This window comes from Euphorbia lathyris, chromosome 4 (genome assembly GCF_963576675.1).
Source record: "Euphorbia lathyris chromosome 4, ddEupLath1.1, whole genome shotgun sequence".
Classification (NCBI taxonomy): Eukaryota; Viridiplantae; Streptophyta; class Magnoliopsida; order Malpighiales; family Euphorbiaceae; genus Euphorbia; species Euphorbia lathyris.
In genome coordinates this window covers 62,742,399-62,814,487 of record NC_088913.1, presented here as the reverse complement: position 1 = coordinate 62,814,487, position 72,089 = coordinate 62,742,399, and the positions used below count along the sequence as shown (strand labels likewise).

General features: G+C 34.0%; 2 protein-coding genes across 17 annotated transcripts; both read left to right on the top strand.

Moving 5' to 3' along the window:
• The first annotated feature begins 33,144 nt into the window (after window positions 1-33,144).
• Window positions 33,145-36,672, top strand: LOC136226910 (cell division control protein 2 homolog C-like). Of its 5 annotated transcripts, none has more exons than XR_010687901.1 (6): window positions 33,145-33,345; window positions 34,920-34,985; window positions 35,195-35,264; window positions 35,796-35,899; window positions 36,000-36,064; window positions 36,406-36,672. XR_010687901.1 is itself a non-coding variant. In XM_066015593.1 (6 exons), exons 3-6 carry the CDS (start codon window positions 35,200-35,202, stop codon window positions 36,509-36,511), a joined length of 333 nt encoding a protein of 110 aa, XP_065871665.1. In that variant the 5' UTR covers window positions 33,145-33,345; window positions 34,920-34,985; window positions 35,195-35,199; the 3' UTR covers window positions 36,512-36,672. The 5 variants fall into 5 exon arrangements, 2 of the variants coding, with proteins under 2 accessions (XP_065871665.1, XP_065871666.1); XR_010687899.1 differs by having other exon boundaries at window positions 35,790-35,899; XR_010687900.1 differs by having other exon boundaries at window positions 35,762-35,899.
• Window positions 36,673-40,141: 3,469 nt separating this feature from the next.
• On the top strand, window positions 40,142-49,765 carry LOC136225848 (uncharacterized). Of its 12 annotated transcripts, none has more exons than XM_066013980.1 (11): window positions 40,142-40,313; window positions 40,406-40,452; window positions 41,037-41,221; window positions 41,333-41,818; window positions 41,891-41,971; window positions 42,050-42,757; window positions 42,836-43,543; window positions 43,623-44,366; window positions 44,478-45,149; window positions 45,261-48,652; window positions 49,396-49,765. In XM_066013980.1, exons 3-10 carry the CDS (start codon window positions 41,050-41,052, stop codon window positions 48,623-48,625), a joined length of 6,936 nt encoding a protein of 2,311 aa, XP_065870052.1. In that variant the 5' UTR covers window positions 40,142-40,313; window positions 40,406-40,452; window positions 41,037-41,049; the 3' UTR covers window positions 48,626-48,652; window positions 49,396-49,765. The 12 variants fall into 12 exon arrangements, with proteins under 12 accessions (XP_065870052.1, XP_065870054.1, XP_065870053.1 ...); XM_066013982.1 differs by having other exon boundaries at window positions 41,891-42,007; window positions 42,119-42,757; XM_066013981.1 differs by having other exon boundaries at window positions 41,333-41,971; window positions 42,050-42,604; window positions 42,677-42,757.
• The last annotated feature ends 22,324 nt before the right edge of the window (window positions 49,766-72,089 follow it).

The window sequence follows — 72,089 nt, the reverse complement described above, 5'->3', positions numbered from 1 at the left end:
TTGGGAAATGTTTCGGTCATATTGGTTCTATAGTGCTCTTCCATCTCATTGAAGTGTATCATTGATAGAGAAAACTCAAAGTGTTTGAAAAACTTCCACAATGATACTTTGTTATCCAAGTCTTTTTTCAACAAAGAATTCATTGACTCGCATCGGCCTGTAGCTTTTGCACCGCCAAAATAATGACCACGAAGAAAAATATCTGCCCACTGCTTTCTAGTTGCATAATGTGCCTCTATCCATACATTGGCTTCCAAATTGTATTCTTTTACCATCCCATTCCATTTAATCTCCCATTCGGCCTCTTCGTAGTATCTAGTGTGTTACAAAAAAATATAAACCGCGTTATCAGTATTGAAACCAGTAGTGAAATTAGTATCAAAGGGATCGTAAACTTAAAACCATAAATATAATTTTTTACCTGAAAATAAACTTTCTAAAATCTGTATTGAAACCTGAGGCTTTAATATGTGCAACTGCATTTTTCAATATGTGCCACGAGCAAATACGACGTGGAATTCCCGGGGCATTATAGCTTCTAGTGCTTTACTCATTGATCTGCAACCGTCCGTTAGTACTGTTTTCGGCATCTTGCCATCCATACACCCTAAAAATGTTTCCAATAGCCAAACATAATTTTCTGCTGTCTCATCTTGGAGGAGTGCAGATCCAAACACACATGTCTTGTCATGATTGTTTGATCCAAGTAGAATAACCAATGGTTTTCCATACTTGTAAGGAGTATTATGAATCAGATACAAAGAAGAGATCCAATAGTAAAAACTTATTAGATTTTATTGTAACTAAGAAGGGGTTTATGAAAACATACCTGTTAGTCTTGTAAGTAGCATCAAAAGACAAACAATCGCCAAACAATTTGTAATCAATTTGGCAACTCCCGTCAGACCAGAATAAATTTCTTAGTCGTCTATCCTCATCTACCTCATACTTGTAGAAAAACTTTCATCTGCTCCTTTTTTCGATTCAAGTAAACACATCGCTCTATTTGTGTCGGTATCATCCAAATTTGAATTATCTTTTGCAATTGCCCTGTACAGGTCTTTTTTCAGGAATCCTAAATCTTTCCAATTACCATTTACTTCTACAAAGTAATTGTAACATTGAAATGTATTAATTCCAGCTCTCTTCATTGAAAATGCTTGCTCCTTAGTAGGATCATCTATTTTTCTGTGAGACCTCAGAAATATTTTTTCGCTCGATACTGCTAGTTTGTGTGTATGGCTGGTATTGAAGCATTTAACTATCCAATTTTTATTTGCGTTATCGATATTAATTCTGAATTCCGCTGCACACATCAATCTTGTTACAGGACGTACTTCCCGAATCCTATTTTCTGTATTACAATATTTTGGTTCTTGTTTACCTTCGCACGAGCAAACCCAACTTCTAACAACTATATCATTGTTTTTGTCTTTCCTTTTTAACTTTTTCCTAACACTAAACCCCACCAGCTTTGCATATAACATATAAAAAGACTCAGCTTGTTCAACACTTACAAGTCTCTTGTTATCGAAGTCCGATAACTGTATATCCATTGGATCTTTGTTGATTTCCAGAAAATCGAGCAGGCTATTCCACTCTTCAATATCTGGTTCGATCCATTTTTCGTCCGCCCCTGTTTCTACAACCAACTCATCTTCGTTGACATCGGTCGTCTCTTCCTCATGTCTTCCATCATTACTATTTTGGACATTGCGGTCTTCACAATCAGCATGATGTTTTGAGCTCTCCATATCCTTTCAACAATTGTATTTGAAATGAAATTTGTTGATAAAATGTTTACAGTAATCCAATTTACCATTTGTGTTTATTTTAAATTCAAATTTTCGCGAGCCCCAACGTTATTAATCGACAGTTGTGTCGACATTAATTACATATTGTAACCCCCCCAAAACACCTCTAATATTAGTATATGTAGAACGATTTTAATAATTTGAATTGGATGGGTTGGTTTGAGTTGTTTCAATTACAAGAGAGAGGTTGGGGTTTCGAACCCCTTGAATCTCATTTTATTTTTTGAGTCATTTATATATATTTGAACGTATATTTTTAAAAAGAATATGAAATATTAAATTGTGCTTTTATATAAAGACGACTTTTTAGAACGGTTTCTCTAATTTGCCTCCTATTTATGCAAATAAACTAAATTAAGACATACAAATTGATGTGGGTAAATTATTAATGTTATTAGTCTCACTAATATTTCATTAACATATTAAAAAGAACGGAGCGAGTCGTTACAATGTTTATGTTAAATATTTTTTATTTTCAAATAAGTGTATTTATTTTAACATAATTGAATTATTTAAGTAGTGGGGAAATAAGACTTGGCAATTTGTGATGCATTAAGAATAAATAGTAAAAAAAAACATATATCAAAACGATTCCAATTATACATACTACCAATTAATTCGCACGTTGTAATTCATGCACAATAGCTTACAAAAAAACACAATAACAATTGTAATTTAAATAAATGATTGTGCTTTTTCTAATAGTTCGTTTTTCCTCTTATTATAGTACGACTTCGCAATCCACCAAGCTATTCGACATCTTTCTTTATTGGAGTTGAACTACAAAACAAACGGAAGAAAAATAGAATTAATAAAGTGTAGTGTATTTAAAAAAAAGAATTCTCAATGACTATTATAAATATTGCCTGAAAAGTACTTGAATCAACCTGACAATGCTTGATCATAAATAAAATCACAAAAACTCCACAGTCAAAATTATTTGGTTGTCTAGGAACACTTCTTCCACTGACAATTGCAAAGCTAGCGAAGTTGTAATTTGCGGGTTTGCTTTTTAGTTGTTCCTTGAAGCCCATGTCTAACGCGCGTAACTACATTTATTAAGGGTAAATTCCAAAAAAAACCCTGTGGTTTGGCCGATTTCCAAAAAAATCCATGTGGTTTGTTTTTACCAAAAAAAGGAGCGTGGTTTACACCGTTACCCGAAAAACGGAAAATGGGTTAACAGTGTTAAAAATGAGGGGTAAAATTAGAAATTCCAATTTTTTTTAATTTTCTCTTTTTTCTTTTTTTCTTTCCTTCTTCTTTTTCTTCTTCTTTCTTTCTTTTCTTCTTCTTCCTTCCTTCCTTCCTTCTTTCCTTCCTTCTTCTTCTTCTTCTTCTTCTTCTTTTTCTTCTTCTTCTTCTTCTTCTTCTTCTTTTTCTTCTTCTTCTTCTTCTTCTTCTTCCTCTCTCTCTTCTCCTTCCTCTTTTTCTTTTTTTTTAATCGGAAATCTCAGATTTCCGATTTTGGAAATCTGAAATTTCCAGATTTCTGGAACTCTAGAAATCTGGAAATTCCAGATTTCCAAAATCAGAAATCAGGGAATTTCCAAATTCGTGGCTTCTACTTGTTTGTTCTAACTGATTTTGGCTCACTTGTGAAACTTCGCCTCTCGTCATAGATTGGGTTAGTTGCTTTTGAATTTTGAATTAGTTGGGCGGAGTTGGCAGGGTGGTGGAGGAGGAGGGGGAGGAGATGACCTGTAGAATTGTGAAGATTGAATGTAGAAGAAGAAGAGGACATGGAAGGAGAATCGGGGGAGGATTAAATTATGAAGATTAGAAGAATCAGTGGGTGGAATTTTAACGAGCAAGATTTGTCGTTCATATGTTTGCGTTTAATATGTTTGTCGTTCATAGAAAGAATTACTTGATCAAACAATGGCGGAAGCGGACCAAACGGTGGTAATGGAGGAAACGACGGATATCTGGGAATTTCCGAAGAAATCTGGAAAATTCCAGATTTCTGGAAATTTTCTAGAAATCTAGAAAATTTCCAGGGGTATCGGAAATTTAAAAAAAAATAGAAGAAAAAAAAGAAGGAGGAGGAAGAAGGAAAGAAGAAGAAGAAGAAAAGAAGAAGAAGAAGAAGAAGAAGAAGAAGAAGGAGGAAGGAAGGAAGGAAGGAAGAATAAGAAGAAGAATAAGAAGAAGAAGAAAAGAAAGAAAGAAGAAGAAGAAAAAGAAGGAAAGAAAAAAGAAAAATAAAAAAATAAAAAAAATCGTTTTTCCAAATTTACCCTTCGCCACGTCAGCATTTTTAACGCCGTTAACCGATTTTCCATTTTTCGGGTAACGGCGTAAACACGCTCCTTTTTTTTGGTAAAAACAAACCACAGGGGTTTATTTGGAAGTCGGTGAAACCACATGGTTTTTTTTGGAATTTACCCATTTATTAATATACATTATTTCATAAGAAGATAATAATTGTTTTTTGAACTGAAGTAGTATTAAAAATCAAATAAAACTTACAATTCCAACAATCAATGTCTTATGATATATTGGTGTGTCGGGATGAGCAAACGAGTCCCAACCTTCTACTACTCCCTTGTCAATCATAATCCGGGATAGAATGAAGTGATTTTTATGTAAAATAGGGGTATAAATCTGATAGACGTCTTCTACATTAGAATTTATATAAGAATTATATACAAAATTTGAACTTATATCTATGTAGTTGCTTACTTCATTGCACTCGTCAAGTAGACCCATGTAGCGCTCGAAATATCTCATACGTTCCCAAGATTTAGACAATAGTAGATTATGTTGAGGCAAGTGCTCTTTCTGTGTTTGGAGAAATATAAAAGGTTGGTACCAACAATGACATGTAAGTGTATCACAACAAAAATAATAATAAAAAAAGCCTACCGTAATTCTTGCTGGTAGATACCAGTTTATTTTACCACCATTTTTTGAGGTTGACCTTGCATGTTCTGTCAATATTGATGACACCATTGTAACAACCTGTTAATATGTAAAAAGATCAGCATCATATCTTGTATGCAATATTTTAGATATTTATTTACAAATAATACCTCAACTTCCAATTCTTCATTTGGTCCGAGAAAACGAAAATCAAACCGACTTAGTGAACAAATATCGGTTTGAGCTATAATTTCGCTGTATTAGATGAAATTAAACCTTTTTTAGAAAACCATAACAACTCCAATGATTAATGTAAAAAGAAATTGCAAAAAGAGTTTTAAAATTATACCTGGAACTTGCATTTGAGAAGATGTATTCCAATAAAGGTATTTCTTTAGGAGATGTTTTGTGTTTTAAATTAAAATCTGAAAATGTCACAACTTAGGAACTTCTGTCTGAAGTTTGTTGTTTACAGCTTCATTAGTAACTCCATCTATTTGAGAATCACATCTTTTACGGTTAACTGTTGCTTTGATTCGCCTACTCAAAGGTGACACCCTCCTTTCAACTGAACTTTGCCATTTCTTGTCATTAGCCATTTTCGAATTCTTACAAATAGGTATGTATGGATTATGTGGATGAATTATTGTATATGGTTTGATTCCTTGTTATTTTAAAAATAAGAAAGTTTTAATTGCTAAAGTATTGATTGAATAAAAAAATGCACAACTTCCTATATATGAGTTATTTACAGCCTTTTTTTTAATGTGACTCTTCGTTTTTCTTGGTTACATTTAGGCAAAAAATCGAATAGTATTTGAAAGTTGATGGTTAATTTCACAATTATGATAAATGGAGTACATCTTTATAAATTTTCACATTTACCAATAAGAAGGCGTCTTCGAATTTATATTTATGGCACCACATAAAAAAACTGCACTCATAAAAGTATGTTCGGTCAAATTAAAAGATAATATTAGGAAAAAAAAAGATTTGATAAACAAGCGACTCGAACATGTGATCTGACGCTTAAAATTAGTATGTATTAACAGCTGAACTAGGAACAATTATTGTCTAGGTTGCATTTAAGAAGTATAACATAAGATACACGAGTACATCTAAAACAGAATTACAACAAAATAATGGAATTAAGTTTAAGATAATATAGTTAGGGTGTGGAATTCAAAGTATTAATTAAGTAATAATCATGTGCAATTAATGTCTTATTGCCTTCTATATAAAAAAAAAGGTTTTATTTCCTTGCATAGGTTTAAATAACGTATCATAACGTGAATAATTAAGTAATAATCACTAGCTCCATGCAAAAGTCCATAGGGTTTCTCAGCTCGTTAGTCGAACGATTGTATTTTATATTCATCCAATAATATTGTTTTTTTTTAATTTTGAGGTCATGAAACCTTATCGTAACCTAACACCGTCGGACTTAACGTATCTTTGTGTGACTAATGAAGTAAAATTAAATCGATCTCCATGCAAAAGTCCCTAGGGTTTCTCAGCTCGTTATCCGAACGATTGTGATCAATCATTTATCTAATAATATTTTTTTAAAAATATTGAGGTCCTAAAAGCTTATCGTAAACTAATGCCACCGGACGTAACGTATATTGGTGTGACTAATTATATTAATTCAAACGATCTCCATACAAAGGTCCCTAGGATTTCTCAGCTCGTTATCCGAACGATTGTGATCAATCATTTATCTAATAATATTTTTTTAAAAATTTTGAGGTCATAAAAGCTTATCGTAACCTAATGCCACCGGACGTAACATATATTGGTGTGACTAATTAAGTAATAATCACAATCTCCATACAAAAGTCCCTAGGGTTTATCAGCTCGCTATTCGAACGATTGTGTTCTATATTTATTTTATCAATCATTTATTTAATAATATATTTTTTAAAAATTTTGATTTGAGGTCATTAAACCTTGTTGCAACCTAACACCGTCGGACTTAACGTATCATAATGTGACTAATTACTTTATAATCATGATCTTGATATATAAGTCCATAGGGTTTCTCAGCTCGTTATTTGGATGATTATGTTCTATAATTATTTAATAATTATTTTGTTTAATAATACTTTATTTATTTTAATTTGAGGTCAAGAACTCGATATATAAGTTCATGTAAAAAAATAATCAAATGTATATTGTACCCTCCTCATATTCAATAAAAAAAATTAAAATTTTTTAAGTCAAATAGCTAGCATGGTTGAAGGAAATCATAATTGTAGATAAACTAATTATAGTAGTAGCATTTTATTTAGGTTTTCTTAGCTTGGTTTGTTAATCAATTGGTGTTACTATTAATTAATTGCTCCCTTACCTCAAAATTCGAATGCATTAATTTCACAAATACATTAAATGCAAATCAGAACGCATCCATATGAAACGTGCTCATTAATTAGTAAATAAAGACGTCTTATACTAAAGAGTGAAATATAATGAAACTTGGGAAAAAAAATTTGCCAACAAGGGGACTCGAAACAGTGACACACAGATTCATGAGGACGTGTTATACCAACAGATCTACGAATAATTACTGTTTTACAATACGGCGGAATTCATAACAAGGCAAACCATAATTCATACAATTAGAAAGATATTAGATTGATTCAATTGCAATTAAGGTTCGTACTCTTTTTTCCATTAATATTATTATTTCATATGAAAAAAAGTTGCATACATTTTGATATTATAGTTGTTCAAATTTAATTAAATTCATTAATTACAAAATTTGATGAAAAGGGGAATCGAACATATGACCATAAGATTCAAGGTGAGTCGCTATACCATCAGGACAAGGAGCTATTTCTATTAATGTTTACACCGACTTATGTAAGATGACTTTCTAATACATTTTGTTTAATAATATTTTCTTTATTTCATGTGAAATTAAGGTCTTATTGCCTTCTATAAGATGACTTGGTGTGACTAATTAAGTAATAATCATGATCTCCATAAAAAAGTCCATAGGGTTTCTCAGCTCGTAAAGTATTAATTAAGTAATAATCATGATCTTCATACAAAAGTCCCTAGGGTTTCTCAGCTCGTTATTCGGACGATTGTGTTCTATATTTATTTTATCAATCATTTATCTAATAATATATGTTTTTTTTAATTTTGAGGTCATGAAACCTTATCGTAACCTAACACCGTCATACTTAACGTATCTTTGTGTGAATAATTAAGTAATAATCATGATCTCCATATAAAAGTCCCTAGGGTTTCTCAACTCGTAAAGTATTAATTAAGTAATAATCATGATCTTCATACAAAAGTCCCTAGGGTTTCTCAGCTTGTTATTCGGACGATTGTGTTCTATATTTATTTTATCAATCATTTATCTAATAATATATATATTTTTTTTAATTTTGAGGTCATGAAACCTTATCGTAACCTAACACCGTCGTACTTAACGTATCTTTGTGTGAATAATTAAGTAATAATCATGATCTCCATACAAAAGTCCCTAGGGTTTCTCAGCTCGTAAAGTATTAATTAAGTAATAATCATGATCTTCATACAAAAGTCCCTAGGGTTTCTCAGCTCGTTATTCAGACGATTGTGTTCTATATTTATTTTATCAATCATTTATCTAATAATATATATATATTTTTTAATTTTGAGGTCATGAAACCTTATCGTAACCTAACACCGTCATACTTAACGTATCTTTGTGTGAATAATTAAGTAATAATCATGATCTCCATACAAAAGTCCCTAGGGTTTCTCAGCTCGTAAAGTATTAATTAAGTAATAATCATGATCTTCATACAAAAGTCCCTAGGGTTTCTCAGCTCGTTATTCGGACGATTGTGTTCTATATTTATTTTATCAATCATTTATCTAATAATATATTTTTTTTAAATTTTGAGGCCATGAAACCTTATCGTAACCTAACACCATCGTACTTAACGTATCTTTGTTTGAATAATTAAGTAATAATCACGATCTACATACAAAAGTCCCTAGGGTTTCTCAGCTCATTATTCGAACGATTGTGTTCTATATTCATATAATAATATAGTTTTTTTAACTTTTATTTGAAGCCTTAAAGCCTTATCGTAATAATCAAGTAATAATTAAGTAATAATCACTAGCTCCATAAAAAAACTCCCTAGGGTTTCTCAGCTCGTTAATTGAACGATTGTGTTCTATATTCTACATTTATCAAACATTTTTTGTATCATTATTTATAAAAAAAAAAATTTAATTGGAATTTAATCACTGTGAATGTAAAAAATAATCAAATGTATATTGTCCCCTCCTCATATTCAAAGTTAAAAAAATAAATCTAAAAAATATTAAGTCAAAGAGCTAGCATAGTTGGAGGAAAACATAATTATAGTAGTAGTATTTTATTTAGGTTTTCTTAGCTTGGTTTGTTAATCAATTGGTGTTACTATTATACTAAAGAGTAAAATAATATAAGTGAACTTAGGAGAAAAAAATTGCCAACAAGGGGACTCGAAACAGTGATCCAAGGATTCATGGGGACGTGTTATACCAACAGATCTACGATTAATGACTGTCGTAAAAAATAGCGCGGTATATAACAAGGAAAACCTTCATACGTACACTCACAAATATATTAGATTGTTTCAATTGCAATTAATGTCCAAGTCTTTTTTTTCCTATTAATATTTATTATTTCGGCATATGGAAAAAGTTGCATACATTTTGACATCAGTCCCGCTCAATTGGACCCTAATGACCAAATTATATTTGGACCTTCACCGTTAGATTTAGTTGCAATATAATCCAACGGTTCTGATATTAAATAATTAAAATAATAGTTAACTGATTTTTATTGTATTAATCTTTAATTGATTCCTACAAACAAGGCAAAGATAAGCACGATTACACTGTTCAACTATCTTCTTCCATATTCCCTTGCATAAAAATCACATCAATCTCTACCTTTTGATCCAATGATAATTAAGCCGTGTATACACATGATTCCGATTAAAAGTAGAATGAAAATTTGAGGGGATGAAATTCGATATATGAATGTAAATCCCAATTGCTTCTCAGTTTGAACAAAGAATCCATAAAAAAGCCTAGAAATAAAAACCCAGACTCAGATAAAAGTTAAACAAATAAAATCAAGTACTCAAATTCAGTATTATTGTTGAACCAAAAATCCATTAGGTCTCTCTGTCGATTGAAAATCTCAATCGTCTCTTAAAACACTTTTTTAAATTTCAATTTTTATATCAGTCTGGCTTTAGGTTTCCAGAAAAAAATGATTATGCAGACGTTTCTGAGTGTTTGAGGTAATTCATGACTTCTCTTTATATGAATTTATTGTGTTGCCTTAATTAATGGCTTCTCTTAGATTACAGAGGATCTGTAGTTAAATTGTATCATGAGATAAACACCCTAAACAACAGCATAATAAGACTTTGGCATGGACAGGTTCATGATTTTTTAGCCGGAAAAGATGGAAGAAGAACGGTGTAGGTTTCACTTTATCCTTGTTTTTACGGATTAATACAATAAAAATCAGTTAACTATTATTTTAATTATTTAATATCAGAACCGTTGGATTATATTGCAACTAAATCTAACGGTGAAGGTCCAAATATAACTTGATCATTAGGGTCCAATTGAGCGGGACTGTTTTGACATTATGGTTGTTCAAATTTAATTAAAATAAAAATTTATAAAATTTACTGAAAAGGGGAATCGAACACATGATCTTAAGATTCAAGGGGAGTCACTATACCATCAGGACAATGAGCTATTTCTGTTTATGCTTACACTGATTTATCTAAGACGACTTTTTAATTCCTTTTGTTTTAATAATATTTTCTTTATTTCATGTGCAATTAAGGTCTTATTACCTTCTATATAAAAAAAAGGTTTTATTGCCTTCTAAATATATTACATTAATTCAATTACAATTAAGGTTCCTTTTTTATTATTATTACTAATATTATTATTTCAGAGTATCTTATATTAAAAAAGTTACATACAACTTTGACAATATGGTTGTCCAAATTTAATCAAAATCAATAAACAAAGAAATTTGCTGAAAAGGGGAATCGAACACATGACCATAAGATTCAATGGGACTCATTCTACCAACATGACAATATGGTTGTCATATTTAATCAATAATTTATTTAATAATTATTATTTTTTTTACCTCACGTAACCTTAGCCTAAACTAATAATAATAGTAGTAAATTAGTTAGATTTTGTTATATTATTGGTTTGTTAATCAATTAGTTTTAATAGTAATTAATAGCTCTATTTTCGAATGCATTGACTTCACAAATACATTAAATGCAATTCGGAACTCATTCATATCAAACGTGCATATTTACGGACATAGGAAGACGTCTTCTCATATATTGATTCAACTATAATTAAGGTTTCAATAATAATAATAATAATAAATACATACTTGTTCGAATTAAAATAATACTTGCCAAAATAAGGTGACTCGAACACATGATCATTTATTTTAAGGGGAATTTGTTTTACCAACTGGATAAGGGGCTATTACTGCTAAGATTAACAACAAATTATTTGAGATTATTGTGTTGTACATAAAAATGCCTAAAATGGGAACCTTGGTTATGAGGGGAATTGAAGTAGCATGTTCAACTGCTAACATGGAATCAAAGTGGTAGAAGACATCCAGAATACGTCGGCACCCCTTTCGACCAGATAAACAAAACCCAAATGAATAAATAATCAATAACCCGAAACAAAACTCAAATGAATAAATAATCAATAACCCAAAAAAGAACATAAGCAAATTAAAAGAAAACATGTTTAAATGCTAACATGGAATCAAAGTGGAAGAAGACATCCAGAATACGTCGGCACCCCTTTCGACCAGATAAACAAAACCCAAATGAATAAATAATCAATAACCCGAAACAAAACCCAAATGAATAAATAATCAATCATCCAAATAAGAACATAAGCAAATTAAAAGAAAAGCAAAGATGAAATCAACTGATGTCAAAGCTCCCTGATGAAATCAACCGATACATAAATGTTTGCTCAACTGATGTCAAAGCTCCCTGGGGTACAATTATACAAATGAGTAACTATTGCAGCCCAGGAAGTTTAGACATTAGTTCTTCAAACATTTTTTCTTCTCTTGAAGGTATATATGTCTCGCCTAATTTGTGGATTCTCCACAAGTAGTTTAATAGTTTTTTTTAGAATACACAACACAGAAGAGAGTTCCATTTCAGTTATTTATATGTAAATGTCAATGCAGTTGGAGACTCTTCAGTTTTCCATCATCAATGAAAGGAATATCAAAAAAAGGCTGCAACTCTTTACGTATAAAAGTGGTAAAATAATTGAGGATGACCAGTTACATCAGTCATCTCCCATTCTCCATTATTGAATATACTAGTAATAACTTAAACAAGTAATATAGTAATAATAATTTAACTAGAAGATATAATTACACGATATCCATAATGAATCTATATTCAATAATTCAGACAGATGCATCATATAAAGACAGAAAATAATTAAAAGACGTCTTCCAGTATTCTTTCGTTTCAAATTTTTAACTTATCATGCATTTATTATATTGTCACATTAATGGCATAAAATCGACCTTGCATTTATTATTGTATGCAAGAAATTTGAAAAGAATTTTTAGTAGTAGTATAAATAAGCTTGAATCGATGGAAATCATTTAAAGTATAACATTGGCTATCAAAGTTTATCAATCATTTATCATTTCATCTTCAAATATAATTCATATTATATGGATAAGTCTGAAAAGCAGATTGAAAACATTATGGGAGAGAAGGATGATGTTACTGATACCGATGCCACAAAAGCATTGGCTGATTTTTCAAACATGATTACAAGTTTTAATGATTCATTCGTGGAAGGAGATGCAGATTCAATAATAGACTTCATGCAGGTGATTGCATCTGCCACAAAATTGATGTATGAGTCAGCGGCTAAATATATGAAATCCGAATTGGAAGAGATTGAGGAGTTGAAGGATGAAGTTGAGGAGGCGAAGGAGACGTTGAAGGCTTTTAACAAGATGAACAAAGTATTGGATAGGTTGGAATAGTCAACTACACATGTTATGTTTGCTTTGTTTAATATTGTTGTTTTGTGAGATACCGTAAACACAGTTTTTATTTTAATGCAAAATAATTTCTTATCTACTAAAGTTTATATTAATAATTGCATTTAAGAGTATATTTGATTTGAGTTTTCTCTATTTTATGTGTAGTGAGGCAATAAAATTTGTAAATACTTAAAATATCTGTTTTTTCATATTACATCTAAAAACTTGTAATTTTAAAGTACGATTTGCATATGGATAATGAAAATGTGTTGGTGCTTAAATTGTTAAATTAATTGTGTAGTGAAACAAGTATAATTTGGAAATACCTAAAACATCTGTTACTTCATATTAAATCTAAAAACTTGTAATTTTGAAGTACATTATAATTTCGTGATATAGTCGGTTTAACATGAAAAGTTTAATTATATTTAATTAAGATTTGTAATAATTAATATTTAATAAAGGATATCGTAGGTGTAATTTTATGGACTAATTTTTTTCCGTAGCTCAATTTTTTTTTTGGGTTGTCAAAATATTATTCTACTCAAATATAATTTGGAAATACCTAAAACATCTGTTTCTCCATATTACGATTCGTTATATAATCGGTTTAACATGAAAAGTTTAATTATATTTAATTGATTTAACATAATATAAACCTTAATTTTGACATCAATAATTTACAGTTAATAAATATAAAAAAACATAATATTTCAATATTAGTGAAATTGTGATGATAGAGAAAACTATAGTACTATTATTGAAAATGAAAAAGAACTGTGTAAACATAAGTAAAACAACAAATAAAAGATCCATAAAAAACAACAAAATAAAGTAAAAGACAAAAACATTACAGTTTATCTATTCTTAAATCCACATTCACATTATGTGCAGCATTAATTTTTGCCTTCAGATCTTCCAGCTTCTTCACCAATTTCTCCTTCTCCTCCATTTTTGACTCAAAATAATCAGCCATTGAATCAGAGAGAAACACTAATGCAGATGAAACAACTTTCATGAATTTTAGGATTTCATCATTGTCTCCACGCTTGAGTGCAACTTGTACTCCATTTAGAACACTTTCATAATAAACTCCCAATTGAGTATCATCACTACCCTCACTATCTTTGCACGTCTTTCTCTTTTTACCTGAGGACTCACCTGCCACGTTACCAAGATTCTCTCCTGACATATTTATCAGTGATTACAATACTTTGATAGTGCTATGTGAAATGGTATGCATGGTAAGAGACTATTTATATAGATTAACACACCTTTTCAAATGCACACTACATGTAACTGAAAACTGCTTTTATTTCACGAATACATTGAATCCAATACGATCTGTATTCAGTTACATTTACCATACCAACATAATGGCATTTAAAAAAGTAATAATACATTGAATACAAAATGGATACATCTAATGAAAAGACGTCTCTGTATTTAAGTGTGATTATGAATGGACTTTACAAATTAAGTACATTAATTTCGAAATTTTCTATATAAATAGGACTATGTAAGGCTCTCGAAATGTTATACTCGCTCTTAAAATATGGACTTGGTAATACTGGACGATTCAGCAGAGCCTTCCAAAAATGAAGACAATTTCCATCCATGCCTATTTGAAGATGATCCTAATGAAGGAATTTCTCCACTCAAAAAAATAAAAGTAGAAAAGTCTAAAAAAGAATCAGTGGGGCCTTCGTCGCAAAAGAAGAAAAAAGGTCAGCAAAAGTTGGGTGTGAAGGAAGGGAATACATCCAGGAAGCTTATTATTGGGAAGACTGGTGACGGTGTTAATCCGTTGGGTGCTACTCCATTTCTGATAAATCAAATTGAAGATGATGTTCAAAAGTGTGTCAAGAAACATATGCGTCAACATACAACTGAATTCTTAACATGCATCAAGTCCATCGCCGTATCCTTAGATATTTTGCATGATTCAATGCGTCTTTGTTTGGAGTCGGATTATCAGGAGATGGAAACTAATGATGAGAAGCTGGATAAAGGGAAAGACAAGAAGATGTAGATCCACAAAAGCATTTGATTGTGAAAAATGCTTTAATAAGTTTCATATTCTTAATTATGTGTGTCTTGACTTACTGTAAGACATTAAATTTCAATAATATATATGAAACATTGATTTTCAATATTTTATTTCTTAGTTTCATTATTGGATGATAACTTAGTTTTCAAGTAATACCTAGGTTACATATATTTCAATTTGTATTATAATGATAACAATTGCTAATTTTTACAAAAAAATTAACCATTCATATAATACCAAATATTAATTCATAAAAAAATACATTTAATATCAAGGTGCCTTCTATGGTTACTTTGTTTTTGACAAAGTACCATTACTTGGTGTGTTTTCACCATTGGATGATGGATTATAAAATTAATCCAATGGCGAAAACACACAAAGCAAGAGTTACCTTGTTAAAAACAAAGTAACAATAGACTTTTCCTTAATTATCAAACTATAATTTGCAAGTAATACCTGAGTTGAATGAATTATAAATTAATGCATTAAAATAAACTGTATATAAACAAGACATTTAATTAATTAACAAAATAATTTGAATATAAATACCCAATTCGAACGATTAAAAGTGATAATTTTCAAATAGTAGCTAATTTGGATGCATTATAAATAAGTACAAATAAGAAGACGTCTTCTGATTGTTATTTCTTTTTAAAAATGCATTTAAAATAATTTTTAAAACCAATTTAAAAAAAATACCACTGGCCGGTTTCGAACACAGGACCAAATGATTTTTACGGTAGTTGCTAACCAATTGATCTACGAACATTTATTGATGCGATTGATAATTAATATGTTTTAACGTGTTTATATAATAATATGCGAAAAAATACAAAAAGGAGCGCGACGTTGGGGTCGAAAACGGGTCGGCTTGTTTAGATCACCAAACTTACCGCTACAGTAGATCGTCTTAGTGATACTTCTCTCGAATTAAATTGTAACACGTGTTATATGGGGTTTGTTTAATCCTGGAGAAATAGGAACGCCATTGTTTCCGATCAAAATCCTCGACAAATTCCCAATACCGAAACCTAACTTCATCACCGGCGGCATCGATTTTTCCTTACCACTACACAGATTTTCTTATCATCCTTCATTTCTAAATCTTCAAATTTCAAGCTCCAATTTCAAGCTCCAATGGCTAAGACAAGACAGAGTACAGCTGGTTCACGAAGCAAGGGGAAGCAGACATTGCAACCTAAGAGGAAGAACAAGGCTGTAAAAAGGCATAGAACTTGCAATGCCGGAACATCTAGTACCAGAGATAGAGTGGCGAAGCTGGATAGTATGCCTGTGCTCAAAGGTATGCCCGTTGATATTGAATCCCTGAAAAAAATTGATTTTGATGTTTCTCCTTACATTGAGCATTTAAAATTGAGGAAATTGTTGACTCTTAAAGTCAACACATACGATGAATTGGTTAAGGAATTCTATAGAAACCTTCATAGGAATAACAGGGGAACAGAGATATCTTCTAGTGTAAAAAACGTTAAGATCAAAAGAGACACTGCTTTGTTAAATGAACTTTTTGATATGCCTTCGGCTGAGGATGGGTTTTGCATTAAAAACCCAGCTGATAAAAAAATAGAATAGGAGGGGCATAATGATACCCATTTCATAAAGGAAGTCCTACACGAGTCTGGTTTACCCCTTGCCACGACAAACATGACGGCTCATGCCCGATTTTTACATCAAGTGGTGATAAAGACACTGCTACCTAAGTATGGTAGCAGGGAAAAATGCTCATTAGCCGAAAGGATTATTTTGTGGCATCTGTTAAAGGGGAAACAGATGAATTTTGTTCAACGGATTATCTATCACATACTGAACAGGTTCAGAGCGGTTAAGAAAGACCGTCAAAGGAAAATCCATCTACCTTATGGTAATCTTTTGACGGTAGTCTTTGAACATTACAATGTTCCTGTGACTGTGAGGGATAACCGGTCAGTCAATACAAATCTCATGGATGCTCTATACTTGTTAAGTATGGCAACTATGACGAGTAATAGAGGCTGGATCCTTTCCAAATTTGTCAGAGCTGAAGATGAAATTGTGTTTGATAAAAAAACATATTTAAGGAACGTGGGGAATGACGGAGAGGATGTTGAGGTTGAGCTGGAAGGTGATGGGCCTGTGGATGATAACATAGAAAGTCTGGATGTTGGGATGGATTGTTTTGATTTTGAAGATGAAGATGTTGGGATGGGTGGTGTGGAGATGGAGGGTTCAGAGGATACGTTAGAGGCTGATGAGCCAAGACCCGAAGAGTCTGACGAAGAAGAGGAGGATGAGTATGAGATTGTATTCCGGACGGTGGAGCAGCCAGAAAAGGAGAAAACAATGGAGGAAAAAGTTGACGATGACAGCAATGTTCTGATGCTGTTAACTTATCCTGAAGCTGAACTACCGACACCCTCTTATCCAATGAAGAAGCTTCTGATTTTAGACTTGAATGGGGTACTTATATGCTCGCGAACCGGTCGCCATCGCCCACATATCACTCCATTCATGAAATTCTGTTTTGATAATTTTACGGTTGCAATTTGGTCATCAAAGATGAGGTATTTTTCACATTCTTATAAGGTTCATTGAATTCTAAACATTTGATCATCTTTTTACATTCTTCTTAAGTTCATTGAATACTTTATAATTATAGTGTCTTCTTATGTGTTTTCCAGGAAAAACATTGACAAGATTCTTCCAAAAATTAGAATGTCATTGGCTAATGAAGTTCAAATGTTGTTTGTTTGGGTTAGACAATTGTTTCCAACTTTTAGGATTCTTTTCCGTTCCAACATCAACTATTGAAATATTCATGTTTCCTATATAATAGTTTACTACACTGTTTGATTTTCAGGGTCAAGAGCATTGTGTTGTAACAAATGTCACATTTGGCGCCCGTGATAAAAAATGTATAATGTTTAAAGATTTGAAGCATGTTTGGGATAGCTATCCACAATTCAATGCTTCAAATACTATGTTGATAGATGATTCACCATACATGTCACTACTGAATTCTGTAAGTGTACCATCTTTATTACAATTACCCCGTATTATGATGCATTATAATTTCATTTGTTGGATTCTGTAGCCAAACAATTTCATCTACCCCACAACATTTGATTCAAAAAACAGATTGGACAATTATCTAGGTAAAGCTTCCTGTCAATATCTATGTACTTTATTTACCAAAATGTTCATCTAACTAAAATAATGCAATTTGCAGAGCCAAATGGAGGTTTTATAACCTATTTGGAAAGACTATCATACGCACAACACGTTGCAGAATTCATCTAGAGGGAACGAATCGGTCAAGATCCCATTTGAGAGGATGATGGGCGAATGGCTAAACTGCAACAAGCTATAGATTATGCTATGGCATATGGAAGATGGCAAAAAATACTTTGTCAAATGTAAATATATATTTTGACAAACAGTAACTAGATATTTTTGGCATACTATGTGAAAACAATTGTTTCGGCGATCAATCTGTGTTACAAATTTATGTTTGTTTAATTATCATTTGGTTGTGTCAATTTCGACAGGCTGTGTTAAACACAAATTTATAACAGTTTGTATATATGCATTATTCCATAGAAGACATCTTCTTTGTAGTATTTAACACATAAGAAGACATCTTCGTTTGACAATATATTCTATACGCTAAAAGGTAACACCAAATTATAATACATCATTTTTTTTTGTTTTACATTGTTTACTTATCACAAATATTTACTCATATCCAAATGACACAGATGACTGGAATTTCGGCTATGCTTCATATTTGATTGATAATAAGACAACCTCTTATGTATATTCTCTAATATGATATCGAAACAACATTTTTTTACATTGCATTTTCAATCCATTTATTTATCAATGAGGATTGAAATAGAGTGGTAAATGATTAATCTAAAACTAAGATTAGTTCTGGTCGAATAGAGGCTGCCTGAGATGAATTCCGATCACTTTGAGACTGCCTGAGATTAATTCCGATCATTTTGACACTGCCTGAGATTGATTCCGGTCGAAAAAAGTCTGCCTAAGGTTGATTTAGCATCGTCAATGGCTGCCATGAGAGAGAAATCGTATTCCTTTGGTTGCACAATTCAACGTTATGCATTAATTTGGAAAGAGAAAGAGAAGATGATATTAATTGATGAGAGAGAATTCGGTTTTTAAAATGCACAAGGTTTTAAATTACAACCTACATGTCAGCAGGTAAAACCTTTTTAATATTAAATGCCAACTTAAATTATGGACCATTAGATCTTGATCCAATGGATATTAATTACTCACCACCCATGGAGATAATTTAGTGCTCACCATTAAAACCAACCCCATATATATATATATATATATATATATATAGGAGATGGCTCTTGTGAGAACCCTTTTTTAGGTGAGGACACTTCCTTATGGTGAGAACATTCAAAACTAAGTCGTTTTGAGTATGAAAATTAAAAAAAATGCTACTGCTGATGGGGTTCAAACCTTGAACTCTTAATCTACACTCCACACTGCTTACCACTGAACCAATTATTTTTCTTGTATATTATCTTACGCGCTGCTTAATATACCATTGTCCTTTTAGCTTCTATTGTTTAATATTTGATGCATACACTTATTAATATCGATTAAATATGCATAATAATGAATTATTAATAAAAAAAAATAAGAAATATGCATAATAATGAATTATTAATAGAAAAAAATCCAAGAACATGCTCTAATTTCTTATTTATTTAATTCCTCTATATTTTTTGTAATTTATGTTTTAAAATGTTAAGGACGATGTTCTAAATATTGTTGCATATATTCTAAACTTTATAATTTGTGTTCTAAAAATTAAGTATAATGTTTTAAAAAAATAGTAAATATATGGACTATTTTTACATTTGTTCTATAATATAATTTATAGCTCATATTCCAAATAACATAACGTATGTTCTAAAAAACATAACATATGTTCTAAAGTTTATATTTTGTGTTCCAAAAATTAAGTATAATGTTCTAAAAAAATCAGTAGATATCTAGATCGTTTTTTCATTTGTTCTATAATATAATTTATAACTCATGTTCGAAAAAACATAACACATGTTCTAAAAAACATATCATATGTTCTAAAAAAAAATATGTCGTACGTTCTAAACTTCATAGTTCGTGTTTTAAATGTTAAAATATATGTTCTAACGTATGTTTAAAAAAATATATAGTTTGTGTTCCAAAAATTAAGTATAATATTCTAAAAAAATGAGTATATATCTGGATCGTTTTTTCATTTGTTCTATAATATAATTTATAACTCATGTTCGAAAAAACATAACACATGTTCTAAAAAACATAACGTATGTTCTAAAAAAATATGTCGTACGTTCTAAACTTCATAGTTCGTGTTTCAAAAGTTAAAATATATGTTCTAACGTATGTTTAAAAAAATATATTTTATTATATAACATAAATTGTAAAAATATAAAAGAATTAAATAAATAAGAAATTAGAGCATGTTCTTGGATTTTTTTTTTTTTGATTAAAGATTGGTTAGCGAGGAAGGGTAAGCGGCGGACATCCCAGCTATGCTGGCACCCCCACCACAGACCCAAAAAAGCCCCGAACCAAATTTATTAAAAGAGTAAATAAATATCATAATACAAAAAAAGAAGCCAAAGAATTAGAAAAAGCGATAAACGCAACGTCCTACACGATCATGAAAAAAGTCCGATCCACAAAAATCCAGGACAACATCCCACCAAGTCGAAGCTGTTGCTGTCCGTCCATAATTTTCAAACGAATCTGCAACATGATTTTCCTTCACGAAAAATATGAGACACCATAAAAGCCACAGAATCGATCTGATTTATACAATTGAACCATTTTTGTCTAAGCAACCAAGGAACTGAACAAAGAATATTTGGTGAACGGGAATGGCCGTCCGGATGATGTAGAGAGAATGGAAGAGATTCAAGAATGGCAGGATCGTGGCCAAGTTAGTGATAAGGCGACTCGAGAAGCCGCGAGATTGTTGACCCAACACAAAGAATGAGCCGATACAAGTGCTCTTGGGATCACTACGAAGTGGGATGACAAGTGTCATCGAGACATCCCTTTTGATGTCGGCTATGAGCGGATTGAAGTTGTGATTAATGTCCATGTTCGTGAAGCGGAGAAAGAGGAGATCCGGGGTTGGTCGGTTAGACATGTCGTGGGAGTGTGGAGGAGCTTCCAAGACATTGGGACGGATTGGTTTGATCAACTTCGTCGAGATATTCCGTTCGATGTCGGTCGGATATTGAGGCGAGTCTTATGGGGGATGAGCACCGAGGGCAAGACACGAGTTGAGGTGTGGGAAGAGTGCATAACGAGAGGAAGAAGCCGACAATACATGGAGTGGCTAACCCCTACCGAGCACAAGTCTTATTCTATAGTTGAGTTGGGGTCCAACTCTTTTGAAGAAGAGGAGAATGATGAGGACATCTTGTCCCTGGACGCGGGGCGTGATAGAGGACACGCGGAGTGTGAATCCGGGGCCGAGAGAGAGGAAGAAACCATGCGAGAAGGGGGGGTCACGTGGGCAGTCCACGCAGGACATGTTGTCTAGTACGCGGGGCGTGGATCGAACCTTCAAAGAGAACCAGTTTCAGGAGCTCATGTACACGGAGCGTGCCTCCTAATACGCGGGGCGTGCCTCCTCATACGCGAGGCGTGTCCCCTCAGGCGCGGGGCGTGCAAGACCACTTTCGGAGCATTCAAACTCAGAGACGCTTTCACGCGGGGCGTAGTACGTGACACGCGGGGCGTGTTTCAACTGAAGAATACTTCCTCCCCAAGTTCTCCATACTTGGGACCACTCCCTATTTACAACTCTACCACTCCTTATTTACAAGCATGCCACCCCTTTACCATTAACCCTACTTTACCCTTTTATATTTGTATTGTAATTAGTAGATAGTTTACCCTTTTTGTAATTTGGCAATTAGGTTTTTGAGATGCTATAAATTCATCTCTTTCACGTGGGCAGTCCACGCGGGGCGTGTTGTCTAGTACACGGGGCGTGGATCGAACCTTCAAAGAGAACCAGTTTCAGGAGCTCATGTACGCGGGGCGTGCCTCCTAATACGCGGGGCGTGCCTCCTCTTACGCGGGGCGTGTCCCCTCAGGCGTGGGGCGTGCAAGACCACTTTCGGAGCATTCAAACTCTGAGACGCTTTCACGCGGGGCGTAGAACGTGACACGCGGGGCGTGTTTCAGCTGAAGAATACTTCCTCCCCAAGTTCTCCATACTTGGGACCACTCCCTATTTACAACTCTATCCCTCCTTATTTACAAGCATGCCACCCCTTTACCATTAACCTTACTTTACCCTTTTATATTTGTATTGTAATTAGTAGATAGTTTACCCTTTTTGTAATTTGGCAATTAGGTTTTTGAGATGCTATAAATTCATCTCTTTCTCTTTGTAATAGGTTAACTTTTATGAAATACAATTTATCATCTTCTTCCTTGTGAAGTTTGTTAAGGTTTTATCCTTCAACAATGGGGATTTCACTATTCCTATGGATTTAGTCCATGAATTAGGATCCACTCCTTCTAGTTTAACTAGATAAGTTGTTAGCCTTTGTGAGTTTACGGTTTAAAACTCTCAGCGGATTCCGCGCTGCATCAAAAAGGTGGTCCAACGTTTCAGAATCTAACGAGCACAAATTGCAACGAGAAACAACTTGACAGCCGCACAACTGAAGCTGATCATGTGTTGGCAAATACCCAAGATAAGCCCGCCATCCAATAAGTGAGTGTGTAGGAGGAACACTCTGACACCTTAAAAAATGACTCCAAGGCTGTTGAGTAGGAGGAGATCTAAGCCAAGCGTACAGGAGCTTAACAGTTAAAACCCCACTCGTAGCAGGCTTCCAAACACAAATAACAACATCGTCCCTACCCCGCCTAATATTCCGCAATCTATTCTCCACATCCACAGGTAACACGGGTAGATTATGCCAATTATTACCATCCAAATAATCCTCCACCAAATCAAAACAACGACGCTGTTGACTAGCAGATAGGCCAACCTGTGCAGCCAATGAAGGACACATCCAGTCCCCATTCCAAAAATTAAGTTCAGAGTGCTGACCAATCCACCAAAAATAGTGATGCTCAACTTCAGAATAAATGGATTTTATCGAGCCCCAAATAGAAGAATTCATGATATAATGTCGTGACTGTCCCGCTTTATTGAGAAAATGAGTTCTAAGTAAGTTAAAGCAGAGAGACTTTTCTTGAAGAAGACCCCAAGCCATCTTTCCATTCAATGCCTTATTTAGAATAGAAAGATTCTTGATTCCAAGACCTCCATCCTTGAAGTTTTGACAACAATTTTTCCAAGGGACAGTGACAAGCTTCTTGCAATTAATGGACCCAGACCAAATAAAATTCCTCATATGCCTAGTCATACGTGTAAGCAGCGCAGAGGGCCACTTATAAATGCTAAAAGAGTGAATGAAGCTACCAGTAATTACAGAATTTACCAGAGCCACTCACCCAGCCATAGACAAATAATGCCCTTTCCATTTAGCAAAGTGAGCAAGCACCCTATCCATCAAACTAGCAGATGTCGTTTCTTTGGTAAACCAAAAAACAAAGGGACTCTAAGATAGCGAAATGGAACAGACCCTTGACGAATACCAATAATATCAGCAAGACGATTGCCACGTCCAGAAGAAACAAAGGAGCCCAGAAATAATTCAGATTTGTTCCAACTAATAACACACTAACCTGAGATAGATCCATACAACTCAAATACACCCTTAATAATAGCTAGATTACCCGAAGAGGCCCTACAGAAGAGAAGAATGTCATCAGCATAAAATAAATGAGTCGGAAACACCTTTGCAGAAGTATATTGCATTGGAGCAATTCGCCCAGTATCCACGAGGTGAAGCAACCAACGGCTAAGAAAGTCCTCGACAATACCAAACAATATAGGAGACAACGGATCGCCTTGTCGAACCCCTCTTGAACATCTGAAATATCTACTAATGGCTCCATTGTTCAAAATTGAAATCCGAGATGCAGATAAAACATTCAGAATCCAGTCTCTGAATTGAATAGAGAAACCAAAAGCATCCATCACGGCAAGTAAAAAATTCCAATTTAAAGTGTCAAAAGCTTTCCTGATGTCAACCTTCAAGGCTAAGTTCCCCCCAAAACACTTTTTACGAAGCATATTAGTGCCTTCAGAAGCAAGCGAAATGCATTGGTGAATACTTCGTCCAAGAATAAATCCAAATTGATTCTAAGAAACAATGTGAGATGCATTGGTGAATACTTGGATTTTTTTCTATTAATAATTCATTATTATGCACATTTCTTTTTTTCTATTAATAATTCATTATTATGCATATTTAATCGATATTAATAAGTGCATGCGTCAAATATTAAACAATAGAAACTACTAGCACAATGGTATATTAAGCAGCGCGCGTGCTATAATGCACAAGGGAAGCAATTGTATCAGTGGTAAGTAGGGTGAAGTGTAGATGGAAATGCCCAGGTTTGACCCCCACTAGCAGCATTTAGTTTTTTCATTGATTTTTATTGATTTTTATACTCAAAACGACGTAGTTTTGAGTGCTCTCACCATAAGGAAGTGTCCTCATCTAAGATCTCACTTGAGATCATGTGTGACACATTTCTTATGGTGTGACAAGCCTTATTGTGTGACAATGACCAATTTTGTAATTAATCAAAAGGAGGTGGCAAATTTGTAAATAAAAGGAAAGAGAAAATTGTTTTATTTTTTTCTTTAAAATGCATTTTCCCAACTTTTCCAACCTTGTTTTTCAAAAAAATTTATACCGTTGGACTCGTCTTAATTAGACGGTCATTTTAAGATCACAAAAGCTTGGGTAAAAAAATTTCCGGTGAATGGAATCCGGTGATCTGTTTTTCTGTGAGAAAAAAATGTCCAAAAAATTCTCAAAAAATTCCAGAAAATGTAAAATATTATTCTGAGAAACTTTAATTCTTGACTCAAAATGGGATTCCTTACGGTTTAGTCCCAAATCAACGGAATCTGGCGGTTAGATGGGCGTTTTCCGATAAAAAACCCGAAAGTGCCCAAAAAATTCTCAAACAATTCCAGAAAATGTAAAACATTATTTGGAGAAACTTTAATTCTTGAGTCGAAGTAAATTTTCTTACGGTTTAGTCCCAATAAAACTTTTTCCTTAATTTTATCCATTTTACATCCTTCAACAATTTATTGGGTCAAAAACATAAGAAATCCCGCTTCGGCCCAAGAATTAAAGCTTTTTAGAATAATGTTTTACATTTTTTGGAATGTTTTGAGAATTTTCTGGGCACATTGTTTCTCACTAGAAAACGCCCACCCGGATTCCGTTCATCGGAATTTTTTTTACTTGAGCTTCAGGGATCTTAAAATGACCGTCTAATTTAGACGAGTCTAATAGTATAAAAATTTTCGAAAAATGAGGTTAGAAATGTCAGGAAAATGTATTTTAAAGAAAAGAAATAAAACATTTTTCTGCTGGAACAATATAAGTATTATGTTGGAACAAATGGTATACTGATTTGGAACAAATGGTACACTGATTTGGAACAATGTAAGTAGGACAAGAAACGTGCCCAGAAAATTATCAAAAAATTTCAAAACATGTAAAACATGGTGCCTTCTATGCTTACTTTGTTTTTGACAAAGTAAGTTTTACTTTATTTTTTCTACCATTGGATGAGCTTACTTTGTCAAAGTTTATCACCATCCAATGGTGGAAAAAACAAAGTAATGCTTATTTTGTTAAAAACAAAGTATGCATAGCCTAACTCTGTAAAACATCATTTTAAAAAACTTTAATAATTGGCTCAAAGCGAGATTCCTTATAGTTTTGACCCAATAAATTGTTGAAGCATGTAAAATGGATAAAATTAAGGAACAAGTTTTATTGTGATTAAACAGTAAGAAATCCCACTTCGATCCAAGAATTAAAATTTCTTAGAATAATGTTTTACATTTTCTGGAATTGTTTGAGAATTTTCTGGGCACTTTATTTCTCGCCAGAAAACGTCACCCGGATTCCGTTCACCAGAAATTTTTTTACTTGAACTTCAGGGATCTTAAAATGACCGTCTAATTTAGACGAGTCTAATAGTATAAAATTTTTTGAAAAACGAGGTTAGAAATGTCGGAAAATGTATTTTAAAGAAAAGAGATAAAACAATTTTCTGTTGGAACAATATAAGTTTTACGTTGGAACAAATGGTACACTGATTTGGAACAATGTAAGTAGGATGAAAAACATGCCCAGAAAATTATCAAAAAATTCCAAAACATTTAAAACATCATTTTAAGAAACTTTAGTTCTTGGCTCAAAGCGAGATTCCTTACAGTTTTGACCCAACAAATTGTTGAAGCATGTAAAATGAATAAAATTAAGGAAAAAGTTTTATTGGGACTAAACCGTAAGAAATCCCGCTACGACCCAAGAATTAAAGTTTCTTAAAATAATGTTTTACATTTTCTGGATTTTTTTGAGAATTTTCTGGACACTTTTTTTCTCACCGAAAAACGTCCACCCGGATTCCGTTCACCGGAAATTTTTTTACTTGAGCTTCAGGGATCTTAAAATGACCGTCTAATTTAGACGAGTCTAATAGTATAAAAATTTTCGAAAAACGATGTTAGAGATGGTTGGAAAATATATTTTAAAGAAAAGAAATAAAACAATTTTCTCTATCTTCTCTTTCATTTTATTTACAAATTTACCATCTTGCCTTTTTAATTATCATCAAAACTACTTAGTTTTATATATATTGTGACAAGAGGTTAGGATGTGACAAGAAGCTTATTGTGTGACATAACAAAACTACGTAGTTTTGATGATAATTAAAAAGGGCAAGATGACAAATTTGTAAATAAAATAAAAGAGAAGATAGAGAAAATTGTTTTATTTTTTTTCTTTAAAATACATTTTCTCGACATCTCTAACATCGTTTTTCGAAATTTTTTATACTATTAGACTCGTCTAAATTAGACGGTCATTTTAAGATCTCTGAAGCTCAAGTAAAAAAATTTCCGGTGAACGGAATCCGGGTGGACGTTTTCCGGCGAGAAAACAAGTACCTAGAAAATTCTCAAAAAAATTCATAAAATGTAAAACATTATTCTAAGAAACTTTAATTCTTGGGTCATCTCGGGATTTCTTACGGTTTAGTTCCAATAAAACTTTTTCCTTAATTTTATCCATTTTACATGCTTTAACAATTTGTTGGGTCAAAACTGTAAGGAACCTCGTTTTGAGCCAAGAATTAAAGTTTTTTAAAATGATGTTTTAAATGTTTTGAAATTTTTTGATAATTTTCTGGGCACGTTTTTTTTGTCCTACTTACATTATTCCAAATCAGTGTACCATTTGTTCCAACATAATACTTATATTGTTCCAACAGAAAATTGTTTTATTTCTTTTCTTTAAAATACATTTCTAACCTCATTTTTCGAAAATTTTTATACTATTAGACTCGTCTAAATTAAACGGTCATTTTAAGATCCATGAAGTTCAAGTAAAAAAATTTCCTGTGAACGGAATCCGGGTGGCGTTTTCTGGCGAGAAATAAAGTACCCAGAAAATTCTCAAAAAATTCCAGAAAATGTAAAACATTATTCTAAGAAATTTTAATTCTTGGGTCGAAGTGGAATTTCTTACGGTTTAATCCCAATAAAACTTGTTCCTTAATTTTATCTATTTTACATGCTTCAATAATTTATTGGGTCAAAACTATAAGGAATCTCGCTTTGAGCCAAGAATTAAAGTTTCTTAAAATAATGTTTTACATGTTTTGATATTTTTTGATAATTTTCTGAGCACGTTTTTTGTCCTACTTACATTGTTCCAAATCAGTGTACTATTTGTTCCAACATAATACTTATATTGTTCCAACAGAAAAATGTTTTATTTCTTTTCTTTAAAATACATTTTCCCGATATTTCTAACCTCGTTTTGCGAAAAATTTTATACTATTAGACTCGTCTAAATTAGACGGTCATTTTAAGATCCCTGAAACTCAAGTAAAAAAAATTTCGGTAAACGGAATCCGGATGGACGTTTTCTGGCGAGAAAAAAGTGTCTAGAAAATTCTCAAAAAATTTCAGAAAATGTAAAACATTATTATAAGAAACTTTAATTCTTGGGCCGAGGCGAGATTTCTTACGGTTTTGACCCAATAAATTGTTGAAGGATGTAAAATGGATAAAATTAAGGAAAAAGTTTTATTTGGACTAAACCGTAAGAAATCCTATTTCAACTTAAGAATTAAAGTTTCTCAAAATAATGTTTTACATTTTTTGGAATTGTTTGAGAATTTTCTGGGTATTTTCGGATTTTTTCATCGGAAAACGCCCATCTAACCGTCGGATTCCGTTGATTTGGGACTAAACCGTAAGGATCTCATTTTGAGCCAAGAATTAAAATTTCTCAGAATAATGTTTTACATTTTCTGGAATTTTTTAAGAATTTTTTGGATATTTTTTTCTCACAGAAAAACAGATCGCCGGATTCCATTCACCGGAAATTTTTTTACCCGGGCTTTTGGGATCTTAAAATGACCATCTAATTAAGACGAGTCCAACGGTATAAAATTTTTTTGAAAAACAAGGTTGGAAAAGTTGGAAAAATGCATTTTAAAGAAAAAAAATAAAACAATTTTCTCTTTCCTTTTATTTACAAATTTGCCGCCTCTTTTTGGTTAATTACAAAATTGGTCATTGTCACACAATAAGGCTTGTCACACCATAAGAAATGTGTCACACCTGATCTCATATATATATATATATGGGGTTGTTCTTAATGGTGAGCACTAAATTATCTCCATACATGGTGAGTGTTTAATAGCCATTGGATCAAGATCTAGTGGTCCATAATTTAAGTTGGCATTTAATATTAAAATTGGTTTTACCTGATGACATGTCAGTTGTAACTTAGAATATTGTGTTTTGAAAAACGTTTTCTCTTTCCTCAAGATATAACCAACTTCCAAAAAATAAATTTTTTCCCGGATGTTTTTATTTTACATAAGAAGACGTCTTTTTTAGAGTAATTTTATATCCGTCAAATCAATGTTATATGCATTAAATTTATTTCTCTTAATAAATGATTACTCATTGGGAACACAAAAAGCTTGACATTGAGAATGAACACCAGTATTTATGACAATCAAATACAACATTAATGATGTTCTAATTAATGGTGTTATCCCCCTGTTTATTACCTTAGAATTGTAAGCTCAATTCATAATTTTTAGGATTGTAAGGTCAATTTGCAAATCCTTAGGATTTGAAGATCAATCTGTAAATCCTTAATTTTTTTTTAATTTCTTTAAGCATACATTTATTTATAAACAATCATTAAGCTTACAAATCTCTAGAATTCATATATTCTAATCCCATATTAATGACAATAATAAATGTGTTATGTCAACCATTTAGATGTCGTATTAAATACTACTCCCTCCATGCAATTGATTTATATCCTCACACAAACGTATCATAACGTAAACATCACATAACAGAAACATTACTGAACTCAAACATCACTGAACAGAAACATTACTGAACTAAAACATTACTCAACTGAAATATTACTCAACTAAATCATCACTGAACTCAAATGTTACTGAATTGAAACATCACTCAACTGAAACATCACTAAACTGAAATATCACTGAACTGAAATATTACTGAACTTAAACATTACTGAACTAAAACATCAAAAAAAGATGAAAATTTAAATATCAAAAAGAGAAATCGTTCACGCTATTTTAAATATCACTGAACTCAAACATTATTGAACTGAAACATTACTAAACTGAAACATTACTCAACTGAAATATTACTAAACTGAATCATCACTCAACTGAAACATTACTGAACTGAAACATCACTGAACTGAAATATTACTGAACTCAAATATTACTGAACTAAAATGTTACTAAACTGAAATATTACTGAATTGAAACATTACTAAAAACATCACTCAACTGAAATATTACTGAACTAAAATATTACTGAACTGAAACATTACTAAACTGAAACATTACTCAACTGAAAAATTACTGAACTGAAACATCACCTAACAGAAACATCACTGAACTAAAACATCATTGAACTAAAATATTACTGAACTGAAACATCACTGAACTGAAACATTACTAAACTCAAAGATTACTAAACTGAAACATTACTAAACTGAAACATCACTGAACTAAAACATTACTAAACTCAAACATTACTGAACTGAAACATTACAAAACTAAAACATTACTGAACTGAAACATTAGTGAACTGAAACATCACTCAACTATAACATGCCTGAACTGAAACATTTCTAAACTGAAACATTACTAAACTGAAATATCACTCAACTGAAACATTACTCAACTGAAACATTACTGAACTAAAACATCACTGAACTGAAATATTACTAAACAGAAATATTACTGAAATGAAACAACACTAAATTGAAAATTAGTGAACTCAAAGATTACTAAACCGAAATATTACTGAACTGAAACATCACTGAACTGAAACATTACTAAACTCAAACATCACTGAACTGAAACATTACTAAACTGAAATATCACTGAACCGAAACATCACCGAACTGAAATATTACTAAACTGAAACATCACTCAACTGTAACATAACGTAACATATCATAACGTGATGTAACGTAACATAACATAACGTAACGTAATACAACTTAGCAGAACTTAACATAAGGTAACTAACGGTAAAGTAACTTAACATAACTTAGTGTAACGTAACATAACATAATGTAACGTAAATTAGCGCAACTTAACACAATATAACCTAAATTAGCGTAACTTATCGTAATGTAACATAACGTAACGTGACATAGCGTACAAAATCCTTAGGTTTTTTTATTTCATTTAGCTTTCATTTATTTATAAACACTTATTGAGCTTATAATCCCTAACGTACAAAAAACGTGACGTGATGTGACGTAATTTGACATGACATGAGGTGACGTAACGTCATGTAACATAATGTAACATAATGTAACGTCATGTAAATTAATGTAACATAATGTAACGTCAAGTAACATAACATAATATAATGTAACGTAGCATAACATAACTAACATAGTGTAACGTACCACAACGTAACGTAACATAATGTAACATAGTGTAACGTAACTTAGGACAACGTAACATAACATAATGTAACTTATTGTAATGCAACTTAAGACAACATAACATAACTTAATGTAACTTAATGCAACGTAACATAACGTAAGGTAACTCAGTGTAACTTAACCAAACTTAACGCAATACAACTTAGCTAACTTAACATAACTTAATGTAACGTGACATAACGTAACATAACCTAAATTAGCACAACTTATCGTAACCTAGCTTAACATAATGTAACGTAACATAATATAACTTATCATAACTTAACCAAACTTAAAGTAATACAACTTAGCATAACTTAACTTAATGTAACAAAGCATAAAGGAACTTAACATAACTTAATGTAACGTAACGTAACATAACGTAACTTAATGTAAATTAGCATAACTAAATGTGACGTAACCTAAATTAGCGCAACTTATCATAACGTAACTTAAATTAGCGCAACTTATCGTAATGTAACTTAACACAATGTAACATAACATAATATAACTTAACCAAACTTAACATAATACAACTTAGCCTAACTTAACATAACGTAACTAAGTTGTAAAGTAACTTAATGTAAGCTCAATTTATAAATCTTTAGGTTTCTAAGCTCAATTTATAAATCCTTAGAATTGTAAGTTCAATTTGTAAATTCTTAGATTTGTTATTTTTTTAAGCTTTCATTTATTTACAAACAATCATTTAGCTTGCAATCCCTAACGTAACGTAACGTAATAAATATAAGCTCAATTTATAAATATTTAGGATGGTAAGCTCAATATAAATCCTTAGGATTGTAAACTCAATTTAAAATTTTTCAAAGTTAAGGGTGAAATTACTCGTCACTGCCAAGGTCAGGGGCAAAATTGCATTATTTTAGACATTAGAGAAAAAATTGCTTCTAACCGTAAATTTTAGGGGTATTTAAGAAAGTAAATTTTATTTGTATTATAATCTTTATTTTTCTTAGTTATTTTAATCTCTAGTGATTATTCACAATCAATACTATTCAATGATCCCACACGTTATCTAATATTTTATTTCCTTTACTATTAATCCATTAACGAATAAACATAATGCTTTATAATATATATAATTGAAAGAGTAATATTTGTCAATGATCAATCAATAAAATCGGTGGTTTCGAAACGTTACTATAGGTATTGAATCATATCCAATGGAAACAATATTTATTAAATGTAGCAAAAAAAAAAAAATTGGTTGTTTGTTTGTGAAAAAAGAAAACACCGTTTAACTCAATTAATGCATTCAAAATAATGCATTTTTTTGTTATGAATCAAAATAATGCAATCTGTAATTGATATAAACTTCAAACAATGAATTAATTATTTCAATATAATAGTCAAGGCACACATTTTCATCACCACGAGTCTCTACTTCTAGCAACTTGCTAGAAGCTGGTTTCGAGATGGTTTCGAGTGGTTAGATAGTGCGGACCAATTTTTTTGAATTGCAAATTGGTACTTTTAATATATCACTAGAGTTGTTGTTATGGATTTTATTATGGATTTATTATGAAGGGAGAGTATTTTTGAAAAATGTGGATAATCATTTATTATAGAGAGAAACTAGTTTTTGACCCGTGCTTCATTTTAATATATAAATATTAACAAAAATATAATTTAATAATTATAATTAATGATATAAATGTGCTATATAAATTAAATATTATTATTTTATTTTCACATTTAATTTAAATAATCTTTTTATAGATAAATATAATAATATAATTAAAATTAATATATTATATATTATATTATATTTTTTATCAGTAAAAAATAATGAAGTGACATCTCAGCTCCATCGTTACTGTTTTATATTGACCCTGTTTGCACTACAAAAAAAGAAAGGTTCGGACACAAATGGTTAGAGACAATTAAACTATATTGTCCTCAAATACTATTTTTAAATTATTAACAGAGACAAATTTTCATATAGTGCCCAATACATTTTAAGGTTAGAATAGGGGACAAATTTATATTAATGAATATTTATATAAATAAATTAATTTTCAATAATAAAATAGGGGACAAACATTAAGAGTCTCCCATTAATTTGTGCCAAAATAGTAGGCGGGAACAACTCCCCCCAAAACAAAATTCTGAAATTGAACATCCCTCTTCTCATTCACGAGATCTCCACGGCCTCTATCTCCCACTATGCGATCAAACTCGTCTCTGCCCAATCCTCTTTCCCTTTCTCCTATGCTTCTATCTTTCTCCCTTCTTCCATGGTCTACATGTTCGCTACCTCCATTGGTATCTCTGGTGGCTCTGACTATAGAAGCTAAACAGGTTTTTTGTTTTTTAATTTGATGAATTGATTTTGTTAGGGTTTTGAACAATTTTGGGATAAACGCATGATTTTTGTTTTTTAATTTGATGAATTTCGTTAGGGTAGCAAATATTTAAGAGAATCAGAGAACAAACCTTGTAGAAACGTTATTTTTTTTTGCTAATAAGCAGATGACTGAAGTTGCCATTACTGAAATGAAAAAATGCACATGTCAGTCGACCTTATCTTTGTTTATTTGCTATGACTATAGATTTGAAGGTTTTAATTTTAAATTAACCTATCTGAATTAATTCAGTGTTAATTCATATAGGTTAATCTAATCTCATTAATGTTCATTGCAGCTACCACCTTTGTGTCCTTGCATCTAATCTCTCTTTTTTTCCTTTAACCTTGTTCTTCCTTATCATTGCTGTCAAATTTTAGTTTACTCAATCAAGAGTGTTTCTGTGTTATGATTAATTGATGTTAGGGAAAACATGTTCTTTCATAGACTTTTTGACATATTTGTACAATTATATATTGTAGTTATTAGAGTTGGAACTGAATCATATGGGCAAGGTAATTTCTTCATGAACGTTTGAGTTGGAAATTTTAAAAGAGATTACTTAGTTTTTTTTTTTTTGAAGAGGTTACTGAGTTGATTTTAGTTATCAAGAAATTGTCAGAAATGATTAAAAAATGTTCTTTTTTCTCAAGACAAGCAACGTTCTTTCCCTCAATTATGCATTGACTCTGCTTTTAATTCTGCAGTTTCTTTGATTCTGCTTTCGTCAAACCTGATAACTGAGCATCTTGTTGATAATGATTATTTGTATATCTTTTTATGTATATATTAATATTATTTGTGTATCAAGAAAGTCTTAGAATAGTTTTTCTACTGTCACAAGGAGACGAGTTTGCATTTGTTGTTTTTTTCTCTCTAGCAAACATGTTTAAAATTCAGTTTCACATTGTTGCACCACATTGTTTAGAAGCATTTTGTATTAGATTCTTTTTTCACTTCTATTCTTTGATCTTTTGGAACACAGACTTTGTGTGCTTCCACTTGTTAGCTTATTACTTTGTTTAAAGCATTGCTTCAATTCTTTCTATTATTACTTGTTTCCCGTGTTTACTGCCTGTCTTTTGTTATTTTTTGACGTTTTACTGTGTGTATTATTCATGAAGGTCACCCATATTGATTTGTAAGGGCTCCTCTCTTCCTTAGTGTTTCTGAAAGGGTTCTGTCATCTACTAGTGGAAGAAGTGTGTGAGATTATTATTGTTATACATATCTGTGTCCTATCACTCCTGTACACTTAGAGCTAGTTCTTTTTGGTTCAACGAAGTTCTGTTGTTTTGAAGTTTGAAAGAAAATTGATATCTGCTGCCTAAGTATGCTCTCATTTTGTTTATTTTTAGAGGTTTTCCAATTGAAATTGAATGACTGTTTGGTGCGAGTTGCGACTGTGTTTTGATGTGGATTTATTTTGAACTCAGTGTGTTGAGTTACAGCAAGTTTGCTTTGAGCATGTGATAAGATCTATCACTCTTTTTCGAATTGATCAAGTTTGTGTCTATAAATATTGCTTAGGTATTAAGTGCTCCAAGGACTGGTACTGGCAAATTTTATGAGCGAGTCAGCCAATCTATGTGTCAGGTACTCCATTTCAATGTCATTATTTTGGGTTATATAGCATTGGATATATGCCATTTTTGGCAGTTATGAAGCATAACAGTATTCCTCATAATGTTGTTCTCCATTTTGATCAATTTACTTTTAATCTTTCATGTTTTATTTTTCTTTTATCTTTCCCCGTATGATTGTTTCTTGTTAGTGCTAATTTTTGACAACCCTTGTCTTGTCAGTTGAAATGGTGAGAAGGCAACCTCTGGTTCCTGGCGATTCCGAGTTCCAGCAGCTGCTTCATATTTTTAGGTGTTGATTCAATCCTTGATACTGCTTTCTTCCCTTTTCTTTTGTTTGTTTTCTTTTTCCCGGTTCATAAGACTTGCATTTCAAATTTCCAATTTCTAGAATAGTACTATGAGTATACATGAATCAATTTCCAAAAAATTGGACCATCATGTTATTTTAAGAACACCAACCATAATGTTCATTGTTTAAGGTAAGAGGAATTAAGGTTGAAAATGACCTTTGAAGTTGGAGACATGATCAGTTTCGGTATGTAAAAATTTGTTAAATTTGGATTAATTTGTCAAATATAAACTTTGATTTGGACGAAACTATCCTGTCTGCCAACTTGACAACTTGAGAATTATTTTAGTTTTCCAGAATCTCAAAAACTGGCAATGTAGCCCAATATTATAGCCATAAAGGTTTATTCGGTTCCCAAATATTTGTTCCTTCACTGTGTGTTATTTTAGTCCTCATCTCCCATTTTTATGTTATCCTATTTTGTTTGGCATTTGAAGATTGTTGGGAACTCTAATTGAAAAGCAGTGGCAGGGGTTAGTTCACTGAGTGATTGGCATGTCTATCCACAATGGGAGCCTCAAAACCTGATACGCGTTGTTCCAGCTCTAGGACCTGATGGTGTTGATCTTCTATTGGTAAGTAGTACTACATCTTTTGATTTGTGTTATTGTTAAAAGCTAGAAGGGCAAGAAACTGAACCTTTCTTGAGAGTATTCAATGTGCAAATTGATACAGGAAGTGATGTCTTGTGGATTACCTACAGTTCCTGCAGCAATTGCCCACAATCCAGTGGCCTTGGAGTAAATCCTATTTCTTACCTTGTCACTGCTCATATATTTAGGGCCCTTGTACTTGGCCAATAATCCGATTTGCCTTATGATGTTTGGAGATGTCTCATTAGCCCTAAACTTGCTTAACGTGGTGTGTTGTTTCAACTTGTTCACATCTCCACTTTGATCTACTAAGGTCTTTGGAGGTTAATCATGTTACTTTAAGCAATTTCAAGGGGCTAATGAGATATTTCCAAAATTCAGAATCGGGTTATTTGGCCAAGTACTGCAGCTCGGGTTCCTTATGTATTAAGCCTATTTTTGATGAGATTTTGTAGGCTGAAATGCTGAAACTGTTTTTGCTGTAACAGGTGCAGCTCAATTACTTTGATACCACTAGCTCATCAACTATTTTTGATGATGCTAATGCTGTTGTTCAAGGAGTTCAGGGGAAACTTACTCGTAGTCAACAAATAAATTTAGGTGGATTTCTATGTTAGTGAACTATTTTTCGTTATGTTTTCGGATTTTGTTAATTTTAGTTATAATTTTGACAATATTGGTACCAAAATCAGACTTATAGCACTTGTAATTTTGTTTGAATGACATGATGTATATAGTTATAACTTGTTTGCTATCTTAAATTTAGTCTGCAATCCCAAAAAATAATTATATAGCTTTAATGATCAACGTATGGTAATTAAAAATAATTATATAGCATTAAAGACGACAATCATCCCCCAAAAATAATATGGTAATTATTAATTAATAATTACCATATTATTTTTGGGGGATGATTGTCGTCTTTTATTGTAGAGATAAAAATTTGTCACCATACAAAATAGGGAGGACAGTCGTCCTTAGGAACGGGGACGAAATGTCGTTCCTATGAATAGAGACGACAATTGTCCTTAGGAATAGGGATGAAATGTTGTCCCTAGTATCAGAGACGATAGTCGTGCCTTAGAACGGGGACGACATGTTGTCCATGGGAACGGAGACGACAATCGTCTCTCTCAATAGAGACGATAGTCGTCCTTAAGTACAGGGACGACAGTCGTGCCTCTAAATAGGGACGACATCACTTTTTTCGTCCCCTATGTAATCGGGTACGGAGGAAACAAGGATGAAAAATAGGGACGAAAAAATTGTCGCTGAAAATATAGAGGACGATTTTTTATATTTTTGGGGACGATTTTTTTCGTACTTGAAAGTGATTTTTTTTTATAGTGTTGGTAAAGATCGTTTTGGGATAAAAAGAGCGGTTTTGACCACTGAAACCGCTGATTGGAGTGTTTGGTGGAGAAAGGTTTGGGAGAGAGTTTTGGGATAAAAACACTAATTTAGAAAAAGCTCATTTTAGGAGCTTTTTCAATTAGCGTTTTGCAATATTAAAATTAATGGACTTCTTTAACCCTAATAGATAGACTCCTCCTCCAATATTAAAAAAAGAAATGCCTTTATTCGTCTTTTTGCACAAACCGCTATTATCAATCAGTTAATTTTTACCAAACAGGTCTACATAACAGCTAGTCAAATCAGCTAACAGCTAATGTAATGAGTTAACAGCTAACAGCTAATTCCCAAACTGGGCCATTATATATAGATAGATATGCAGAGAATTAGAGAGATTTTAGGGATTGATTTAAATTATGTAGAACTTTTAGATACAGATATGCAAAGAAATAGAGAGATTTTAAGGATTAATTTAAATTCTGTAAAACTCTTAGATATAGTACGGATAAAATAATCTTTTTATAAATAAATATAATAACATAACTAAAGTTAATATATTATATTTTATATTATATTTTTTATCAGTAAAAAAGGAGAAAGTGACACCTCAGCTCCAACGTTACTGTTTTATATTATATATATAGATAGATATGCAGAGAATTAGAGAAATTTTAGGGATTAATTTAAATTATGTAGAATTTTTAGATATAGATATGCAGAGAATTAGAGAGATTTTAGGGATTAATTTAAATTCTGTAGGACTCTTAGATATAGTACGGATAAAATAATCTTTTTATAAATAAATATAATTAGATAACTAAAGTTAATATATTATATTTTATATTATATTTTTTATCAGTAAAAAAGGAGGAAGTGACACCTCAGCTCCATCGTTACTGTTTTATATTATATATAGATATGCATTTAGATAATTTGATAACTTATTGGTAACCTGCTATAGCAGGTCATTTAATCACAATATATTAGTCTCCATGGATGGAGACTCACCATTGAGAACTCTTCCATATATATATATATATTAGAAGTTTTCACGTTAATATCAATAACAATTTCTTATGGTATTAAAATCCCACTTAATTAATGTTCATCAACTGTTCACACTTCACAAGGTATTCTTTGTAAAAAAAGGTAAATTAATATTATGAAATAATTTGAATTTTATGAATATTGAATTTCCTTATCTATATTTGAATTTCATGAATACTGACTTCTTTATCTATATTCAAATTTTATAAATACTGAATTTTTTTATATATATTTGAATTTTATGAATTAAGTGATGTCTCTCTCTATCTCTCTCATATGAATATTGAATTTCCTTATAAAAAACACTAATCAAGTGATGTCTCTCTCTTACGAATATAAATAATATAAGTCTTCTATAAAATAATTAATGTAGAAACGCAAATTACGCATTCAGTCAATATTTCCTTAAGAATAACACTAATCAAGCTTCGTCATCATTGCGTTGGTAATTTTACAAGTATAAATTTAAGTGATATTTCTCCAATGGTTTACACATAGTCCATTGGTTTTTTCTTCTATTACGTATACTAAGTAAAAATCAGTAGTTCTATTTTGAGTTGCTAAAGACAATGGAAAACAACTCTCATCTCCTTCAACTTCAACTTGATCGTTTTCCATCTTCCTATGAGGATTATATTGAAGAAGTAGACTTCACCTTTCCTTCAATTTCAAAGTCAGAATGTACCTCATCAGAGGATAATTTAATCATAATCTAAATTTTTATCTTCTACTCCACCTGTGTGCTCTTCATTGTCAAAGAAGAAGGTGCATAAAATGTTATCTTCATTATCTTCCACCACTCCATCTATTTCTTCAATGAAAAATAAGATTCGTAAAGTTTTATTTGGAGCGACAAAGATGCCAATAAAAATGGAGCTCAATGACATTAAGAAAAGGTAGAGTCGGAGGCCACCACTGCCATTAATTCCGGTAAAGGATAGAGATGGAGGTAGAGTGAGGAAGGATTCGATATTGAAGAAAATGGTATCATGTTTCAGAGTGAGGAAGGACTTGATATTGAAGAAAATGGTATCATGTTTCACTCCGGTGGTTGATTAGTTCTATAATAGTGTGTATTTTTTTTTATTTTTTTAAATAATAGATTATTCTTGTTGTAAATCATCTCTTTACTAATATAAATATGTCATTTTATTCGATGGATATAAATATATTGAAATATCAGAAGTGATTTGTAAATATAATTACTACATTCTTTATGTAATGATTTTTTATTTATCGTGGAAGATCACAAATTGTTAAAAATTATTTACATTTTTTCTTTTTAATTTCCAAATTATCTAATTTATTATTGTTAAAAAATGGTTTGATTTTTTTTTTTATATAAACATAAATAATCAAATAACTTCTTTTTTACATTTCATATTTTCATTCAATTAAGAGATTTAATCTCAACTAATTTTTTAATTCTAAATACAAATTAGTGACATAAAATGTTAGATTTTCAGAATTTCAGTTTAATTCAGTTTTTATTAGATATTCGATCTCCAATGAAATGCCCGAATGTTAATACTAATTCAGAAAGAAAAAGATCAACCTTTATATTATTAAATTATAGATAATATGACTTTTTTTTTAACAAAGGAAAACAAAATATATATGTTTTATAATAATATCTAAAATTAACATAACTTGACAATGTTAGAGATAAACTTGCTTTTGACCCCAATATTAAGAATAAAATTGTACTATTTTAAACGTTATTGGTAAAATGACTTCTATCTGTAGATGTTAGGGGTATTTTGCACCTTATCCAATATATATATATAGAAATATAATATGTAATTATTTTTTCATTGAAGAATTACAACCCTAGACACTCTCAGCGATTTCACGACTGCCCCCAATTCCAAACCCAATGAACATGCCCGTTTCCCTAATTCTCCCTCTCCGGTTCTCCCCCACACTCTCCGGCCGCCGCTCATCTTCCTTACATTCCACCGTTCATTCGCCACTGTTAGTCATTACTGAGTGGTGGGTATGTTTCTTGCACGGATCTTTATTTCTTTCTACCCCTAATTCTCTATTTCTTCGTCTAGTGGTCTGAGTTGCCATTCATCTGTTTTGCAGTTAGCCAACTACTAACTGATTTTTCTCAGCTTTTAATTCTTAAAAAGGTAAGCTTCCTTCCACCCTGTTTAAAGATTATGATTTCTGCTATGACTCTCTGCTCCAAATTCTTAAATTGATATGCAAACGCTGTAGCTATTAGTTGTAACTAATCGAAATTGATCTGCCACTAATCGAAATTGATCCGTCAAATTGCTTCTTCATACTTGGTGATTCTTTGAGGGTTTTTACAAGGTTTACAACGGTTTTCTTTTACTATATAAACTTTGGCGGTTTTGATTATTAATTTTATATGCAGGTTTAACTTTGAAATATCAAGCTTTGAAGACTGAAGACAATATCATAATGCTTTTTTTCTTTTTGAACAATATATTTATTATTATTAGGAATTTAGCTTTATGAGTGTTTCTAGACTCATGAATTTGATTGAGATGAGATGGTGAACAATGAACTTGGATTTTCTTGTTAATGGATATTAATATTCCAGTATATGTGATATGCTTTAATTTCGTTGAAAATGCTAGGGTGTCAAAGGTTATGTTACTGATATATTTGGGATTTGCAGCTATTTGTCCCATTTTCCAATTCAAACCAAGTTATTATTTTCTTATTTAAAACTTTAATGGATCAGGACGTAAACTAGAATGGAAAAAGATTCTAGTGATGTTGTGAAGGGTGGTATATTATCCAACTTGGAAAAAGATTCTGATTCAGCAAATAGAGATCCCATTGACAATATGATCTCCAAATCTTTGGATGGAGCTGTTGATGGAACAGTTGCATCAACGGATGATGAAGATATTACAAACATTGAAGGTATGGATTCTGACACCTTTAATGAAAATTTTTGTTTTTCAGTGGAAGAATTGCAGTCTACTGTTGAGACGGCCAATGGAAGCACTGAAAATCAGTATGATGCATTTGCAGATTCACAATCTTCACAACTGCCAACTCAACGAGTTGTTGCAACGGAAGAGATCCAAAACCGAAGCATGCCTTGTGATTCTTGCCAGGTTCATTCAAATGTAGAGTTGGAGATGAGTGATGACAATCAAGTTACTGATACTGGAAAAGCTGATCTACAGAAAGAGAAAGCTGAGGTTGAGACTGCTTGCATGGGCATTGCAAATAACAAGGATTTAGATTCAACATCGTGCCATCCAGTTGTTGGCGGTGAAGTTGCGGAAATTATTGATGCAAATCATTCAGATCCTAATTTTGAGGTTCCGATGCATGTTACCGGAAAAGACCAAGAGTTGAAGCTAGAAGAATCCTTGGACAAGAAAGTAGAACAGGAGTCCGGAGCTGTAGAAGTTTCTGCCAGTACAAATACAGGTTCCTTAACAAGAGATGGAAGACAATTTTCTGGTTCCAATTCCAGTTCTGGACTTGAAGCAGCCGAAGAAGAAGAAGGTGAACATCATCTGAAGGTTGAAGGATTGAATGGGAGTAAAACAGCGGTTAATGAAAATGTTGCTGATGCAGAACTGGTTGACTCTTATGAAGAGCAAAAAGCGGAAGCTGAAGAACAGGATACTAACTCTGAAGAGCCTAAGACCGCTGAAGGTGAATCTACTAAACAAGCAGATTTGCAGATTGAAGGTATGGATTCTGACACCTTTAATGAATTTTTTTGTTTTTCAGTGGAAGAAATGCAGTCTACTGTTGAGACGGCCAATGGAAGCACTGAAAATCTCTATGATGCATTTGCAGATTCGCAATCTTCACAACCGCCAACTCAACGAGTAGTTGCAACAGAAGAGATCGAAAACCGAAGCATGCCTTGTGATTCTTGTCAGGTTCATTCAAATGTAGAGTTGGAGATAAGGGATGACAATCAAGTTACTGATACTGGAAAAGCTGGTTTACAGAAAGAGAAAGCTGAGGTTGAGACTGCTTGCATGGACTTTGCAAATAATAAGGATTTAGATTCAACATCGTGCCATCCAGTTGTTGGCGGTGAAGTTGCGGAAATTATTGATGCAAATCATTCAGATCCTAATTTTGAGGTTCCGATGCATGTTACCGGAAAAGACCAAGAGTTGAAGCTAGAAGAATCCTTGGACAAGAAAGTAGAACAGGAGTCCGGAGCTGTAGAAGTTTCTGCCAGTACAAATACAGGTTCCTTAACAAGAGATGGAAGACAATTTTCTGGTTCCAATTCCAGTTCTGGACTTGAAGCAGCCGAAGAAGAAGAAGGTGAACATCATCTGAAGGTTGAAGGATTGAATGGGAGTAAAACAGCGGTTAATGAAAATGTTGCTGATGCAGAACTGGTTGACTCTTATGAAGAGCAAAAAGCGGAAGCTGAAGAACAGGATACTAACTCTGAAGAGCCTAAGACCGCTGAAGGTGAATCTACTAAACAAGCAGATTTGCAGATTGAAGGTATGGATTCTGACGCCTTTAATGAATTTTTTTGTTTTTCAGTGGAAGAGATGCAGTCTGCTGTTGAGACGGCCAATGGAAGCACTGAAAATCTCTATGATGCATTTGCAGATTCGCAATCTTCACAACCGCCAACTCAACGAGTAGTTGCAACAGAAGAGATCGAAAACCGAAGCATGCCTTGTGATTCTTTGCAGGTTCATTCAAATGTAGAGTTGGAGATAAGGGATGACAATCAAGTTACTGATACTGGAAAAGCTGGTTTACAGAAAGAGAAAGCTGAGGTTGAGACTGCTTGCATGGACTTTGCAAATAACAAGGATTTAGATTCAACATCGTGCCATCCAGTTGTTGGTGGTGAAGTTGCGGAAATTGATGATACAATTCATTCAGATCCTAATTTTGAGGTTCCGATGCATGTTACCGGAAAAGACCAAGAGTTGAAGCTAGAAGAATCCTTGGACAAGAAAGTAGAACAGGAGTCCGGAGCTGTAGAAGTTTCTGCCAGTACAAATACAGGTTCCTTAACAAGAGATGCAAGACAATTTTCTGGTTCCAATTCCAGTTCTGGACTTGAAGCAGCCGAAGAAGAAGAAGGTGAACATCATCTGAAGGTCGAAGGATTGAATGGGAGTAAAACAGCGGTTAATGAAAATGTTGCTGATGCAGAACTGGTTGACTCTTATGAAGAGCAAAAAGCGGAAGCTGAAGAACAGGATACTAACTCTGAAGAGCCTAAGACCGCTGAAGGTGAATCTACTAAACAAGCAGATTTGCAGATTGAAGGTATGGATTCTGACGCCTTTAATGATTTTTTTTTGTTTTTCAGTGGAAGAGATGCAGTCTACTGTTGAGACGGCCAATGGAAGCACTGAAAATCTCTTTGATGCATTCGCAGATTCGCAATCTTCACAACCGCCAACTCAACGAGTTGTTGCAACAGAAGAGATCCAAAACCGAAGCATGCCTTGTGATTCTTGTCAGGTTCATTCAAATGTAGAGTTGGAGATAAGGGATGACAATCAAGTTACTGATACTGGAAAAGCTGGTTTACAGAAAGAGAAATCTGAGGTTGAGACTGCTTGCATGGACTTTGCAAATAATAAGGATTTAGATTCAACATCGTGCCATCCAGTTGTTGGCGGTGAAGTTGCGGAAATTATTGATGCAATTCATTCAGATCCTAATTTTGAGGTTCCGATGCATGTTACCGGAAAAGACCAAGAGTTGAAGCTAGAAGAATCCTTGGACAAGAAAGTAGAACAGGAGTCCGGAGCTGTAGAAGTTTCTGCCAGTACAGATACAGTTTCCTTAACAACAGATGGAAGACAATTTTCTGGTTCCAATTCCAGTTCTGGACTTGCAGCACCCGAAGAAGAAGAAGGTGATCATCATCTGAAGGTTGAAGGATTGAATGGGAATAAAACAGCGGTTAATGAAAATGTTGCTGATGCAGAGCTAGTTGACTCTTATGAAGAGCAAAAAACGGAAGCTGAAGAACAGGATACTGACTCTGAAGAGCCTAAGGCCACCGAAGCAGAATCTACTAAACAAGCAGATTTGCAGATTGAAGGTATGGATTCTGACGCCTTTAATGAAATTTTTTGTTTTTCAGTGGAAGAAATGCAGTCTACGGTTGAGACGGCCAATGGAAGCACTGAAAATCTCTATGATGAATTTGCAGATTCGCAATCTTCACAACCGCCAACTCAACAAGTTGCAACAGAAGAGATCGAAAACCGAAGCATGCCTTGTGATTCTTGTCAGGTTCATTTAAATGTAGAGTTGGAGATGAGGGATGAAACTCAAGTTACTGATACTGGAAAAGCTGGTTTACAGAAAGAGAAATCTGAGGTTGAGACTGCTTGCATGGGCATTGCAAATAACAAGGATTTAGATTCAACATCGTGCCATCCAGTTGTTGGTGGTGAAGTTGCGGAAATTGATGATACAATTCATTCAGATCTTAATTTTGAGGTTCCGATGCATGTTACCGGAAAAGACCAAGAGTTGAAGCTAGAAGAATCCTTGGACAAGAAAGTAGAACAGGAGTCCGGAGCTGTAGAAGTTTCTGTCAGTACAAATACAGTTTCCTTAACAATAGACGGAAGACAATTTTCTGGTTCCAACTCCAGTTCTGGACTTGAAGCACCCGAAGAAGAAGAAGGTGATCATCATCTGAAGGTTGAAGGATTGAATGGGAATAAAACAGCGGTTAATGAAAATGTTGCTGATGCAGAACTAGTTGACTCTTATGAAGAGCAAAAAACGGAAGCTGAAGAACAGGATACTGACTCTGAAGAGCCTAAGGCCACTGAGGCAGAATCTACTAAACAAGCAGATTTGCAGATTGAAGGTATGGATTCTGACGCCTTTAATGAAATTTTTTGTTTTTCAGTGGAAGAAATGCAGTCTACGGTTGAGACGACCAATGGAAGCACTGAAAATCTCTATGATGCATTTGCAGATTCGCAATCTTCACAACCGCCAACTCAACGAGTTGTTGCAACAGAAGAGATCCAAAACCGAATCATGCCTTGTGATTCTTGTCAGGTTAATTCAAATGTAGAGTTGGAGATAAGGGATGACAATCAAGTTACTGATACTGGAAAAGCTGGTTTACAGAAAGAGAAAGCTGAGGTTGAGACTGCTTGCATGGACTTTGCAAATAACAAGGATTTAGATTCAACATCGTGCCATCCAGTTGTTGGTGGTGAAGTTGCGGAAATTGATGATACAATTCATTCAGATCCTAATTTTGAGGTTCCGATGCATGTTACCGGAAAAGACCAAGAGTTGAAGCTAGAAGAATCTTTAGACAAGAAAGTAGAACAGGAGTCCGGAGCTGTAGAAGTTTCTGCCTGTACAAATACAGTTTCCTTAACAATAGATGGTAGACAATTTTCTGGTTCTAATTCCAGTTCTGGACTTGAAGCACCTGAAGAAGAAGCTGATCACCATTTGAAGGTTGAAGCATTGAATGGGAATAAAACAGCGGTTAATAAAAATGTTGCTGATGCAGAACTAGTTGACTCTTATGAAGAGCAAAAACCGGAAGCTGAAGAACAGGATATTGACTCTGAAGAGCCTAAGACCACTGAAGGAAAATCTACTAAACAAGCAGATTTGCAGATTGAAGGTATGGATTCTGACGCCTTTAATGAAAATTTTTGTTTTTCAGTGGAAGAATTGCAGTCTACGGTTGAGACGGCCAATGGAAGCACTGAAAATCAGTATGATGCATTTGCAGATTCCCAATCTTCACAACTGCCAACTCAACTAGTTGTTGCAACAGAAGAGATCCAAAACCGAAGCATGCCTTGTGATTCTTGTCAGGTTCATTCAAATGTAGTGTTGGAGATGAGGGATGACAATCAAGTTACTGATACTGGAAAAGCTGGTTTACAGAAAGAGAAAGTTGAGGCTGAGACTGTTTGCATGGGCATTGCAAATAACAAGGATTTAGATTCAACATCGTGCCATCCAGTTGTTGGTGGTGAAGTTGTGGAAATTGATGATACGATTCATTCAGATCTTAATTTTGAGGTTTCGATGCATGTTACCAGAAAAGACCAAGAGTTGAAGCTAGAAGAATCCTTGGACAAGAAAGTAGAACAGGAGCCTGGAGCTGTAGAAGTTTCTGTCAGTACAAATACAGTTTCCTTAACAATAGACGGAAGACAATTTTCTGGTTCCAATTCCAGTTCTGGACTTGAAGCACCCGAAGAAGAAGAAGGTGATCATCATCTGAAGGTTGAAGGATTGAATGGGAATAAAACAGCCGTCAATGAAAATGGTGCTGATGCAGAACTAGTTGACTCTTATGAAGAGCAAAAAACGGAAGCTGAAGAACAGGATACTGACTCTCAAGAGCCTAAGACCACTGAAGGAAAATCTACTAAACAAGTAGCTCTTCGAGAAATCACTGTAAAAGGAAATGGAGCTACTTATCAGCTACCACCTGACGATGTAGGTGACTTTGGCGTATCTGACTTGGTTTGGGGTAAAGTGAGGAGCCATCCATGGTGGCCTGGGCAGATATTCCATCCTTCAGATGCATCTGAGAAAGCAATGAAGTATCATAAAAAAGACTGTTTTTTGGTAGCATATTTTGGGGATCGAACATTTGCATGGAACGATGCCTCTGTTCTGAAACCTTTCAGGTCACATTTCTCCCAGGTACAGAAACAAAGCAATTCAGAAACATTTCAAAATGCTGTCAACTGTGCTTTAGAAGAAGTTTCAAGGAGGGTAGAGTTTGGACTGGCCTGCCCATGCATTCCGGAGGACATTTACAATAAAATCAAGCATCAGATGGTGGAAAATGCTGGAGTACGACAAGAATCGTGTATACAACATGGCATGGAGAAATCCTCGTCTGCTAATTTATTTGAACCTGGTAAATTAGTGGAGTATATGAAAGCGGTAGCGCAATCCCCTGCTGGTGGGGTGGATCGAGTCCAGATTGTTATTGCCAGGTCTCAGTTACTGGCGTTTTATCGGATGAAGGGTTATTCTGAACTACCTGAATTCCAATTTTGTGGAGGATTGTTAGACGATGCTGATACTTTGCAAAATGAGGATAAACTTACGGCTGATATGTCTCCTTTGGATATGTCTCCTTTTCATAAGGATGATGTGAAAATTTCTTCTGGTCAGCAAATTGTACAGACTCAAAAAAGATCTTACCGCAAGCGGAAACATAATTTGAAGGATAACCTATATCCTAAGAAGAAAGAAAGAAGCATGCCTGAATTAGTGGTTGAATCTTGGGATTCTATAGATGATGAATTTGGTCCTGATGGGAAAGCTAACAATAAATTAGTTTCACCTTCTTCCAGAAAGAAGCGGAGGGGCCCTGATTCTCTTGCTGATGAGTCAGAACGGCGGAAAACTGCAAAAGCCTGCAGTTCAGTTTCTTTACCTAAGCCTTCCTTCAAGATTGGTGATTGCATCCGTAGAGTTGCTAGCCAGATGACTGGGTCGCCCTCTATATTGAAGTGTAATAGCCAGAAGATAGATGAAAGTAGTGACGGATTAGTTGCGGATGGATCTGATGTTTTGGTCCAGGAATCAGAGGATGCTGAGATGAATAATACGACTGTTTCAACAGAATACTCATCTTTAGATGAATTGCTATTGCAGCTCTACTTGGCAGCACGAGATCCTTTCAAAGGGTATGGTTTCTTGACTGTCATCGTTAGTTTTTTCTCTGATTTCCGGAATGCAGCGATTATGGAGGAACGGGAAAAGGTAAGTGGTAAAAAGAGACAACTGACTGGTGGTGCACCTGAAACATTTGAATTTGAGGATATGAATGACACTTATTGGACAGATCGGGTTATTCAGAATGGATCAGAAGAGCAACCGCCACGCAAAAGTAGGAAGCGGGATAATCAGCTTGCATCTGGGGACCCGGATAAGCCCCTTAATAAGTCGAATTATAGGAAGCGAAATTCTGATGTCAATCATAGTTTGTCAGCAGAGAAACCAGTCAGTCATGCGGATGAGAATGCACCAGCAGAACTTGTAATGCATTTTCCTGTGGTTGATTCTGTTCCTTCAGAAGCAAGCCTTGTTAAGATGTTTAAGCGGTTCGGGCCATTGAAAGAAACAGAGACAGAAATAGACAAGGATACAAACCGTGCTAGAGTAGTTTTCAAGAAGTGTTCTGATGCAGAAGCCGCTTATAGTAGTGCTACAAAGTTCAACATTTTTGGTTCGATGCTTGTAAATTACCAGCTCAACAACACTATAACTGTGCCATTTAAAACTGAACCTCTGGTCACTTTCCAAGGAGAGGAAGATGCAACAGTTTTTCTGCAGTTCTGAAGAATTCGATCTGATTTGGAAGTTCAGGTAATTAGACTTGGAATAGAACTTCAACAGGCCATTACTAGATTTTCAATTTCACTTTTTCCGAGTAATAGCATAAATGGTGTCAAAACCTGAAATAGTCATGCATTGTAGGCTGAGAGTCATATATATCCTCAGTAATTTTGCAACTTAAGTTCCTCTATCTTTAGTTCTTGGAAGTGATATTAAAATAGTTTATGAGACGGGAGAGGAACCTTGATTAGCTAGATATAGATTCAAGAAAGCTAATGGCATAGATTCTGCCTATATATATTATAGTCTCTGGATCAGTGAGGTAAAAAGTAATACTTTGCAAAAGTTTTCATTTTGACCCCTCTGTTAATCTTTCACAAACTTTTGCCCTTAATTGACGGTTCTGAAAGTGGCAAACCGGTAGACAATTTGGAGGATAATGTTTGACCAGACGCCTTTTAATAACACATTTGATATATTACCAACATAATCATCTCCCAATGGTCAAATTTTAAGAAAACTTGAAGTAGATGGATCAAATGTGCCAAAGTTGAAGTACATGCACTAAACTGACAAATTGTGACAAGATGTGGAATTATGTACTTATAGGTTATTTAATTTTTTTTATAGAATTTGAGTTCTACTCATGTGTCGGATTTATCAGTTGGCTGAAAGTCCTTAGCTTTGATTTTGACTGAAACATGTGTATTACATGTAAACGGTTCTGATCCATTTATTGTATCATGTACTTACTAATTTAGTATTTGTTGCAGATGGCTGCAGATGCTGAAGAATCGAAGCAGATGCTGTCGCATATGCTTAATTTGATCTGGTTACCTGCTGCATTTCCCCAATATCGTTGCCAGATATGTCAAGGTGGTGATGCTCTAACTAAATCCTCAGTAGTGAGTAGATTTTTATTGTGCATAGTATATAGCAGTGTTAGATGACCTTGCTATCCTTGATGAGCATGAGGTTCAATCATGTGAAAGTCTTGATGCGTTTTTATAGTTTATGGTTGATCCATCCACGTCATATAATGAATTTTTCTGTATCAATGGGTTTGCTGAAAGTGTCTGCAACCAATGTATTTTACTTGATGCCTATTGCTCATACTATCACTTGATGGAGAGGTTTGTCCAATGGACCTGACTAAAAAAAGATAGGCATGCATGCACATTAACATATCGGTCGAGAATTCACACGTGTCTTTTTCATTGGACTCTGATCATTGTAGAATTTTCGGAATTCATTAGGCCTTATTTGGATGTGTTGAAGCTTTGGGACATACTGTACAGAACATTTGCATTATGGTCTTGCATCATCTCCCCATTTCTTTTCTGAGTTTTTACGGCGACGTTTGTTTGAGCATTCTTCCAGACAGGCGACACAGTTGCTGGTATCCTTCTAAATTTAGGCAGCAGCAGCATCTGATTCTCTTGCATTTATGACTTCACTGGATTTCAATGACAATTCAAGACAAAAACTTCATCAAATTACATTTTTCAATGTTCAAATGATACAAATTCAATTCCTCAAGATCTGGACATGAAATTTCATTTTTACAACTTACAGTTCATCAAATGACACTGGCACTAACATTGGGCTAAATGCAGCGACAATGGGAGATGCTAAGTACGATCACTTAATGCAGAGTGATGATGTTGAGTCAGGAATTATGGTGCAGGGTAGGAGTTGGCAGTCCATGAATCAAGACTGTAAGAATCAGTGTGTTAATTGATAGGGTTGAGATATGTAGGAAAAAAAATGGTCGGCTAACATGGTAAATGAAAGTATCATTGAGAATTGATGATTCCGCCTCGAGATGAGAACCGGTCAGACTTGCCATCATATTGGCGCTGGGAATAAGAGCAGCGAACACCAAATGGATCGGTTCTTATTCTAATACCATGTTCAATTCTTATTCTAATACCATGTTGAAAGTATAATTGGGAGATCAGTATTGAATTAACTCTCCTTGAATAGGAATAGGAAAGAGCAAATACAAGATCTATAGAGAGAGGAGAATAGAGTACTAATAGAAGTATACAAACAAAGTTGAACTCTAAACAAACTGTACAAAGAGAGGATTAGGATAGAAAGTGGCGATGTTGAGAAAGAAAGACGTGAAGGATTTTATGCTTGTTGCAGGTGTAACAACATGGCACAATATCGTATAGATATTGTCTGATTTGGTCCAAATCAAACATATTGGATCCACGGCTTTAAATGCATCTATATAAAGAGACATCACACTCTATAATATTTCTTCGATACAAATGTGCAAAACTTTCTTCATTAGTTGGCATTGTAAGAGCAAAAAGAATATATAAGTTTTTTAAAAAAAAAAAGAATAAATGAGTTAATGACCTTTTATTATCTCTATATCATAATTACTATATTAACACAGTATTTATCGTCAATTATTAGCCCATTAATTAAAGTAATAAAAGAAAGTATGAGTTACAAGAAGATAAAAAAATACTGAGCGAAGGAAATCCATAATATATAGTATTCCATCATTGTATTCATTGGCCACTGAAAATCAAAGACCTCCTTTAATTTTGATCATGTATTAGTTTTGTTCTTAATCTTATAATTTTGTTCTTACTTCAAATAATATAGTCTTATAATATTGTTCTTACTTCATTAAGAAATCCCGATTTATTTAAGAGCGGTTTCCATTAATAAACTGTATTAATAGCATTTTTTTCCAAGAATTGGAAGAATTTAGACTTTGATATCTCCAATTGAAGAAATCAGATTGAAATAGAAAAAGCATAGACAACTGAAATCGGAAAAAGTAAATGTGTCAAAATTACAGGAAATCGTTATGTTTCCGAAGGTAATCATTCGATTTTTTTTTCATGTGTAGTAGTTATTTTGTTCCCAATTGTGTTATTCCACATTTCTCGCTGTCTTATCTATGTTTTTTTTTTCTTCTTCAAAATGACTAAATAAAGATTTGTATATTTTCATTTTTTTTTAGTATAAGTTGCTAGGTATAATCGTTTCGATTGTTAATTCTAACTAAAATATGGATTTTCAGCTTTATATGAACTCAATTGCTGGTTTAATTGGAGTTATATTAATTTTCCAAATTCAGAACCTGACGGAGTCCACTGATTTTTTTAATTTGGATTTATCTAACTCATATGGATTGATTTTTTTTTATTTTTATGCATTTTTTATACGAATAGATATAAAATTTCACACAATAGTTGTTTATTGAAGTTGGGGACATATTAAAGAAAATAATTAAAGAGGTATTGAAACATTATACTTACAATGCAATTTATTTCAATTATAAATCATGTTTTGTCATGATTACTATTCTAAGTTTCTTTGTCAGTTTCAATAATAGATTCTATATTTATATTATATATAATAATGGAAGCAGGAAGAAATTAATTAGGAGAGTTTTAGAAGCCTTTTTGATTAATTGTCAAAATAGTAATAAAGGAAAATTATAAAAATTATATCTAACCTAATATGTATTTAATACTAATATATATTTAATAGATATAATAAAACATAAAGATGAGATTGATCAGGCGGTCTTTAGTACGGGAGCCACTAAAGCTTCTGGGATTGATGGCATCCCTGCTGGCTTTTATCATAAACATTGGGAGACTATGAAAGAAGGTATCTATAAGTTTATTGAAGGTGTGTTTAGGAATCCTGAGGATATAAGGCTTGTTAATAAAACCTTTCTGGTTCTGATTCCGAAAGTGGATAGTTCCTCTTCTTTCTTACAAATGAGGCCTATTAGTCTTTGTAATGTTTTGTATAAAGCTATTACCAAAATGGTGGCAAATAGACTCCGTTGCATTCTTCCTGATATTGTTAGTCAGAACCAATGCAGTTTTGTCCCTGGTAGATAAATGATGGACAATGTGGTTATAGCCCAGGAGATGGTTCACTCTATGAAGATCAAAAAGGGTAAGAGGGGTATTGTGGCTCTTAAGCTGGATCTGGAAAAAGCTTATGATCGTCTTAATTGGAGCTTTCTGCTAGATAGTCTGAAGAGAGCTGGTATCCTGGATAGTTGGAGGAGCCTTATTGAGGTTTGCATTTCTTCTCCTACTTTTCAGGTTCTGATTAATGGTGATATGTCGGAGGAGTTCGCTCCTTCCCGGGGTATCCGTCAAGGTGATCCTATGAGCCCCTTTCTTTTTGTTATCGCTATGGAAAGGTTGACTCACCTAATTCAAGAGGCTGTTGATAATGAGACTTTTCATCTGGTGTCCATCAATAGATTCTGTCCCGCTATTACTCACTTATTCTTTGCTGATGATGTCATGATATTTGTGGAAGGGAATAAGGAGCAAATTGGTGTGGTTATGAACATTATTAACCGTTTCTGTGCTGCTTTTGGTCAAAAGCTCAATATCCAAAAATCCAGGATGTTGTGCTCTAAAAATATGAGTAAGAGTACTTGCAAAGAGTTGAACGATATTTCTGGTATTCCTTTAACTAATTCTTTGGGTAAGTATCTCGGGATCCCCCTCTATAGTGATAGAGTATCCAAAGTTTCAGTTAAAGAGACTCTTGATAAAACTTCTAGCAAGTGTGCAAGTTGGAAAGCTAAAACTTTGTCTCTTGCTGGCCGTCTAACTCTTATTCAATCAGTCAATTACGCGGTTCCTAACCATGTTATGCAAGCTTGTAGACTGCTTGAGCCTGTCCTTAATGATCTAGATAAAATTAATCGGCGATTTCTTTGGGGGAACTCTGAAAAGAGTAAGGAAATCCATCTTGTTCCTTGGGGGGAGGTTTGTAAACCTAAAAACATAAGGGGGCTGGGGATAAGACAAGCTAAAGATAATAACAAAGTGTTATTAATGAAACTACTTTGGAGGATGTGGCAACTTCCTTCTTCCCTTTGGGTTCTCTTATTATGCGGGAAGTATAGAAAAGATAGGATTTTTGGAGGTCCTAAAGAAAAAGTTTTAAATTGTTCTTTTCTCTCGAAAGGCCTCAGCTCTGTTTTCTCAGAATTCTGTTCTGGGATTGGTTGGGCTGTGGGTAATGGTAAGTCTATCAGCTTCTGGAATGACAAGTGGCTTGGTGACAAGTCTTTTTTAGAGGTTTGCAATTCCCCGCCCCCTGTTAATATTCGCCACTGGAAGATTGCTGATGTGGTGGATTCTGAAGGAGACTGGATTTGGTCAAAGTTTGAATCCTTTTTAAGCGTGGATACTCTTTTGAGACTTAGAAGTGTAAAGATTAGTAGTAAGGAGGAGGATAGGGATACTCATTGTTGGGCTTTGACTAACAATGGTGCCTATTCTTGTAAATCTGCCTTTGAGGCCTTTAGCCACAATGAGGAGGGTCCTCACTCGGATATTTGGAAGATTATATGCGCCCTTAAAGTGCCTTACAGAATTAGAAGCTTCTTGTGGCTTGGTATTAAAGATAGATTGCTAACTAATTCAGATAGGAAAAGGCGCCATCTGGTGGAGTCTGGTGATTGTAGTAGATGTAGAGGGCATGGGGAAGCCATCTGCCATGCTCTGAGAGATTGTACTAGAAGTAAAGAGGTGTGGAGGAAAGTTCTCCCTAACCACATGTGTGCTGCCTTCTTTTCCCACTCCAATCTTGACTGGTTTGCTGATGGTGTTAAAGGGAAGTTGCTGGTTAACATGGAGCATGGTGGGATTTTCTTTGCAATTATCTGCCACCAGATTTGGAATTGGAGAAATAAAGAGCTATTTGGAGCTGAAACGGTTAGTATCCCGAACTTGGTTGAGTTCTTCGTCAAGAAATTATATTATATTATTGATAGCTTCAAAGAGGATTCTCTTGTTAAATATACCCAGAGAAAGGCTATTCACCTCATTTGCTGGAAAAGACCTAGGGAAGGAGTGGTGAAACTTAATACTGATGACTCTTACCTAGTTGATGGTAAGATTGCTGCGGGAGGAGTCTTGAGAGATGATGGGGGTGCTTGGCTGTCTAGGTTTGCTCAAAATCTTGGCTTGGGTTCCTCCTTTTTAGCTGAGCTTTGGGGCATTTTGTCTGGCCTTAGTCTTGCTAAGAGGCTGGGTGTGGAAAAGCTGCTGGTGGAGCCTGATAATCTAGAGGCTATTAATATGATCTCCAGCAATTATTTGCTTAAATAGCCAAAATTTGATTAAAGGTATCAAGAGAATCTGCTATTCCTTTGTTTCTATGAGTTTCAGCAATGTTTTTAGAGAGCAGAACCGGGTGGCGGATCGTCTGGCGGCTGCTGGTCATGAAGAGTTGTGGGGGATCACAACCTATTCTTCTCCTCCGGCGTTTCTTTCTTCGCTCCTTTTGGATGACGTGAAAAAATTAAATTCATATTTAATAGACATAATAAAATAACTTACAAAATATCACAACGAAAAAAAATTAAATAACGACAAAAAATATGTAAGGATCCATTCAAATTCCCTTTATTTAACTTTAATAAATAACATTAAAACCAATGTAACCGAATTTTTTTTATAACGCATTGATAAAAAAATATGTAAGATCCATTCAAATTCTATTCATTTAACTTTAATAAATAGCATCAAAAGTAATTAAAAAAATTATATTTATATTTAATAGATATAATAAAATAGCTTACAAAATATCCCAACGAAAACAAATTATATAACAATAAAAAAATATGTAAGGATCTATTCAAATTCCATTAATTTACTTTAATAAAAAGCATTATAACCTTCATCAAAAAAAAAAAAAAGCATTATAACCAATAGAACTAAAAAATTTTATAATACATTTAATTTTTCATTGTAATAATTAACACAATATTTAAACCTCCAAACTACTATATAAACTAAATAAAATTAAAAAAAATACATGCTTATTTCAAAATCATGGATTTATCAAAGATTCTTAAAAGCACGAGAAAAAGAATTTGATTGAAAAAACATCGCTACAAATTGTAGTAAATATTTTAAAATTGCAAGATTATATAGAAAAAGTATTATATAAGGACGGAAAGCAAAGATCCTTGCAAACATGTCAATATGACCAATAGATTATGACTTTAACAACTTTCAAAACTTATTATCAAGCAATTATAAAGATATGTATGTTAATTTATTTACAATTTGTAAATTTAAGTTATTTCAAAACAAAATACTAATATCACTACATGTAAATGATATAAATTTTAAAAATATGAAAATGTTGTAAAAAAAATTATACACCCGCGCAACGCGCGGGCATAATACTAGTTTAGATGAAAATGAAGGCCATCCTTACTACTTGAAGACGTTTCAATTGTAAGAAGTCGAAGAGATTAATTAAAAAAGTATATTTATAATAGCAATGGAAATAGGAAATCTCCAATAAAATGTCATTTTTTGCGGCTCAAAACCAACATTTGCCATTACTGCTTTCCTATTACATACAATATGAGATCCACTAAATAATTTTAGTTTTTTCAGTTTTCATTCATGTCTATATTACTTTTCATCCTTCCTATAATTAAATATAATGTTTTTAATTTTTTTAATCACTTATTATCTAAAGCTATACCAGAAAACTGTAAGTTAATAATCAATAAAGAATTGTAATTTTTTAATTATCAAAGTATAACTAATTAAAGAAAATTGATTAATTTTTTTTGATATGCTTAATTGATCAATTGAAAATTTGTTAATTTGTTAGATTAAAGTTGAAAATGAAAATATTATTTCATAAATTAGAGAGTGATTAATGTTTTTTTTCAAGTTAATGTTATCATTTGATTGTTTTTTTTATCCTAGTGTTGATAATTTTGATTTATTAAAAAAATGGTTAGATTAGAATTATAAATCTAAGAGTTTTGTATATCTTAAATTGATTTAGAGTATCTATTTACTGGGCCACCTATTGAATTAATATTAGGGTCAAATACATGAATGTTATAAATAAGTACAAAAATTACAACTAAATCATATCATCAAATTTAATTTATAATATGCCATTATTTTCTATATATTATGATTTTATATTATAACTTAAAAATTCTAGACCCCAATTCATAAATCATAAACTCTAGAAAATATATTCTAGACTCCTAATTTATAAGTTTCAATCCTTAAAATATATTAAAAGTACTGATTTTACTAGTTTGACATAATTTAAAATCATTACTTGACATAATTGTAAATAGTTTTTCAAAAATGAATTTATATGTAAATTTCCCTTAATATTATTGTATTATAAATTGAATTAATATTATTAAACAAGTCATAATGATTCCGTTTTAACCCATAGCGTGATATTTTTTTTTTATCTAATTCATACATGTTGTGTTTGAAATTTTCACCCTCAGCCCTTTGGTAATATAGAATATCAAATGAATTAATGATGTGTTATTTAGCAAAAGATCTTTGTCAACTAAAAATTCTCTCGAACTAATTTTTGTGAAATGTGTCATCTCCTAGGATACCATTGTTACATGTTAAGTTTTTTTTCTTTCTTATAATCATGTTTTGACTTCCTAGAATGATGATTGCTTCTTTTCCTATATTGATGGTTTAACTCGGTTTTTAGTTGTGAACTCATTCCACGTGTATTATTTAGGAAGTGTTTGTTTACTCCATTTTCATCTCTTACTTACCTTTTTATATTAAAAATGAGAGTTTTAAGTGTTTGGTTAGAAGCTGCTGTTTGCCTTTTCATACATGAGAAGTAGATTTTCAAACAACGGTTAAACCAAACCAGCCTTTTAGACTAATATATTATCATTATTCACACATGTTTACTTTTCTATCTATTTACATATATAATGATAACTCTTTTTTGTGGGTTTAAAAGAACCATGTAATTTCGAAATTAACTGATCCTTGTCTTTTATTCAATCATGAGTAACTTTGCTAAAATTATGGTAAATTTTAAAGGTCAGAAACTTGAAATAAACATGTATGCTAAATTATTGTATAAAGCCCATTTTTAATTGATGTTTGGAAAGTGATGTGTTATTTAAATATTTTTCAAATTTTCGGTAATATTTTTTGATACGGATTCTTGACGAGTGATTTAGTTTTAATCGTAAACTAACAAAGATGTTCTTCTCTAGCTAAACTAGAAGGAGTGAATCCCAAAATTTACGAGCTAAAACCCGTATGAATCAAAGATCCCCATTGATAAAAGGGATGAATCCTAATACCTCTCTAAGAGAAAGATAATAGTTTGATTGATAAAAGTTCAGTGTTACAAATGAAAGAGATGAATTTATGTCATATCTAAACCTAAAGATAAAGTTACATAAAAGGGTAATACATACAATTAAAATAGATGAAACTTAAAAGGTAAAATGAGATAAAGGTAAGGAGGTGGCATATGTTATAAATAAAGAGTGACATATGTTGTAATTAGAGAAAAACTGCAGTGAGGAACAAGATTGATCTTTTATAGCATTTTCAAAGTCCACAAGACGTGTGAGCTTTTAATCCGAAAAATAGTTGTTGATTTTGGTAGTCCACACGTCGTGTGGATTACCAAAATAAGGATAGAGAGCTTTTCAATAGAGATACAGGACATATAGGTTTTCCACACGACGTGTGGGATCTGTTTCGCACATAAAGAGTCTTCTCTTTGCTTCAGTGTATTGTCCTTTTGGCCTGACTTCTTCCACCACCGCCCCTTCTTGTCTAGTCGACTAGATGCCTGCATCATAAACCCCCTCTTGAAAAAGAACTTGACCTTAAGTTACTTGTTGAGTATGGAAGAAGCTTGTTGAGTTTGAACGGACTCAAAGTTTTCAAATCGAACCAAAGTGTTGTTTGAAATGAATTTATGAAGCCCCTTTCACAAGCTTCTGGATTCACCTTCTTCATACGAACTTCATCCCATATTTCAACTTGTGACTTGCCCCGGTTCTCATCCTCCCTGGTATTCGCCTTCCATCTTTGACCGACATCAAACGGAATACCTCATCGAATTTGATCAAACCACTCCTCCACAATATCTTGGAGGCTCTTCCAAACTCACACGGCATGTTGAACCGACCAACCCTAGAACTTTTTTTTTATCTCCACTTCACTAACATGAACATTTCCCATAACTTTCTTCCGATCATGGCCTACCTCAAATGGAATATCCTGGTGATGCCTATCAACCCATTTGGAACGATCCCGTTAGCACTCTTCAAAACCCAACATGACATTGAGTTAAATATCCCTAGACTTCCTTATCACTCACTTCACTTACCCAACTACTATGCTCAACCTCTACTTGCCCATTACCGACATCAAATGGAATATATTGGTGACACTTACCAACCCACTTTATAGTGATCCCAAGAACACTTGTATCAACTCCTTCCTTGTTTTGGGGTAACAATCTCGGGACATCTAGACCCGCTTCTTCACTAACTTGGCCATTATCCCACCAATCTTGAATTTCTCCCTTCTTCTCTATATCACCCGGGATGCCATTCCTATTCACTAAATACTCCATGAAGCTTACACTCTTCACCACAAGGTTACATCTCATAGACTCCTTATAGAGTTGATGTTCCATCAACAAGCACAACATGTACCCCAACACATACATTTCAAGAAAGCACAAAAGAACACGTTCAGATTTATCAAGTGGGAGACTTGATTCATCCACAAGGTGCATGTGCTAGGAGTCTTGGTTCTTCCTAGAGGCGTCACAAGGTACCCTACATCCATCTCCTTAAAGCTCAAGCTACTATGAGGAAAACTTAGCATACGATCTCCGAGATCCTATGCAATATCACACGATATCTTCCCCAAAAGTAGAATGCCCCGAGGTTGCTCATTGAAGGACATATACTTGCCATCTCGGACATTGGTCCCACTTCACCACTTTCCTTAATTCCCTTTTGGAACTCACTCTTATAATAGTCAATTTCATCATGTCTTTCTAGCTCATTCCCGGATTGGTTCTCCTCTTCATCAATCTCCTCTTCGAGTTCATCTTTTTCATGATAATTTTCAAATTCATTACTCTCCTCGTCAACAACCCATTCTTTCCATGACATATCGCTTTCATCCGTTTCTCCACACAGTTCAAGCTTATTACTTCATTTGCCAAGTTGTCCGACTCAAATGACATGCTACATTCCAACATGGTTGAACCACCAACATCTCTCCATCACCATAGCCATCAACCTCCACACAATAAGTGATTTCCTTATCCTCTTCAAAGAGTTTATCAAGCCTAAAGTCACTCTCCCATTCTTCAAGGTAAATACCTTCACTTTCCTCAAGCATACAAATGTAGCTATGCCTAAGGGGCATTTTATCAAACACATGGGGAGTACCATTCTTAACATGACCTTCCTCAATATTATCGCACACAAAATCAACCTTCCCAATGTTCTCAAATACAAATACTCCTTTCTCCCCATTCATCCATGAATTCAAATTCTTATTTATAATTTCATTATCAACAAACTCACAATGAGAATCTAATTCACCATCAACATCACAAATATCCAATTTCTCACTAGTAATTTGATTACCCATAACTTCCACATGAGAAATTGAAAATTTAGGAATTATCTCTTGAATGTGCAATATAGGAAAGATTTATGATGACTCATTAGGAGGCAACATTGGGTCTTTTTCATTTCTTCTACATTACGCTCTACGATGTCGTCGCCGACTTCTTTGGGTTCATCTTTGTAACCTTTCCATGTCTTTTTGTTCTATGTTTTCTCTTGTCTTTGCAAGCTTAAAATACATCCCTCTAAATTTCGCTTGCCATTATTCAAGGCTCCTGGCAGCAAATTCCCTTAATTCTTGTAAAAAACTCGGTTGAACCATTGCCAAAAGAAGTCTCTAGGAAGAAAAATGATCGACTCTGATACTAACTGATACAGATTAATGACGAGTGAGTTAGTTTTGATCGTAAACTAACAAAGAGTTTCTTATCTAGCTAAATTAAAAGGAGTGAATCTCAAGGTTTCACGAGCTAAACTCGTAGAAATTGTGAAATCCCCATTGTTAAAGGGATGAACCCTAAACAAAGCTCTAAAAAAGAAATAGAATTAATTGATAAAAAGTTAAGTGTTACAAATGAAAGAGATAAATTTATATCATCTCTAAACCTAAAGATGAAGTTACATAAAAGGGTAAATCCATACAATTAAAATAGATGAAACTTAAAGGGTAAAATGAGATAAAGGTAAGGAGGTGGCATGAGTTGTAAATAAGGGGTGACAAAGTTGCAATTAGGGGAAAGATGAAGTGAGGAGAACGATTGATCTTTTACAACATTTTAAAAGTCCACACGACGTGTGAGATTTTAATCCGAAAAGTACTTTCTGATTTTGGTAGTCCACACGACATGTGGATTATCAAAATAAGGATCAGAAAATTTTCAATAGAGACACACGACGTTTAGGATCTGTTTTGCACATAAAGAGTCTTTTCTTTGCTTCGATGTGTTGCCCCTTTGACTCAGTTTCTTCCACCATTCATCCTCTCTCATCTAGTCGACTAGATGCCCACATCACATTTGATTAGAAATGTTAGGATAAATTTGTATAATTTTATATATTAGGGAAAAATCAGATGTTCTCCGGAACCATTAGATTCAAAATTGACCTTTATCCTGGTACATTAACATAAAGTTAAAATGGGTATAATTATCTGTGTTTTGATTCGATATATTGAGGGAAATTAGAGAAATGGTTCACTTTACTTATATGATAAAGAAGTTATATTTTACATACCCAGAGAGAGGAATTTGGGTTGGTATGAAACTTAAGTAAAGGTGTTCAAAAACCAAATCAGGCCGAAATAACTGACCGAATTGATGAATTTTGGTTTTCCAATTTAGTTTGTCAATCTATTTGGTTCAATTTTTTAGTCTAATTGGTTCGATTTCGGTCTTAATTTATATAATAGATATCAGTAATTTTGGCTAGTTTAGTTTTTATGTCAATTAATTAATAATATTTTCAGTTATTAATTTCTCAATTAGTAATATTAATATCTTTTTTAATATCCTATTCAATTATTATTTATAAGTTCTTTCAATTGTCAATCGTGTCCGACGACACTTGAGTGTTATGGATAGCTTCCCTTCGTGTTTGAACTCAGAAACTATTATTCACCTGCTATGGGATTGCATGGAGTCTCGCAAGATTTGGGATTTATACCCGGTTATTTGGAGACAACTTTCAAAATGTTTAATGCATGCTTCAATCTAATGGATTTGGGAAAAATCTGTTGTTCTCCGAAAACATTAGGGGCAAAATTGACCCTTATCTTGGTACATTAACATGCGGTTTCAAAATGAACAAATTCAAACTTGAAAAAAGGGTATAATTTTTCGTGTTTTGATTTGATATATTGAAAAAAAATTGGGAGTAATAATTCACTTTACTTATATGAAGAAGTTATATTTTACATTCCTATAGAGAGGAATTTGGGTTGGTCTGAAACTTAAGTAAAGGTGTTCAAAAACTGAATCAAGCCGAAATAACTGACCGAATCGATGAATTTTGGTTTTTTGGTTCAGTTTTTCAATCTATTTGGTTCAATTTTTTTAAGTCTAATTGGTTTGATTTCAATCTTAATTTATAATAGATATCAATAATTTCGGCTGGTTTGGTTTTTATGTCAAAATTATCAAATGAACTGATACAAAATTCAATTTAATTTATTATTTATAAGATATTTATAATAACAATGGAATATCTAAAAATATTAATAATACTTCCAGTTATTAATTTCTCAATTAGTATACTAATAACTTTTTTAATATCCTAAACTTTTCTATTATCCTAATCGGTTATTATTTATAAGTTCTTTAATCAATCGTGTCTGATGACACTTGAGTGTTATGGATACTTTCCTTCGTGTTTGAACTCGAAAACTATTGTTCACCTACTACAGGATTTCCCGGAGGCTCACAAGATTTGGGATTTCTTCATCTCGATTATTTGGAGACATGCTTTTTACGACGAGGTTTGCAAGATTGGATTGCGAGGAATGTTTGTCTTCAATGAGGTGGTCGGAGATTGGCTGGCTTACGGTATATGCGATAGGTGATAGGGGTCAAAAACCCTATCTTTGGGTACGATTTTGAGACGGTTTTTAGTGCAATTTTACGAATAAGCGAGTAATTCTCGCATTTATATGTTTTTGTGTGAGTTAGTTAGAAATTGTATATGTTCTATTTACTTTTCGCTGTTTAGGCTCGTTTTCTGATTATTTTAGGCAAATATGGCCAAAATAGCATGTACGTTAAATTTCAATTATCTTTTATGGCTAATTGATCTGCCAAAAGTCGCACCAAACGGAGTGCTTACTCAAAACAAGCGATTGGCGGGTCAATTTAGCCTCGAAACTAATGTTATTTGGAGTTTACGTGCGTGTGCAGGTTAAAACAGGAACGAGTTCGGGCAAAAATTGCGTTTCGGGACATCCGGCAGTCGTGCAAGGCGCATTCTGGGCACTCCCGCTCATCGAAACTGGCCTTTTTAGGCCAGATCGGTGAGCTGGCTATGCCAGCTCGATCGAGCTGGCCATGCCAGCTCGCATCGAGCTGGCCCTCAGAGGCCAGCTCGGTGAGCTAACCTGCGGGAATCAGTCAAAAGACTGATTCCCGGCCCTATGACGTCACGATCGATCCCACGTCTTTCCATCTGCAAAAGGAAACAAATTAGGTCAGAACGATGGCCCAGACCACGACTATAAATATGACCTTTAACTTCAATTGTAAAATATCTTTCATTCTTGTAATTACTTTAGCTTTCACCCTTGAAGAATCCTCTCCACCTCCTCCATCTCCTTCAACTTCCATTGAAGAACTTCCAAAGGTCCGTCCACCGAGGATTATTCAAGGTCCGTCCTTAAGTCCTAGGAAGCCAGCTGCAGGGTAGACATGTTCCCTGAAAGGGATTTTCTCATCTCTTTCATCTAATTGTGTTTTTATCCCTTGATACAGTCTATGAATCCTAGGCTAATTGTATCCGCGTAACAATGTTCTTCACCTTTAATAATATTTTAGCTAATTGTATCCCTTGATTTTATTCTAGCGCAGACAAAGGAGTTTTTAATTGCCAGACCGTGAAGGTCATGGGTTGGGGGGATTGCAGGAAATTTTGGTTGCATGGACGCCTCTAGAAGAGAATTAGGTCAAAGTGAATTGTGATGGAGCAAGTAAAGGGAATCCAGGTTTGGCCTCCATGTGGGGTTTAATCTGAAACAGTTCAGGGATTGGCTAGGGTTTTTTGTCAACAACCTTGGGATATGCATGGTAGTACTCATTGAGTTCTGGGGGCTATACTATGGAATCGATATGGATCGGAAGAAGGGATTTAAACAAACCATTTTTTAGGTTGATTCTCTTACTGTGGTTCGACTTAGGGACTTTGTTCCATTACTATTATTGGATAATTGAGGAGTGTAAAATTTTATTAAAGCAAAATTAGGATGTCAGAGTCGTTCATACATTTTAGAAAGGTAATCGAGCAGCTGACTGGTTGATGAACTTCACCGAATCTTTCTCCTTAGGCTATTACAAGTGTGGTGGGCTGCCTTTAGGCCTTCAAAACATCCTCCTTGCTGATATGAGTGGAACGAGTCTCCCTCGTCGAGTTAGAATTTAGTGTCAGTTTTTTTTCCTTCTGTTTGTTTAGCCTAGTTTTGTTAGTTTTGTTCCCTGATGTTTTACCCTTTCCTCTATTACAAAAAAAATGATTTTTTTTATATTTTTTTAGTTTTACATTATACTAAAATTTACATTAATTTAATTAAAATTTGTATTTGTATTTTATTTTAACTTAATAAATAAAATATGTGTTGTAACCGAAATGTTTGGTTTAGTTCGATTCAGTTCAACTTGTTACTATTATTCGGTTAGATTCAGTTTTTAATTTATTGGATATTTAATTATTTCGGTTTGATTCGGCTTTCATGCCGAACTGACCATTGAATACCTCTACACTCAAGACGAGTGGTGGAATTTGGGTGTGTCTCAGATATGCAAGTTTAGTGGAACTGATCAAACCTTCCCCTACAAGTCTCTAAGCTAAACCATATATTTTTTTTTGGTTTATCTCCATAAATGTTGGATAGTTATTCTCTTAAAATTGATTTTCTTCAATTAATTCTTTTCACAATGTATTTTATATATAGAAAAATAAATTAATTGGATTTCATATTTTAATTGCAATAAATTTCAAAACGAGCTATCATGGCAGCATGAACAGACATGGTTAGAATTGCCTGCAAAGTAAGAAAAATGAAAAGTAAAATTAAAATCAGAATAAAGAGATCACCTTTGGATTCCGCAAATAGGTCAGTTCCGGGGTTGATAATTCCATGCCTTCGGGAGAAAAAGCAAGTTTGCCCACAATTTTGGAGAATTCCAAGCATATCCTTATACTCCCATTTATGAGTATAAGCTTCAATTCGAAGGCGGTCAGCGTCTTCAATCGGAAGCAAGGCTCGTTTCGGCTTCTAGGTGTTAGAGGATTTTGGGTCAAGATTCCATTTTGTGGGAATTGAGAAGCCACCCAGGGCATAAGGGTTATTTGGATCGACACCATTGGTTCAACCTAGAACCATTTTGGTTTGAAATCCTTATGGCTCTGGATTTTGTCTTTAATAAAAGGCTTTCGTTTAGTGCTACTCGTCCAGTAAATCATATCTTCATCATCCTTCTTGAGTGGACGCTAATAGTACTGAAACAAGGGACCTTCTAAGGTCAATTTGAAGGTCTGTGCACATTTTATTGAAGCTTAATAACTCTAACCAGGTGTTAGGGGTAATTTGGCAAGGGCAAATGTTAAATTCTTGAAGGACCAAAATGACGCCCTCTTGAAGGGGAAAACTAATTTCCATCCTAGAAATTGGGTTAAGATACCTAATTTAAGTTAAGATGGGGGATTGTGGGCTCGTTTGTTCAGTTGGGGAAGGGAGACCTGTTGAAACACCTTTCCACATGATTTTGATTTGACAAAATTATTTAAGTTCATCCCATGATTAAGACAATTAAATTTAAGTGCTTTGATTTAATTGTACTAATGTGTTTGTTCAATATTGAGTATAATTATAAATGAGAACAGAAATAAAAAGTAAGACAGGACGTAGTCAGCATGAGCTACAGAAGCTGAGTAGAACACGACTCAGCATAATAGAAGAAAAGTCTTCTTCAGAACAAACGCTTGAAGACGTAGCTGACCGAAGAAGCTGAGTGAAACATGACTCAGCCCCGCCAAAGATAAAGATCGAAGGCAACGTCTATTAAGTCAAGCTGAGTGTTCATCAAGTCAGCGCCAATAATCCGTTAACTAAAAGACAAGATCCGACAAAGTTCTGCGCCAATACAGAAGCTTTGGAATTACGCAAGGAGACAGTTTCGAGACGCATGGGTCAACTGGCACTTGGCTAAAAGACGAAACTGGTGCTAGAAGATGAACCTGGCGGAAGAAGACAAGCCTGACGCCTGCTAAAATTCAGACGACAGGATTGGCCTGCAAAACTATATACTGACCAGTGAATGACGTAAGAAGACCGTTTGAATTCAACGGATAGATCCGAATTCAAATGATTGAGGCATCAGATTTCACTATAAAAGGACAAGTTCATCTCTTGGATCTTTGGCCGAAATACAAAAAGCAAAAGCATACATACAAGCACATACAAACAAGAAAAAGCAAATTCTTACATCCAAATCCTATCTTTGTGTAAAAAGTCTAGATTGAATTTGTATTCATCTAAAGTGTTCTTCATCTAGAAAGAACAAATTTGTATCAATTGTAAAGATTGAGAGAGTGGTGCTGAGTACTCGGTTTTAGTACTCAGCGGTAGAGAAAATCTGAGTGTTTGGTTATAGCACTCAGTAGGGTTGACTAGACGAATAGAGGACGGTACTCTTGCAAACTCAATTGCTTGTAAACGGTTTGTGCTCTACCTTTAAAGAGCTTAGTAGTGGATTGAAAAAGCCCGGAAGGATTCTGGGGACTGGATAAGTCTACTGAGTAATTTCTAACTCTTTCTTTCTCTCTCTCTATATATATATATATATATATATATATATATATGTTGCTTGCTTAAATTACTCAGGATATAAACTGTATAAGCTGACACTGAGTAATCAGAGTGCCGAGTTGGAAGCTGACCTTAAGTGTTAATTCCCAACTCACAAGTAAAACGGCTCTAGTCAGCCTCTGACTAAAGCTGTCTTACATCTCGCTCAGCCTTGCTGACCAAAACTGAGTAAAGTTATTCAAAGATTTAAATTAAGTCAGCATAATTAAGCGAAAAAGTTACATTAGTTCCTAACCCCCCCTTGGAACTAATTACACGGGACCAACAAGTGGTATCAGAGCTCAGTAGCTCTCTACTCAAAGATAAAACTATCTTGAGCTGATCCCTGTAAATGGCTGAGAACAGCACTCATTTCCTTCCTGGAAATCAAACAACGCAGATACTCCCTGAGGGATTATCTATCATTCGGCCTCCCCTGTTCTTTGGATCAAATTATACATTTTGGAAGAACAGGATGAAATTTTTTATTCAGGCTACAAACATGAGTGCGTGGCTTGCAATAGTTCAAGGCCCATTTGTGCCTTACAAAATGGTAAACAATGAGAAAGTTGTTAAGAGTGAAACTGAGTGGTCAGAGGATGACCTTAGAAAACTGCAAAATAATGCTTCGGCTATCAATATGCTTCACTGTGCGTTAGATGCTGCAGAGTACAACAAAATTTCAGGTTGTGAGTCAGCACAAGAAATATGGAAGAAGCTGGAAGTGACCTATGAAGGTACTAATAAGGTCAAGGAATCAAAGGTGAACCAACACATGAGACTATATGAGCTGTTCGAGATGAATGATAATGAAGACATCTCTGAAATGAACTCTAGATTCACCAACATCATAAATGAGCTGAAAAGACTCGGCAAGAACTTCACAAAAGAAGAGCAAGTGAAGAAACTCTTGAGAAGTCTACCCAAGAGCTGGCAAGCTAAAAAGACAGCTGTGGAAGAAGCTCAGGACCTGACCACTTATAAATATGATGAGCTGATCGGATCTCTGCTGACCCACGAGATCTCCATGAAAAACTTTGAAGCTAAAGAAAAACCAGAGGACAAGAAGCAAAAATCTCTTGTCATAAAAGCTGACTCAACGGAAGCTGACTCATCAGATGATGAGGAGATGGCCATGTTCACAAGAAAGATGAAGAAGCTATTTAGAAAGAATGACAAGAACAACAAAAGGCCCTTCAAAAGAAGCGACAAATACAAAGCTGAGCCCAGCGACAGCAGATACAAAAAGGACAGCTCGAAGCCTGTCACATGCTTTGAATGTCATCAAACTGGGCATATTAAATCAAGCTGTCCCACTTTAAAGAAAGAAAAGAAAGGCAGAAGAAAAGCAATGGTGGCAACATGGAGTGACAGTGATGAGTCAACCTCATCAGAAGCTGATTCCACAGAGTCAGCAAACATATGTTTTATGGCTGATGAATCTGCTGACCAATGCCGATCTGAGCAAACTGACCTCTCAAATGAATCTGACCAAGAGGAACACTCCGATAAGGTAACATCTCTTCTCTTGCTTAGAAATGAAATGGTTAACACCCTCAGTGATCTATATACACTGACCAAAAAGTGTAACAAGAAAATAAAGGCACTCAGCAGGCGATGTGATGAGATTGAGGAGGTCAAACTGAGTGACCTCCGACATCTGCTTCAGGACAACACTAGGCAAGATGAAAATTTAAAAATAATGCATAGATTTGTTTCTGAAGTTCAATCAGACTTTAAGAAGTTGAGAAAGGACATCACAACTATACAGAACTAGCTGAGTACATCAGCTAAGAAAAGGTTCTATCCACATGCTGAGTATCAAGGTACTGGTCAGCATCGACAGTACACTCAACAGAACAGTCAGTGTGACTGTTGTGGAAAAAGAGGACACACCATAGATGTGTGTTGGTATACTCGACGGAATGTCCAATGCGACTTCTGTGGAAAGAAAGGCCATACCACTAAGGTATGCTGCATGCTCAGCACAATCGTGCTGACCAAAAACAAAATCACCCTCAAAGGGTAATTTATTGTGACTTCTGAGGTAAAGATGGAGACACCATAAATGTATGCCATCACAAAATAAAATATGATGCTTCACCTTTTTATACTAACCAACGAGGACCCAAAAAGAATTGGGTACCTAAAGATGAATAGTTTAAAATGTAGGTGAGTCTGAGGTGTGCGGAGAAGTTAAAGCTTTGGTATATTGACAACGCATGCTCGAGGCATATGACTGGTGATGAAACTCAGTTCATCACACTTGAGCGTAAACGAGGTGGAAGTGTAAGCTTCGGAGACAACAAAAAGGGTAAGATAGTAGGATCAGGTACTATCGGAGGTAACCCTACTATTGAGTCAGTCTCCTTAGTCAGGGGTCTCAAATATAACCTATTGAGCGTGGCTCAGCTGTGTAACAGCGGTAGAAAGGTTGTATTTGATGCCACTGAGTGTCAGATACTCGAGGGAAAAACAAATGAATTAATTTTAACTGCCCCTCGTGTTGACAATGTATTCATGTTAAGTTTAGAAAAGAAATTTTCAAAAATTATATGCTTAGTATCAAAGGAAGACAATTCCAGGCTATGGCATAGGAGACTTGGTCATGTAAGCATGGACCTCCTTGCCAAATTAGCAAGAAAGCAATTAGTTGAGGGTTTGCCCAAACTTAGATTTGAGAAAGATCAATTATGCAATGTTTGTCAGCAAGGTAAACAAACCAAAAAGTCTTTTCAAAGTAAAAATATTGTCTCAACCAAGCATCCATTGGAATTACTACACTTGGATCTTTTCGGACCTGTCCAGCCACTCAGCTTGGGCGGTAAGAAATTTTCCTTAGTCATTGTAGACGATTTCTCTCGGTATACTTGGGTCATCTTGCTGAGTAGCAATGATGAAGCTTTTGAGATGTTCTTAACACTGATCAGAAAACTTGAAAATGACAAAGATTTAAAATTAGCTCACATCCGTAGTGATAATGGTGGAGAATTCAAAAACCAACAGTTTGATGAATTCTGTGAAGTCAGCGGCATTGACCACAATTTCTCTGCTCCTAGAACTCCTCAACAAAATGGGGTAGTTGAGAGGAAGAACAGAATATTAATTGAAATAGCTAGGACAATTCTAAGTGAAAATAGGCTTCCAAAGTATTTCTGGGGTGAAGCTGTCAACACAGCATGCTATATACTCAATAGGGCTTTAGTTAGACCTATTCTTAAGAAAACCCCCTATGAACTTTGGAAAGGACGAAAGCCCAACATTGGGTATTTTCGTGCCTTTGGTTGTAAATGTTTTATACTCAATACGAAAGACAACCTTACCAAATTTGATTCTAAAGCTGACGAAGCGATATTTCTAGGGTACTCAACTAACAGTAAAGCATATAGGGTGTTTAATAAACGAACTCAAGTCGTAGAAGAGTCTATCCATATTGAGTTCGATGAAACTGACCCTGCAGGAAAGTCAAGTCAGTCTGCCGAAGATGACCTATGCTCAGCTTCCGCTGACCAAAATGGAGCCGCTGAGTCATTACCGTACGGGCTGACCAAAGGTAAAAACGAACCCGAAATTACCTTTGCTGACCAATCTAAAACTGTAGAGATTGTTGAAACACCTGCTCCTGACAACTCAACATTACCCAAAGAGACCAAAATTCCAAGAGGACACTCAAAGAAATTTATTCTTGATGCTGCTGAGAACAACCTGATGACAAGAAATCAACTCAGGAAATATCTTAGCAATGTTGCGTTCGTCTCAGTTCATGAACCAAAGAATTTCGCCGAAGCTGAGCACGATGAATTCTGGATCAATGCTATGTAAGAAGAGCTTGATCAATTCAAGAGAAATGAGGTATGGGATTTAGTACCAAAACCTAGGAATCAAAAGACCATAGGAGCTAAGTGGGTCTTTAGAAATAAGCTAGACGAGCAAGGCAATGTAGTCAGGAACAAAGCCCAACTTGTAGCTCAAGGCTATAGTCAGCAGGAAGGCATTGACTATGGTGAGACCTTTGCTCCTGTTGCTAGGTTAGAGGCTATACGAATATTATGTGCATATGCTAGTTTCATGAACTTCAAACTATATCAAATGGATGTCAAGAGTGCATTTCTTAATGGATTTATAAACAAAGAGGTATATGTTAGTCAGCCTCCAGGGTTTGAAGATCCAAAATTTCCAAACCATGTTTATAAACTCAAAAAGGCCCTGTACGGCCTGAAACAAGCACCACGTGCTTGGTACGAAAGGTTGACCAGTTTCCTACTGACCAGAAACTATGTCAGAGGTAAAGCTGACAAAACCTTATTCATTAAGAAAAAGGGTAAAGATAACCTACTGGCACAAATTTACGTAGATGATATTATCTTTGGTGCTACTAATGAATCAATGTGCAAAGAATTTAGTAAACAGATGCAAACTGAGTTCGAGATGTCAATGATGGGCGAACTCAACTTCTTCCTTGGACTTCAAATTAAGCAAGGGAAGAACGACATCTTCATTAGTCAGTCTAAGTATGCTAAAGAAATACTGAAGAAATTCGATATGGAAGAATATAAGCCCATATCTACCCCAACGGGTACTGGCACTGTCCTTTGCGCTGACGAGAAAGGTAAGTCAGTAGACAGCAAGTTATATCGAGGTATGATTGGCTCTCTACTTTATCTAACTGCTAGTAGGCCTGACATTCAGTACTCAGTATGTTATTGCGCAAGATATCAAGCTGACCCCAGAGAATCTCACTATATAGCTGTGAAAAGAATTTTTAGATATTTGCAGAGCTCAGTTAATGCAGGTTTATGGTATCCAAATACAAATGACTACACACTCATTGGATACACTGACGCTGACTATGGACGAGATAAGCTAGAGCGTAAGAGTACTTCAGGAGGATGTCACTTCCTTGGAAGCTGTCTAGTATCTTCGTTCAGCAAGAAGCAATCGTCAGTGGCCCTGTCAACAACTGAAGCTGAGTACATTGCTGCTGGAAGTTGTGTGGCCCAAGTCCTATGGATTAAGCAACAGCTGGAGGATTATAGAGTACAAACAGAAACAATTGAAGTCAAATGCGACAACAAGAGCGCCATTGACCTATCCAAAAATCCAATCCAACACAGCAGGATGAAGCATATCAGCATTCAGCATCACTTCATTAGAGACCATGTACTGAAAGGTGAGATCAAGCTGACCTATGTACCAACCGATGAACAGCTTGCAGATATCTTCACAAAGCCTTTGGCTCGTGAGCAATTTAACATACTAAGGGAAGCTATCGGTATGTCTAATCCTCTTCAATAGTTTTCTGTGCTTAAATGAATGTTAAGTGATTTTTACATGCTGTGTAGTTAGTAACTATTGCATGCTGAGCTAATATGAATTACATAAAATCACCTTATGCTGAGTAGACATACACACTGAGTGATTATCATAAGCTGAGTTACTAAGTATACAAATATTGCTTCTACGTAAAACTGAGCACTCAG

What these genes read in the sequence shown, in the direction of transcription:
- LOC136226910 (XM_066015593.1), top strand. Translation starts at nt 35,200, where the DNA reads ATGGTGAGAAGGCAACCTCTGGTTCCTGGCGATTCCGAGTTCCAGCAG. An exon ending in ATGGTGTTGATCTTCTATTG is followed by an intron (nt 35,900 to 35,999) that starts GTAAGTAGTACT and finishes AAATTGATACAG; the next exon opens with GAAGTGATGTCTTGTGGATT. An exon ending in CACAATCCAGTGGCCTTGGA is followed by an intron (nt 36,065 to 36,405) that starts GTAAATCCTATT and finishes TTGCTGTAACAG; the next exon opens with GTGCAGCTCAATTACTTTGA.
- LOC136225848 (XM_066013976.1), top strand. Translation starts at nt 41,050, where the DNA reads ATGGAAAAAGATTCTAGTGATGTTGTGAAGGGTGGTATATTATCCAAC. An exon ending in AGAGCCTAAGACCGCTGAAG is followed by an intron (nt 41,972 to 42,049) that starts GTGAATCTACTA and finishes TTTGTTTTTCAG; the next exon opens with TGGAAGAAATGCAGTCTACT. An exon ending in AGCAGATTTGCAGATTGAAG is followed by an intron (nt 44,367 to 44,477) that starts GTATGGATTCTG and finishes ATGAATTTGCAG; the next exon opens with ATTCGCAATCTTCACAACCG.